This window comes from Lathamus discolor, chromosome 1, assembly GCF_037157495.1.
Source record: "Lathamus discolor isolate bLatDis1 chromosome 1, bLatDis1.hap1, whole genome shotgun sequence".
In the NCBI taxonomy this organism is placed as follows: Eukaryota; Metazoa; Chordata; class Aves; order Psittaciformes; family Psittacidae; genus Lathamus; species Lathamus discolor.
In genome coordinates, this window is record NC_088884.1 from 124,269,573 (window position 1) to 124,341,661 (window position 72,089).

General features: G+C 36.7%; 1 long non-coding RNA gene across 1 annotated transcript; it reads left to right on the forward strand.

Annotated features, from left to right (window-relative positions):
• The first annotated feature begins 16,899 nt into the window (after positions 1 to 16,899).
• Positions 16,900 to 51,893, forward strand: LOC136007348 (uncharacterized). Its single transcript, XR_010609645.1, has 4 exons — positions 16,900 to 17,035; positions 34,790 to 34,883; positions 50,771 to 50,945; positions 51,242 to 51,893. It is a non-coding gene; the product is annotated as an uncharacterized LOC136007348 (long non-coding RNA).
• Positions 51,894 to 72,089: the final 20,196 nt, after the last annotated feature.

Sequence of the window (72,089 nt, forward strand, 5' to 3'; positions counted from 1 at the left end):
TGTAATGTCTTATGTTCATTCAACAAATGTTTGAAGCAAACATTTCACGAAAAATTTGTAAAAGCTCTTTCTTGAGACTTTGTACTTTAAAGCAAATCATTACTGGTTTAACACAAAACCAAGAAAAAATTGTGTATCTCATGTCTTCTATTTTAAAGGCTCTGCAAAATAAGCTGTAAGTAATCATTTGCAAATGCTAGGTTTCAGTCCTTCAAATGCTTTAAGTTTATGCTGGCCTCATGCGTGTGTTTGTATACGTATGTGCAGATACAAGGTCATTGGTAGAAATTTAAAAACTATCACTCTACTGTCTCCTTAAAGAAACTCCATGTTGTACTCCCTTTTGCATAATGCTGGTACTAAAAGGCTTGTTAGCTTTGTTTTTGAATGCTAAAATGATGTAGAAGTTTTCAAAAAAAACCTTATTGACTGACAAGGAAAAATTGTATTTTATAACTGTTGTGGTTTAGACTGAGCCAGTATCTCAGCACCATGCAGCCATTCACTCTCAATAACTAAGAACTCCTTTTTGATAAACTAAGAACTCCTTCTAACCACACATGCCACTATTACATTAGAATTCTAGCTGATGAGCGTACAATTTTTTTAAATGCCAAGTGAATTAGAAGCATGGTTTTTGAAAATACTATGTGAAACTCCTGCTTTGTTTCATACATGAAACTATTCTCTTGCCCACTAGAACAGCAGGATCAACGGAGCCAAATGAGTATGTGAGCTTCAGATTGTTTTCAAAATGAAGATGAATCCACAAGTTATTGGATAGATATTTTTACATATTTTCAATTAAGTAAGCTGGATAGCCAAAGCCTTTTTACTCTATTTATAAGTCAAGCAGAAGCAGATACACCAAAGCAATTAATTTTGACAAGCCCTAAGCTTTTTATCTCTGTATTCTATAATGTGTTCCAAGTACTAAACAGCTCAAATTCAAAAATGTCAAGTAGTGAGTCTAGTTTGGAATATAAATATGAGGTTTGACTTGCCTTCAGCAGTTTGGCATGGTGTTTTGCATGATGTGCAAGCAGTTTCTCAGTAAGAAACACATTCAAATGTATTTTTTGATCTTGCACATGATACATTTTCATAGCAGTGCATTTCAAAGGTATGCTCTGATTCTGCACGTGGTAGGATTGGCACATGGGCACCTTTATCCTGTTCTTTAGGTGAATGTTTGTAGATCTCAAACTCTTGCTCCCACACTTTTAGATGCCTTTACAAAATTCTTAGAGTGGTTCAGTTTTATGGTTGAAATAGACACTTCTTTCTTGCCTCTTCCCTCATCCCCTTTTTAAGCAAGGAATGCGTTAACTCCAAATTGCTGTCTCCAGTTCTCTAGTTCCAGTTCCAGATGAAGAACCTTTGGGACTTTTCACTGTTTATAATCCTTTTGACATTTTCCCTTTGGAGATCACCACAAAGTTTTTTGGTGGGCTTGCTTGGTGTACATTTAAAGCTATTGCATTGACAATTTTTTCCCTTTTGTGAAGTCCATATGCTTCCTCACTAAATATTTTCTCTTGAACTTAATGGAGTCTTCAAAGCATAACTGCGGTTAATTAGGGTTAACAATAACTCCAGAGTACTCCATGATGTAAATTCAGACTTCAATTAAAAAATGTTTATCTGTAGCAATCTATTTTTCAGTAGACTGGTTCTTAACACATAGCAAGCTTCTCTCTTATGTAGCTGATGGCACCATCTCTACAAAGTAACCTGTTCAAGCAGCAAAGATCCATAACAAAGGTTAATTATACACAAATGCTGAGCTTTGTTGAAAACCTAATCCTTTCTCTATTTTTTTTTTGCCTATAATTGATACAATAATCACATAACATGGTTATAAATAGGTTTATGTATTTGTTGGCCTTTCACAGCTTTTCAATAAATGAGATACCTTTATTTTAAACAGTTATGTTTCATCCTCACAGTTGTTTTCAAAACGTTGACACTGCTGTAACTGCTTTTCTTTACTCAAATTAATTCATACCTAGCGAGATGAAGCATATGTCTTCACAGAATATTTTTCCAGAGCAAAGTGAAAAAACACTCTTCTGGGTAAAGACAAGGTATTGAAAAGTTGCCAATTCAACCTTATGATGTCTCCAGTACTTGTCCAGGAGTTTTCTCAGTTTTTACTTTTGTTTTATGCCTCTGCACAGATACGGAATTTACAAAATCCGCATTTTTAGCAGAAAAAGGATTTTCTTCCAAAGTCTTGATGTTGCTGAAGAATCTCCCAGCTTCCACTGTGTTCCCAGAGATCTACTTTGGATGTTGCCTATCTGTTACATATTAAAGGACAGAAAAACTTGTTAGTGTTATTTTTCTCAGTTGTAAAATACCTGTTAATATCCCCAAGGAGGATTTCAGTCTCCATCAGAAAGCACTGACATGTAAGAAAGTTCTTTTCAACATGAAAAGCATGGTATGCTTCTCTCGGAATAGTTCAGCAGTGAAGTTACTGAAATCTGCAGATCTATTTAGCAGCCGATCAAGTTTACATCTTCATCCAGGCTATTTGCTTTCTTGATCATCCTGTTTCTTGATTTCTTCGTGTTGGAAATCAGTCATGACCTTGCTAGTCATTTACATCCTTGATATTTTCTCATGAGTATTGACTTCAAATTAGAGTTGAAGGATTTTGACGTACATGACAAAGCTGTAGCCTTCAGCAAAAAGTTTCAACTCTGAATTTGTCAAGCAAGAAAAAATAACTTTGACACATCCAGACCTCCTGACCTTTTAGGATGAAAATGAGCAAACATTCAGCAGTTGGATGTAAAAGGCTACCTGGAGGGGGAGAACACTTGATAGGTCTCAGTTGTCACTTTAGCCAATACACCTCTGAAGTGAACAAGGGGAATGACAAAGTCATTTGCAGACAAAGACATTGCAGACTTCCAGTTTCCAATTTAAGGACATATAGCAGTTCTACAGATCAGGAAACAGGAATTCATGCAGGAACCTCTTAAAAGGAAATAAAGCAAGAGACCTGGCCAGGCACATAGGGTTGTAACAATCCATTCAGGATCATTTTTACTATAAAAATAAAATTCTCCACATAAATAAAATAAATACTTACCCTATCAAGCCTTTGCCAGCTTAATACTAAAAAACAGTTTTCACAATTTCATCACAACTAAAAGACAAAAATTGTAGATTCACAAAATTTTAATGTTTTCCTTTAATTTTTTTGGTACAAACCTGTTATTCATATAAACAGGATTAAATATGCTACATGGCAATCTAAATATGAGATTTAGGACACAATTTTCATCTGACACAAGTCATATGATGAAATTTTAAGGAGACCCCAACTCAGAAAGCTTCTAATCCTGTAAATGGAGATTGCAAGGGCATTTTACCCTCAGGTCACAAGTCTAGGGATCAGTAACTTGCGATATACTGTAACAGTCTTGGGTGATGTGGTCTAGTGTGAGGTGTCCCTGCCCATGGCGGGGGGGTTGGAACTAGATGATCTTAAGGTCCTTTCCAACCCTATGATTTCTATGATTTATTGCATTATCTATTTATTTATTTCTTATGTGATTTATGATTCTATTGTTCTATGATTTATACACCCCAGTTCAAACATATCTAACCATACCAAATAAAAACACAATAACACAATCTAACTGTGCTAACTTAACAAATTTAAAAATAACTTCAGTAATAGGACTGGAGAAAATGTTTACCATGGTTACCATGTTCAAATAGGGAACACTATGCAAAATGGTCACTACTTTTGACAATGGTTCCACAGCAAAGATATTAGTGTTTACAACAAAGCTGCTTCCCAGACAAAGGCCCTAGCATTAATATTCAATAAATAAACAAAAGAGGGTACTGGGCACTTCGTTTAGCCAGAGGGTAAGAATTTAAGATGGGCATAAATCAAAAGAGAAAAGTGGTACATGTGTGTGGTGTACTTAAAGTGTGGACTTACTGTATATTTGCAACTGCTGTTGTGCCAAGTGCTCCTATTATTGCTATTGAACATGGTACAGTGCTGAGGAGGAAATCTATGCAAATGTGTGAGAAAGGCATCTCTTCAGAATTTTGGTTCCTAAAATGAAAGTCTCAGTCTCAGAGACCTTCCAGGAGCATTTGGGCCACACAAAGCTGATGTTTCGTACTTACATCGCAGACTGGTTTGCCCTGAGAGTTTTCTGTGTTGTCTATAATGAACAGACAAAGGCAGAACTGTAAGTCAAATTCCCCAGAAGACAATGTAACCAGGCCAGCTGATATGCTGAGGTCTCGCTGAATAGACACAAGTGCAGCTCATTCCACCTGCCAAACTAAAAGCCATGTCAAGTACCTAAAAGCTTTGTAATGCCCAGATAGTCAAAATATAGAAGGAAGGGACAGGTTGTTAGTGCTCAGGCAAATGGCTGGGGGTGGGGGGGAGACCAGGAGATCCTGCTTCACAAAGGTGGGAGATAGTGTGTTGTCTGCCCTGAGGCTGTGAAGATCAACTGCCCTGGCAACAAACCACTCAAAGACAGCCGCAAGGACACTGTGGTACCTGTTAGGACACAATGATAACTGGGTTTGGGACCCACCAAGTACCCTACCCCTGCAAATTAGTCTCCACCTGTGGGAAGGTTCCAAGAGAGTCTGACCCTTTAAGAAGATAGCTGTTCTTCAGCTGCATGACATGCACACCACCACCCTGGAGCACAGCAGACCCACTGACTACAAGGACCACAAGGACTCTAAAGACTACAACTGAACTGACTACAGCTGAAAGAATTTCATCTCAATGCCAGAGAAGACCTTGCTGGATCCATGGGATAGTGAGCCTATTTCTGTTTTCTTTCCTTCTTTCGTTTCTCCTTTTCTCCTTCTACTTCAGATCTTTTGCAAGAATAAGAACTTGCCAAGCCTTTTGTTCCTCTGGACCCAGTTTTAGGGAATTTTACATCAAAATTAATTGTTGTTTAATTTTTCAACTCTGTGAACCACAAAGAGAATGGTAAGAGATCATTTCCCCCATCATCTGCCAAGCAAGATGAGACAATGCCCAGTCCCTGGAAGTGTTCAAGGCCAGGCTGGATGGGGCTTTGACCAACCTGATCTAGTGAAAGGTGTCCCTGCCCATGGCAAGGGATTGGAACTGGATGATTGTTAAGGTCCATTTCAAACTAAACCATTCTAGAATTAAGAGCAGGAATTCTGAAACTAAACTCCTTAATTCAGTGTTCATCTCTTAGAGGGCTTATGGCAGTACCTTCCATACCTTTAGCTGTTCAATAGGTATGAAAGTGAGCAAGATGAAGATCTGCACTTGTGTTATGCTTGGTATGAAATATACTGTAACACATATTAGTGCATAGAGGATATGCTTTACTAACATTCCTGGAAGCAACGAGTGAGGAATTTAAACTGCAAAAGGGAACTGTATATTCAAATTGTATATAAAAAATATGGGAAGTTTGTCCTAAAGGTCTTGCGACAGAACTATGAATACACATAACAGCAGCAGGTTAGATGCATTTTAATATGGAGTCTTGCTGTGCTGTGCCTTAATTAGGCAACTTTAAACACTGGGTAGAAGGAGAGTGTTATGGGGTTGGATTCTTTGTTTTTCTTTGTATATATCATAGAATAGTTTGGTTTGGACTGGACCTTCAAAAGCCTAGACTTGTCACTGTAATTAAGAACTGCATTTTTTGTTTCAATTTCATCAAGTTGTTGATATCCTTTTTTAATATTTTTTGTTGTTGTACATAAGTGGTCTACTAAGTTTACTGGGCTCACAATATACCCTAAATCTCCACTTTTTTGTGTAAGTTACCAGTTATTTCCATTTTCATCAAAGTCTATTTTATAATCTTTGATTATAGTCTCACAATTTTCTTCACTACCAGACTCTATTTGATATCACAGGGCTTGTGTTCTAGTAAAACAGAGAAAAAACACATTATTAACCTCTTACCATTGTGTAACGTAAGTGCAACAAAGTTGTTTGTAGTTGTATTATTTTTACAGTAATGGAATTATTAAATTTTCTCACAGGGTTTAAGATCTATGTCAATATTTAGTCTGAGATAAATAAACCCAGAGGATAAATTTAGGCTCTCACATATCTTAGGACATTTCAATTCATACCTGATACTCACAGGAGTCAAAAATAGCTCCCTTGGAGTACAACAGGAGAAGCTACACAGTTGTCAGTATTGTGTAGTCTACATGGGCTTGGCAAGGTGACTATTCATCACCTCCAGCTCTGTGCATACTAAGATTTCTGGCTTTGAAACACATTTCGTTTCAGTAGGTGACAGCACACCTCTGTAAGCTGACAGGAAAACGTAGAGTATTATGTAGAGACCTTTCTCTACATAATAGGGATTGACATGGCTTACCTTTTGCACTAATAGGTTTCTATTATTTTTAAAGAGATAAATTGCTGGTAATTACTCAGCAAAACAACTCAGAGTAGAAAAAGACTTAAAAAGGACAATAATTTGATCAGAACAAGGAAACAACTGGGAATTGGATGTTCACTTGGACAAAATAATTGCTTGGGATATAAGGATTAGAATAATGAGGCACAGTAAACTGAACTACCTTGGCTTCCAACAAGGTTGTGATACTCTCCTCCATGACATTTGAAAAGCACAGGTATAAAATCACTACACTGATAAGCAGCAATACTGAAAGACTGGCTGTCCAGAGCACACTGACAAAGCAGGATAATGCTGCAGTGTCACAGGGGTATATAAAGGTTCAGATGCTATACAGAATACCAATAAGCAGCTTTGCTTAAAATAGAATATATAGCTATTTTAACAATTGGGAATCTTGTTGTGAAAAGCTTGCCCTAGACCTTGGAACAAGATGAAATTCAAGAAGCTTTGCAAAATCAAAGGCTTAGATTAGGTAACACCCTAAGAAAGACAAGCTAGTGAAGCAGTAGTACCACAGGAGAAAATTATGGTGATATTTGCAGGTAAATGATTAACATCATCCAAGAATGTAACATTATTGCACAGAAAGCGGATTTTATTCTAAGGTGTTCTGGTAAGAGCTGTCATATGAAAGATACATCTGAAAACCTCAGAAATTGGGAAAAAATCATCTTTTTATAACAACTCTGTCTTTCATCAGTATTGCAGTTGGAGAAGTGAGTCTTCCTCCAAGTGAAAGGAATGTGAAAACATTTTTTACCCTATTTTGCAGGGCAACAAACACTACACAGTGTACTGAAAATTCATAGAAAAAATGTGCAGTCAAAACAATCTGAAGTTTTCCTAACAGGGAAATGCCTGCTTCATTAGGATACAACTACAGGAGGACTGGATGACATTTGTTATTCAAGCAACAGCACATTTTTTGTGGGAGAAACCACTTGCAAAAGGACTGTACTATAGTTCACAATAGTCACTTTCCCAGAGGGATATACTGCGGTGATGTTTCTAATACCATATAGATCATCATCACAACACGTTAAATAGCTAGTGACAGACTGTTTTGTCAATAGAGATATTGTTCGCAAACAGGACAGCTGAAAGCAGACAGTTATTGAGTTAGGAGTCAAAGAAAACTTCATAATGAAAGGAAGAATCATTAGAATCCTTGGCTCTATCATTAGCCCTATTCATGCATTTCATCCTTAAAAATCAAATGTAATTGCTAATAGACATCTAATTTCAAGCTGCAAATAAACTCTATCAGACTAAAACAACGAGGTTGTGGGTTAGGCACAGTGTGAAAATTAGGCCATGATACTGAAAGTCTGAAGTTACCTTTAAACACTTTCAGATCACACAAAATGTTAATTGAATGAACATTTGGCTGCACATAATTGACAGGGCTCTTTCAGCATAATAAAAGTTAAGCATTGGAGAGCCCCACTGAATGAGCACCTCTGGAGAACTGACTCAGCTTTTCAAAGATCTCCTTGAGGGCTCTTGATAATGAGTGGAAAATGGAGTTGGGGGAATAATTTTTCTCCTTTTAGCCACTGACAGTGTAAATGTCATGATGCTTCAACAAAGTGTACAGTGGGTTATGCTAATATCTACCAGACCTTCCTAACAGGAACTGAGCACCTGAATGAGTATTGTTCTGCTTTCTCAGTTTTAGTGGGAGTTATATTGCTCACTTGCTGGTCAGAACATAAATATTACCCCCTGCAAGTAATGACAACATAACCATTATAACTAGCCTAAATGACAGTCAAACAAGCCTACTTTTGCATCCCATCAGGTTCAATAGATTGTCCACCACTTGTGGGATAACTGACGTATCACTATGTACACAAATATGAGTGAGTATTATTAAGTACACAGCTAAACTGAAGATACCAGCTAAAGTAAGGGCAGAGATAAATGAATTGAGCCTGAGAGCTGTCTCCCTGCACTAGCTGTGCAACAGGCAGCAAAATCAAAAAAAATCGTATTCTTCATTAGCAGTAGGGGACTATATTTCATTGTTTTGCTTATTTTGCATGTTATCAAAAAGGAGAAGGTGACTTCCTAAACAAGAGATTAGATGGATGAAGTTTCTGATATACTCTTTTCCCTCTGCATTTAGCAGGACTAGGACCTGATTAGGTGCCGTAGTGGATCTCCTCCATTTTGTGTGTGGTTGCAATCAATGTTGATGTGAGAAAAGGCTCAAGAATCCTTGTGGGACCTAAAGTATGTGTTGAAAAATAATTTAAGATTCCTTAATGGACACCATTTTAGAAGTTGTGCTTATTTCCTTTACCCATACATAATTCTGCTTCTCCTGTAGAATAGGTATTTTGTCTCATCTGAAAGGATATCTCATGAGTTTTTAAGGCAGTTAGCCCCTTAAAAGTATTAACCTCATAATCTCTGCAGAGACTGTGCCGGAGCTGTATACATTCTTTTTATTAAACTGGTGGTTTCCTTAGTGATTGTGAGCACCTAGTATATCTGGAAAGAGTACCTAATTGAAAATACACTTCCTGATTAAAGGTTCTTATTAGTACACAGGAATCTTAACTGCAGTGTATGACGAAGACAAGCAAGGTTGTTATGGGGTTTGTTTGGGTTTTTCTGTATTTATGTGGTTTTTACATGTTTGGCTTTTAATGTCTGTTAAGTATCTCAGCTGTGATAGGGTCTATTTTCTCTAAGGATTATGAACTGCATTACTGCAGCTCATTTGTCACAACACTGCCCATGATCATGCCAAACAGATCCTCAGTAATCTATGCTGTATGTAACAGTCTGCACAGCTGAGGCTATTCCCACAGCAGTAGTCAGTCTACTGCATACAGGTATCACAAATTATTTTGCACTTCCTTCGCAGTGTTCTGTCAAAACACCTGTGGTACTGGATATTCTTTTTAAAGCAGCACTTCATTAAGTTGTGGAAAACTGGTGTCTTAATAGCTGTACAGACTGCAAATGCAGTACTATTCAAGAATTTGTGCAGGAGCTAGGAGAAAGAACACTAAAATATAATGCAATATATTTATTATTCAATTCCATGATTTTTAATAGATGTGAACTGATGACACCTTTAAACAGAACTGTCACACTCTCTAAATCCAAGTACTACTTGCATGTATTACTAATTCCCAATAGCTTGTATGCATGTGCTTTCTCAGTTTTTAGTCTAAGTCATGTTGATTTATAGAAACAAACTGCATCTCTACTTTGATGTGACAACGTACACACAGTACATGCAGGGAATACCAAGCTAGTCTTCGTCTCAGCTGGGTAACAGTGAAAATGTAAACAGAGTTGCTTCTGCATAACCATATATATTTAGCTTTTGGAACCATGTAAGGCAGCTTCACAGCTTCTGTTAACCGGGCTGGATAGATCATATTTAGCACTTGCAATCTTACTTTATTTTGTACTTTACATTAGAGAACTGCACCATATGTTAGAAATAATATTGCCATTATCTAGTCTCCATGCACAATCAGTGAGGTGTAGTAATAGAGTGCCTCTAATCACTTTTGCTTTGAAATTTAAGAGCCGGCAGCTGAAGGATTGTAGAGATGTTTTACCTACACCTTACAATGAGGCAAAAATGACCATAAAACTCTAACTGCAAAAATAATTTCACAATTGTGAAGTTTTAGCATGCACAAAGGAGCTCCCTGAAAAGAGCTGAATCTTTCACCAAAGCTTTGATTAAGTCACTTCAGGTTCCCCAAAATTTTGCTTACATTTACATTATTATTTACTGTAAATGTTTTGCTTTAAAATACTAAAACTGGACCTTTGAGTTGATGGGGGTGGGAGGGTGTACCCTATGAGATATAGACGCGGGCTGGAGCAAGAATGGTATATATGTTTAACACATCTGAACTGAATTTTAAATCCCAGGACCAGCCATTAATGAGATGAGATGTTCTTTTGTATTTTGAAAGACAGAATGGAAAAAGCCTTAGGTTGTTTGGAGTTTTTTGTTGTTTTGTTGTTGTTGTTGGTTGGTTGGGTTTTGGGGGTTCCTTTTCCCCTTTAACTTAGGTCTCCAACCTTTGGATATGGGATGTTAGACGTGATGAGCTATGCCTCCCGGGGCAAGGCTTTATGTTAAACCACTATGCTTATAACTTCCTAATTCTTTCTGTCCAGTTATAAATCCCTTCTACAGAGATCTTATTTTGAACCTTACAGGAATCTAGGGAATGTAATTTAGCTTGAGAAACTGGACTGTGACTGACAGTGACTTGACAGGCACCCAAAAATTATGTAAAAATGTGAACTTCGAGGACTGAGCACACTGCTTGACTCCAAGTTTCATTTCCCCCTCTTTGAATGACTATTTAATTATTGATATGCAGCTCAGCAGAGTACTATTGATAGCTTTTGTCTCCCATGGATCCACAGAAATTTAGTCCTTTTCTATACTATAATATATTGGCTTCTGGAGCAGGAGAGTTTTGTTCCTCTTGCTCCTGTTAAGTCTTCTTGTAAACTGATGATTCTAAAACCGTACTGTTACTGAAAAATATTCTAGGTATTTTGCTGTAAAATACACTGAATTAAAAGTTGACACAAAATTAAATTTAAATTTTGTGTTTACTGTTGTGCTATAGATACATAAATAAACACTATTATTAAATTTATGGCAATAAATACATATGGTTTTCCTAAAAAAAACAGAAACAAACAAACAAAGCAAAAACCCAAAAAACAAAACCCCAAAATGTTAATTAACTTACTGGACACTGGAATAATTCTCACCAGTTTTACAATTCTTCTCTCTGCCTTTTATGGTTCTAAAAATAAGCTGAAACTTTGAATTAGGCAAAAGTGAGAAACTTTCTTGATGCATTCTCTTCCAATGTAGTGACCCTCAATGACTTCATGAATGCAATATCACTACACCTGAATAATGCATGTTATACCTTAGAAAATAGAACTGCATAGAACAGTATTAGTATCACATACTTCAGTTGAAATCACTTTAAATTATACTGACATTTAATTAAGTAGTTATTCTTAGGATATGAAATAATTATGTAATTCAAAATACTTAATTTATATAGTACTTGAATAAAACAACTCCTTCTCCATCCTTTTCAAGAGTGCTGCAAATAACAAGAAACTGTAAGAAAGATTCATATATTAAAAACTGCTATATTTTATGATCAAAATTTTGTTTGTTTCGGGGTTTTTTTTGTAAAAAAAAGAACAAACTCATAGCCATTAGACATTGACCAGCACTCTGCGTGCGGCCATGCAGCCAATTCTTTATAAACTGAGTGGTCCATCCATCAAATTTATGTCTCTCCAGTTTAGAGACAAGGATGTCATGTGGGAAGGCAGATGCAGAGACTGTGAGAACGAAGACCTTGGGCCCACTGTAGGAGAGGACCTGGTTCGAGACCATCTTAAGAACCTGAATGTACACAAGTCCATGGGACCTGATGAAATCCATCCAGGTCCTGACAGAGCTGGTAAATGTAGTAAATGTAGGAGGGCCACGAGGATGATCAGGGGACTGGAGCACCTCCCGTATGAAGACAGGCTGAGAAAGTTGGGGCTGTTCAGCCTGGAGAAGAGAAGGCTGCGTGGAGACCTCATAGCAGCCTTCCAGTACCTGAAGAGGGCCTAAGGGGATGCTGGGGAGGCACTCTTCATCAGGGACTGTAGTGATAGAACAAGGGGTAATGGGTTCAAACTTAAACAGGGAAAATTCAGATTGGATATAAGGAAGTTCTTTACTGTGAGGGCAGTGAGGCACCGGAATAGGTTGCCCAGGGAAGTTGTGAATGCTCCATCCCTGGCAGTGTTCAAGTCCATGCTGGACACAGCCTTGGGTGACATGGTTTAGTGTGAGGTGCCCCTGACATGGCAGAGGGGCTGGAACTGGATGTTCTTAAGGTCCTTTCCAACCCTAACTATTCTATGATTCTATGATTCTATGACATTGCTCTTATTGCAGACTGGTTTTGCCAGATGATATTTAAAAGGTGTACTAGCAGTTGGCTAGCTCATGAGGCCTGCTGGTGTCATGTTTATTCCTTAAGGGGAAGTCATCTGAAGACATAACTAGGGATCAGTCTGATCTCCCAACGGCATCTCCAAATGGATTTTCGGTATGCGTGTTCCAAGCAAAGCTTAAAAATATCAGTATACCACCTGTGATCTGCGCAAGCAGCAACTTCCATAAACCTGCACACTACACCGGCTGCCACCACCTCTCCACATGCTGCATAGGGGTAGGATTTAGACACTCCTTTCCACCTGTAGTTCAGGAACCTTGATGTGATTGCACTGCATCATTTATTTGCATTTGAAACCTCCATTTGCAGTTCCCCAAGCAGCTTTGAAAGCAGTTCAGAATAACTGTGAATATGGCACATAAAAACATTTTGAAAAGAATGATCATTTTTATGAACCCCAATATATGGTACAGATCAAAGGTAGACTTGGGAGAAAAGACAACACAAGGGAAGACATATAACATTGTGTAACCCTGTGCTCTGAAGTTGTGTAGGATTTTGTTTAGCTTTATGGTAACTAATAGCAACTGGATAGCCCAGTAAGTCCAGACTTTGCAGAACACCTGGAAAATTACATGGATTTGGGATTGACCATAAGGGATACAATGCAATTTTTTTTCCTTTTTTTTTTTTTTTTATTTCTGGGTTGGTTTTTTTTCTGTAGGAATAAAGGTACTTGGGAAAAATTCAATTTTTGCAAGAGTAATATGAAAACTAGAGAATGTAAGTAATTCTTTTGTGCCACTTTTTCTTTCGTGAAAGCCTATTTAAGTTTGCTCATACTTGCTTCTTATTTTAGAAGAAAATGGCAAAAGAAAGACCGATTATTTTTAAGTAGGGTGAAATATGAAGCCTTCCCTACTTCATATTAAAACACTTCAATTTTTAGTGTCTATTTTTTGTCTGCTAATAAAAACCGCATTTTGCATTTTAATGAAACTGCTTTCAATTTATTAGCAACATTTCTGCATGTAATTAGTATTTGCTGCAACTAGTTGATCACTACAATATATAGGAGGTGAATTATATTACTTTCTGTTATAGTCAAGTTGTATTTCTCTTCCAGAGGAATATGCCAAGGTCAATTTTATGACCCAGTCATCTTATGTTTATGTCTGTTAGTATATATTTGACATGTTTCTACATACTTACTATCAAAGATTGAAGTTGTCAGCAAACTTTTCTGTGGGCATTTCAAATTGCAGAATTCAGGAACATTTCATCCAAATAAAACCAGTTCATAGTCCCACACAAGGTCAACAGAGGAAATAGAAACCCCATGAAAACAATTCCCTCAGAAAGCCTGAACTCTGCTTACAAAAAAAAAAAGCCCTGCTTCTACCCGGTCTATGTATTATGCTTGGAATAAGCGTTATCATTTGGAACAGTGTACAGACTGAATCAAAGAGAAAGTCAAAGCATTCTGAACTGGCTTGTTTTAACTGAACATCAGTTAACCCCTTAGCTATGCAAATGTATAATGGAAAACTTAGTAATTTTAGTAATTGAAATGCAAGAATTAGCACCACACCACCACCCTCACAACCCCAATGCTGTTATTGTATGAATTTACCAGGGAAAATCTGTAGAAGTACATTTAATGAAATTGTTCAGCTTGTCATTTAGCCTGAAAGAAACAATGCAGCATTAGTTTTCATAATGATAGTTCTCTTCTGAATTCACCTGTGTTTAAAAGTGCCTCTGGGGCTTCTGAAAAAAGGCCAATACCCTATTTAATAAAGTAACTGGTATCTGTGTCTAGGATGAAATTTACTGCTTGGCAGAGTCAGCCAAAGGTCTCCCTACTGTTTAAATGGAATTAAGAGTTTATTCTGACACTCTGCACTGTATTAATCTTACCTTGGAGAAAACCTCTATGCTGTCTTCATATTTCAGAAGTGGAATATATATTTTACTGAAAAAGCCTCAGGTGAACTCTTTTAAGATTGTATTTCAGGATTTTTGCTACCTTTTCAGGTTGAAATAATTGGTCAAGCTAAATGAAATTAAGACAATCAGAAAACTCTTTTCTGTCTTGCAAAATATGCATTCAGTTAAAGCAGCTCAAAATAGTAATGACATACATGGTTGTGAATACCTAGTAACAGCTGCTCTATTGAATGAGTGTCCATACATAAGAATAAATAAATTATCATTGGATAGCAGCTTATTTCCTGTGTTGGATGTCACTGTATTCCTATGTTATACTTAGAAAAAAATTGCTTTATGGATATATTTGGAAAAAAAAAAAAAAAACAGGTCACTTTTCCAGTCTGTAATAGAGGATCTCAACTGATGGCTCCCTTCCATGTTGCTGAGACCTGCCAAATGACAATTGATAAATGGCAATGGATATTATTGCGTTTGCATTTATTTGGTTTGTCTGTTTTCTAATGTGTGAGGGCCTTTGCTTATTGTGTTTAAGCAAATCACCAAATGCTGTGCCATGATACAGCTGTTTCGAAGAGTTTTGCGCCTGCAGCCAAATGAACAGGTCATCTTGTCTGTGGCCAACATCATGTTTGGCTGCTTGCTTGGGCAATGGCTAAGGCATGCATTTTCCATTAAATTCCACTGACAGAACAAAAGGCGTTAAACTCTCTTTTTTCCCCTTCTTCCACAGCAGCCTAGCTGAGGGCATAATACTGCTCACTCAGCCGTGTATATTCCAGCCTAGCATGGAATTGTCTCAGCCAGATGCCATTTCTTTGCACTGGTAAATAAAAGGCCATATTGAGTCTGTAGCTTGAAAAAACATACTTGTGTATCTAGAAATATTTTCTAAGCCAATATAAACTATAGATCTTATTGAAACAGGTGTTTTAAAAGTTCCTATAGCTGACAGAAGTGATAATGAGTACAGGTAGAGTATTGGATACTTGGCTAAATAAAATTTTAATGACTTCAACCATATCTACAGAGTAAAACTAACAGTTAGGTTAGTGGCTTAGCAAAGAAGAATCTGGAAAAAAATATTTTACCATTAAGTAGAAGAGTCCTTTTGCAAAGCAAATAGTGTCTCTATTGAGGTCATCTGCTCGCTTGCATTCAGTATTTGTATTTAAGGAAGCTGTTTGAAATAGGCATCCTAGGAGGTAAAGAAATACACAAAAAATGAATAAAGGAATAAGGGTGTTTTGTGTCATGAGTCTACAACATTAAGGACATCATTGCAATTTTTAGTCATCAGGGTAAATTTACTTAGAAAAATTAAGAGCAAGCAAAAGTGATCATGAAAAAAAACAACCCACATGACTTAAAGATTTGTTACTCGGAGATGTCATAACTTTGAAATGTACATACATGAGCATGAGAGAAAAAGACGATGAAGGGAACTTGAAAAGAACTTTAAAGTGAACTGCAGTGGGTGTAAGCAAACATGGCTATCATGAATAGTTCTTTGGTGATTTCAGAAAGAACTGAGAGAATCATGCACCTTGTCTTATGTACTGAAACATTTTTGCCATGTAACAGATATAATGGGCATCTGGTGTGACAGTGTTTGATGGCAGCTGAAAACAAGCTGACACTAGAACTAAAAGGCAAAATAATCATCTTATCTTGCTGCTTGAGCTTGTACAAGCGTTTTTATTATGTTATGGACTGAAAATTCTTGTTTGCTTGTTTGTTTTCTCAATGAGAAATAGAGTGTGAAAAATAGAGTAGAAGCAATGCCAAGTGCACAGACTGTTCAGTCCTTGCAGTCACAGCTCATGTGGTTTCCAGGATTAGCTATACTTGCAGATTATGAAAGCCTACTAAGTGCCACTAGATCATAGCACAATTCAGGTTGCTAAATACCAGAATACTGTATAATAAAATAAGACTACTCATCACAGTTTTTGAAATTATTTCTTTAGAAATGGTAGAAAAACTGTGCCTTTAATGGACGAAAGATCAAATCTTACTGCAGTAGTTTTCATGACTGGCTTCATGCATTTTGTATTTGGGAAGATAGATGACACTAAGAAGATTGTGAAATGCTGTGATCGTTTGGGTAGACAACTATCATGTCTCAGACCTGTCTAGTAAGTAATTTCCAGGAAGAGCTCCCCACTGAAATTCTCTAAGAATGAAACCCAAAGTAACCATTTTAGCTCATTTTTCTGTTTAGCTTGATGACAGAGACAGTGTCATTAAGACAGAGTATAAACTGGGTATCTCCACATTCACCCATGGAGACAAAACAGGTCCAAGTTTCCTTTTTTACATGAACATAGATTGAAAAACACAGAAATAAAAGGAATCAAAGCAAAGTAAATTGTGTGTAAGGGAGAGGAGAATTAAACCTTGATAAAGTACAGCTGTTTCTGCATCTCCCCAAAGTGAATGCACCTGCTGTTATAACCAATTGAAAAGACACACCAGGCTCTTCCCCCCTTTATTTTTTTGCTAGATGGCTCCTGGATATTTTTCTTCCTGAAGTTTTGCCTTATCACCTGTTACCTGAATATGCAAGTGCATCATCTTTCTCATCCAGGACAGTAATTTGCATTCTGCTAAGGAGTAAGCAGCCTCAGTTTTCAAGATGGTACAAGTATTTTACCAGATTATGTCTCCAGAAAGGTATGCCAAAACCATCTTTGTCTCTCTCCTCTTTCTCCATTCAAAGAAATAGGAATCATCAAGCCACTAGGAATTTTCTCTGCTTTCTGTAAATATTCTAAATGTTTTCTTCTGGTACATTTTGCTATACAGTAAAACAATCTAAAAATATAGATACATAAGCCAGATACAGTTTTTCCTGGGTTTGGAAAAACTTTCTGTTTTATTATTGTTTTCTGTTTTAATAGTAAAAAAATTACTCATTTGCCTAATTTCATAATATATTTTCATTGGCTGAACAGTGTTCATGATCAGGCTTACTGCACAACCTGTCTTGTAGAAAGCCCTATTTAGACACCAGCTGTAATGTTGTTTTATTCTCTTCTTCTGTGAGATTTTCTTTTGTTGGTTTTGTTGGTAATTTAAGTGTGATGCTATATAAAAAAAACGGTAATTCTGGACAATTTGTATTCTTTATTGAGAACACTGGGTAGTATCTAACTATTCATTGCTCAGTATAATAAAAATCCACGGGGATTTTTCTCCCCCTGAGATCTGCCAATATCTAAACAGATTTTGTTTATAATGGGTGACATTTCCATCTTTGCTAGACTGGTAGACCCCCTATGGATTTTTGGAAGAGTTGTGTCAGTGTAAAAAACAGGAGGATTAGTGGGGTTTTTTTCTATGTTACTCCAACAAAGACTTCCCTTCTCTTTTTATTTTCTAGCTAGCTCTGCTGTTGTATAAATGAACTGTATTTGTATAAGAGCCTGGCTGAGTCTCTGAATAATTTATTATATTTTTTTACATTCATTCCTTTGCTACTGTAGGAAAAAACATTCTGGTTGCCCAATATGAAAAATATTCATTCACATCTTAAAATGAGCAACACTCGCACAAGGATATGTGTTAAAAATTTTTCCATGCAAAACATGAACAAAACTGTATTGCGGAAACTGCTTCCTTATATATAAAAAAGATGTGAAGATACACTATTTTAACACTGAAAAATTAAAAACTTACTGTGAAAAATGGGTGTTTCTTAATATATATATATTTCTATATATTTGGGCTGCATACAATCCCTTTATAATAACAGTATGTTAAAATAAATTGGTATCCTTTATAACAGTAGCGAAGAACGTATACATGAAGAGAGCAAATAATTTTCCACTAGTTACATTTTTATTAACTAGTTATGCATTCCTTTCTCATGATACTTGCTTGCATTCAGTCATCTAAAGATGTGATAGATCTCTTGTTTACTCTTCAGCACGAGAATCAATAGCACTTGGATGCTGAACCAATTGTTCCAGTTATCCAAATCTTTTACCCAAATACATTTGGCTGATATGTTTCCATTTCCTGCAGAAAAATTTCCCTGCATCTGAAGGCTGTTTGTTTGGGACCAACGGAGAAACTGTATGTTCATTTTTATATTGCATCTCTTCATCTCAAAACCAAAAATTTCAGGCAGTGCTTCACTCCATTGCATTTTCTAAACTGATGCCAGTCATCTTCAATGTGTTTTCTTTCCCAAAAGGAAATACTCAGTCCAGATGTCCCAGTTTTTAGGGAGTGAGGGTGGGTGTTGACTGCCTTTGAATGTGCATCTGTCTCCCAGAAGCAGTGTCTGAGGGAATGTCTATTCAGTGATATAGCAAGCTGTGTTACATCCATTCACAATGAACAAGCATATTTGCTAGATGCATTCTGCTTGGTTATTTAGCAGCTATGGACTTAATTGTGCTGGCATTTAAACTGGAAATCATCAAATGAACCTCAACTTTATTAAGAAAAAAATGTATTTGTTAGACAGCAGCTCACTCGAATGCCAAACTGCAAACGAGCAGGGCTCCCATTTTAGTCACATAATTTCTCCCTAGAATGAGTGCATAGCATCCATGCAAAACACTTGCTCTACCTTGTAGCTTTAGAAAAATATTTGATGTATTTCTTTCTGTTTTTTACCCTGATTTAATATCAGTTAAAATAGGGGAATGGTAATGTAGGTTAAGCACCCAGGTATCTACAATGCATGATTGGCAAAAAGGCCACAAACTGATACACACTGCCCTGGCTTACTCTAATTCTTTTTCAAGGTGAATTGCAATATGCTGTGATTATCCTTTGATAATACATTCAGGAAAGAATAGTAGTCCTTGGGCTAGCTGGCCTGTCCTCACACTTGTTGAGAGAGCAGCCTGGAATCAGCTAGATGTCATAATTCTTGGGCTAGGACTTCTTTGGGGTCTGTCTGTCTCTTGGACACTGCATTTTCTCTTGAGTGGGGGCTGTGGGTTTTTTTCAGTTCAAAGTTCACCAGACAATAAAGCAGCATCCCAGCCCTAACCATGGTGCTCATGTAGCATGAACGTACATGTATGTGCTCTGCTTTTCCCTAGGCAGGGACACCTTCCACTAGACCAGGTTGCTCAAAGCCCATCAGACCTGACCTTGAACCCCACTGTGGATGGGGTCTCCACAGATTGTCTGGGTAATCTGTTCCAATGCCTCACCATCCTCACAGTAAAAAAAATTCCTAATATCTAATGTAAATATACCCTCTTTCAGTTTAAAGCCATTCCCCCTTGTCCTATCACTACGTGCCCCTGTAAAAGGTCCCTCTCCAGATTTCTTGTAGGTTCCCTTTAGATACTGGAAGGCTCACCCTGGAGTCTTCTCTTATTCAGGCTGAACAACACTAACTCTCTCAGCCTGTCTCCATAGGAGGGGTGCCCCTGCCCTCTGATCATCTTTATGGCTCTCCTCTGGGTTTTCTCCAGCAGGTCCACCTCCTTCTTATGTTGGGGGCCCAACATAAGCTGGAAACAGTACTTCAGGTAGGTTTTCACAGAAGCACACTGCCAGCTCATGTTGAGCTTCTTATCAACCAACAGCCCTAAGTCCTTCTCCTCAGGGCTGCTCCCAGTCCATTCTCCAACCAACCTGTATTTGTGCTTAGGATTGCCCTGATGCAGGTGCAGAACCTTGCACTTGGCCTTATTGAACTTCATGAGGTTTGCACTAGCCCACCTCTCAAACTTGTCAAAGTCCCTCTGGATTTCCAGAGAATATGCTAAACTCCTAAATAACAACTAAGATCAGAAAACTTCACTTGTTTTGGTAAAACTGGCGTAAATATGATGGAGAATTACTGCAGCCCTGTTTGCTTTGACGATTAACTGTGTAACAAGGACATCTTCCTGAAATACATTCAGCAAATCCAGACAAAGCTTTATTTGCCATGGCAGCAAGGCTTGGGTCTTAAAAGTGCAACCACTCAGATCCCTTTGTTTAGCAGCAGTAAAAACTATGCATAAGCACGAGTATTATATGCAAATATTTACCGCATATTACTCTTTCAGGTACCCCTGATTTTCATCTCCTATGGATGAGTCAAATTTCCCAAGGTTTTCTCATAGATTATCCTAATTTCTTAATGCAATTCTTGTAGTTTCAAGTTATTTGCAATCATGATAGTACTTTTAAAATTAATACATTCATGTCAGAAAAATACATACAAACGTTAACTAAAGAAATGTAGCATTTAGCATTAATTTTCACTGAATAGTGAATTTTACCTTTTGCAGTTACCTACAATGCATGCATAAGAATCATATTCCATAGCCATCCTTGATAACTGTGGGTCTTAAGTTGAGCAGATAGCAATGACAATTTCCTACCACAGCTTCTAAAATTTCAGAGAAGTCATTGTGAAAAATGTTGTCATTAATTTAACCTTGCAAATATATGTGGCAAGACCTACAAACATGAATCCATGTCACATTTCAAGATATATACCAAAACTGTTAAAAGCCATAAACTAAGAAATTAAATTAGCTCAACAGTACAGCCTCATGAAATTCTGGTTCCAGATACATTAAAAATGATATAAAGTTAGCTTTCTTCATTGTACCTCGCTCGTTCACAGGTATAAACAGACATAAAAACTTATTAAGATTCCTTTTAAAAATCTACAAATATCAAAACGCAAAGCTAGGACAGAAAGTTACTATTTTTCCCTTATATGGGTCATTTTACCCATTTCTGACAGGATATTTTTTGTGAAATTTCTAAGAGGCTTTTAAATTATAGCTGCAGTGGCATTATTAAATATGTAGATGGGTTTACCTTATCTTTGAGGAATAAGAAATAATCAAGAAATAACTGGAACTATAACAAATAAGATTCCCCTAGCAAAACTTAAATATCCGTAGTAAAAGTAGTTATTTAAATTATTACAGCACTAGTTAATACCAAAAGTGAAAAAATAACAGAATGAGTTTTAATAACCATTTTTTATTATCTTTATTAAAGATGATAAACACATTAGACACCTATTATTTTCATGGTTCAGATAGAAAATGTTAAAGAATTTATGGGGCAGAAAATTATGCAGTAAAATACTCTTAGAATTGTTGTTTTCTGCCTCCAATGAAGATAATAAAACTTATCTGGTGATAAATTTTAGCTTTTAAAAATCAATTAGGCTTGGAAACAGGTTTTATTCATATTGCTCCCAATGCCATGTAGTTGATTTCTACAAGTTTCTGTTCAAATTAATGATGTTGTCCTTGCATCCATTCTGTTTAATGTTTTTGTTGTTCTGCACTGTTATGGTTGCAGGGGTACCTGGCGCCTTGATCATACTCCAAGGCTCTCTTCTAAGTTTTCTTTCAAAGTTGTAAGCCCGTAATGACCTTCTTCACCAGCAGAAATAATTTTCCGTTCTTCATTTACTCCAGGTTGCTAGAAACACAATTTCTCTCAATTAGTTTCCTTCCAGTTCCTATTTGGGTTTGGCTCCCTCTCTGCCTTTAATCTCCTGAGAGAGTAGAAAGAGATCTCACAAATGGGTCTTAATTATAAAAGCATGCTCTTTTTCTCCAGGATGGCAATTTTTGGCCAGCTGGAGATAACAGTTTCAGTACAAAGAGTTAATGAAACAGCATTTGCCTCGTAATGTCTTTAGGCAGCAGCAGCACTCTACTAAATAAGCCTGTAGAACAAGCTATAGCCCCAGCCCTTCTTCATGCTTATAGTGGAAAGCACTTGGCAGAGAGCCAATAATAGGATAAGAGGAAATGGTAGTGTCATAAAATTGTCTATGTCCCTCTACCAGGGTTTAGTTTAAAGATTCTCTCTACAGTATACAAACATAGCTCTTCACTGAATTTATTAGGCTCAAAATAAAAGTTGAGTTGATTTCTTTATGGTTAGTTTTTGCTGCTCACAAAGACCTGGAGTCAATAGTAGCTGGATTGGATGGCAGAGCAGAAATGTTATGGCGTTATAGCAGCATTAAAGACATCATCTCCTACCTAACTTGCTGGTTGCTGGTATCACCATGAAATGTACTGGAGAACAGACTGTAATTTGCTGATGATGGTGCAATTCAAAACAAGGAAAGTTTCCATCTCCCAAGAATTGCTCTGATTACCACCTGGAATAGGCAGCAAGGGTTGCAACGCTCTTTTGGGGGAAAACAACAGCAATTCTGTGTGGAAGTGAAGTCTTTGGCTTTTAAGCCCATAATTAACTCTGTACAGCTGAGAAAGCAACTGCAGTTCCCAAACAATGCAGAAACAACACGTTTTGGTTTGGTCTATTTCCCCAATCCCTACAACATTTGGGAGAACTCTGGAGGCCTAAGGGATCAGAAGTTTGGCGTTTTTTTTATATACATTTTAAGCTAATCAGTCCCCAACTTTATTATTGTTCAAATAAGACAGAGTTCCAGTTGTAGCAATGTCATACCAGAAATACATTCTTGGTCCCCCATGAATGCAAGAATCCAATCTGTCCACTGCAGATTGCACTCCCCACTTGTAAATAATTGTTTCCTCTTCTGCACTTCAATTCTCTGACATCCGCTGAGACTCAACCCTTTCTTGTAGTTCTTCATTTCTTTCACTAAATGACATTCATATCTAGTACAGTACAGCATACAAACATGTGGAAGAAGTTGTCAAATTGCTATATTCATCAAGTGAAAATGTCCAGCATAAAATTACTCTGTGGGTTACTTTATTTGCAGTATTTTCCTCTGGAAACTTAATGCCCCAAGACACTAAAGCAGCAGGAAGTAATGAAACGTGTTTTTCATATTCTTGCTTTTCATTTCAATGTATCAAACAGCTCCTTAAATTGCTAGCCTAAACCATTATGTCTTATTTTAGAAAGCCTTTATAATAATTGTGAATAATTAGAATGCAAAGTGCTTGCTATTTGTAAATGAAAATAAATGCTTAGCCCTTCTCACAGAAGCCATTTAAAACATTCTTTTTAAAATGCCATATATTTTTTTTCCTGCTATTGGTTTCTTGTATTTTACTAGAAATAAGGATATACCCATCATTCCCAATGGTTAAACACTTGAAATTACTACTGTAATAGAGATGGTCTTGTATATCAAAAAGGTTGTATATCTGAAAGAATAGGAATAGAATTTTTCAACTTCACATTTTAATTTTTCCTGTTTATGTCTGAGCAGAAAACTAAAGACTGTGGTATGATGATCCTATTTGACCCTTAGCGCCTACTATCCATATGCTTACAGGCATATTATTACAAATAAAAAATTAAGAAAGACTATAAAATGCTGAAGTAAAAGTAATCTTTAATGTGAAGATCAGCAGGAGACAAATTACCCATTTCTAGTTAAATAAATGTATGGAGATATTAAAGAATAGGTTTAAATGTGGAGTACACATAGCTCACCAAATAAGCACAAACACTGTTGCATCTGGTGGAAAGAGACTTGACTTTGATCTGCCACACTCAGGAATATGCCACTAGGCAATGCTATAAAGCTTCCAGCAACCATCACTGGATGCTATTAAAGCCCTAGCACTTGCTCTCTGTCCTTAGGTTTAGTCCTGTGAGTTCTGGGAGCAGGCTTTCCAGCACAGAAAACCTGGAGGGCTTTTCTAACTTTTAAGTTCCTATTTATTAAATGACAGTTAAACAGCTTATATAATGACCAAACACATTGCTTTTATGAAGTAAAATTTTGAATATTTAGATTTGTCTGGATTATTCTAGTGGCCAGTACTAACACAGCACTATAAATGTAGAGCTAGCAAAAGGAAAAGCATCACATCATAATATTGAGAATGACATGCACTAGAGTGTATCTGAGTGAGCCCCCTGCATGCAGGTCCATTGCTTACAAGTGAAATGCTGAAAGCCTCTTTAATTTCTGAGATCTAATCTCAGCTAGAGTCTGCTTTGCTGCATGAGGTGTCTGTCATTCAGAGCATGCTGCACACACTCCTAGAAACTATTGCCATCATAAAGTGTTATCTTTTTGAAAGAAAAATAGTACTACCCTCACTGCAGTATGCAGTCTGCTTCTCACCATCCATCTGCTTCTCACCATCCAGGTGAATCAGCGCATGAAAATGAGACAGGTCTCACTTCTGCTTTTTAAAATGTTTGACTGTAAACATTATGAGGATATTTTGCTCTTCATCTCTTTTAAGGTGTGCTTTTTAGCATCATTTTTGTGATGGTCATCTCTGGAAGAAAAGACAGACCATATGTAGTAATTGGAAGCAATGTATAAGTGCTTGGTGTTGCATTACGTATCAGGTATAGAAAATGAATAATGCGCTATGCTGCACCTCATGCATGTGGACAGTGAAAGTACATTCTAGGGCATAGATAAAATCCTTATCTGGCATTCTAGGGTTACCTATATCACTAGGGTATGTTGGAATGTTTTTCATTGTTTTTCATAGGCTTTTTTTCCCTGACTTCTTATTCCCAGTTCAAATGTTCCATTTGAATGCAGACGCACAATACTTTACATGGACAGGGGAGGATTTTACTTCATTTTTCTTTAATTAAGGAGCTTAAAACCACAGATGTTCTAGCAGCTACAAATATATCTACTCTGGACAAAATTCATAATTGTAGCACCTTATGTCATTTAATATTATGTTTTTACTTTAAAAAAACACAGAACTTTACTTAGACTGCTAAATCTCTATTATGATGAAAACTCGCATACATTTCTTGTTATAGTAATATAAATTTATTTTGAAAATTCTTTTCTGAGACATAAAGAAATACGAAGTTTTGAAAATATTTATAAGCTTTAATTCTAAACTCTTTTTATTATGATAAAACTAATGTTACTCACAATATTCACAAATCCAAGACATACTGTAGGAAGCTCCTGGTTTTCATATATCCAACTGCTAGTTACATCTCAGTTTAGCCAGTTTTACAAGGGCATGGTAATTAATGCTGACAACCAGATACTAGTGAGACAAGAGTGAATATTGGCTGCATCATCAGGGAACTTTAGGCCTTTTGGCCTTGAATTCATTAACCAGTTAAAAACTGCTTATTCTTTTATGATATTGATTATGGCTTAAGTATCTACAAAAGTTTAAATGATCAACTCTAAAAATGTCTTTTTAGTAAAACAATTCTTTATATCTTGCAATTTATATGAAAATAGGGTGTTTGGGTGCTTAAGTAATTTTCTTTAGCTACTTATCAGCAATGCTGATTAATGTAACTGTGACATTTCTTTACTGTGCAGCTTTTAAAGACGTATTCTACATATTTATGTGAAACCTATGTATAGGCAGGTATCAGCATAGTTCTCAAAGCTATATGGGAAATAAATTAAATCACAGTCAATGGTAAGTATTCCCTCCCTAAAAAAATCTCCCAAATAAAATGGCATTTAACTAAATATAAACCATGAAAAAACAGAGTGATAATCAGAGGTGTCTAGCTATATAATATATAGAGAAATGGATAAAAAATAATTTTTAAATTGAAGCCAGTTAATGTTCTAAAATCTAGACTCAAAAACATGTGAAAGCTAAAAATCTGGATTTGACCTCACTCATGTATTCCTCTTGTACAGAATTGCTGTCTTGGTGCCTTTAAAATACCTATAAAGATTCATGAAAACAAAAATGAGATTTGGGTTCACAAAGAAAATAATTCTCAGATATTTATTGTAAAACCACAGTATGCAATAACAGGATGCACAATTTACATGATACCTACAAGGAAAATTTAAAGCCACTGTTTTGCATTTTCAGTTTCTTTTCTTTCGGAAGTTTGTAGTTGACAGACAATCAGTTAATTTCTGAAGGTGAAATTCTGTTCTAAGAAATAATATAAGAAATGTTATACTAATAGAAAAAGTTATAAAGTAGCATAGAAATGGTACAGTGTTAAAAATGAAGTTGTCAGTGTACTTTTATAATTCTAATTTTAGTAGAAGTATTGTAAGACCCAAATTAAAATAAGCATCTCTTTCCTATGCAGCATTAGGTACCTAAGTCCTCCAGACATAGAAAGGTAAAACAGAATCCTTCTTCATTAACTTTTCCTTGAGAGGACCTTCAGTACATTGGCTCCTGTGAATCCCTTCTCCTGATTATAGGACGTCAAATGCCAAAAACGTATTTGTGAATCACCATGGTCATATCTATGCCCATGATTAAATGTGACAACTATTGTTAAGTCCAAGTTCTACTGGTGACACTAGCACCTGCTTCTCACTTTTGTTGTCTTACTTGTTTGTTCACACAAGTGGATTCAAATAATTCTAAATAAAAGCTATGGGCAGACATGTAATTTGGTCTTCAAAAATCTAAAGTAGCTGCATATAAAGATTATCTTAGCTATACTATTTTTTGTCTTAAAAGGAATTTTCTGGGTAAGTGGATAAGTTTCAAAGGAGGAAAAAAGAAATCTAAAACATGGTAATTTGTAGTTCAGTTCTCTACTCTTAAGATGACAATCTTTTCCTAGAGCAGAAAAAGTGTGAGGTTTTTTGGGTTTTGGTTGTTTTTTTTTCTCCAGATGTACCTTTAGTAAGTGGGCCTCTGAGGTAAAAAGATTTACTTTCATGGACTAGTGAAGATGCGCTCTAACTTCACTAATGGTCTGATAGTACTTTAACTAAATATTAAAAGCATAGTTGTAGTAAGAAACCACTTTGCCTTTTATCATCTAAGTTATTTTATTTTTGAGGCACACAATAGTTTAGCTCTGCTAGTCTCCATAAAGAAAAGGAAAGAATATAAAAATACTAAAATATAATACGCAGCTCCTTGAAAATACACAACAAAGACAAAAATCGGCAATGCTAAAAATGAAAATACACCTGAAAAAACTTCCAACAGTCAGTACTACAAAAAATAGGAATTCCAAGTCATTTCTCAGAACTCGGCTTCATACTAAAAAGGAAGTTCTTTTTACCATACAACATGTTTGCAATGGGCTGCTTCACTGGGCTGTTATCATGTGCAAGTGCTATTATGAAAGCATATTTTGATAGTGGACATTTTAATGGATTTGCAAGTTGTTAAAGATTATAGGTTATAATCCTGGTTGGAATTATTCATGTATTTGGAAGTAATTTGTCTATCGTGAAGTACTCTCAGAATAATAATTTTTTTTTTTTTTATTTAACCTGTTTTACACATAGTAAGAAATGTGAAGTGAAACTTCAAAAAATGGAATCGCTTACTTCCCTTCTGCAGCGATTGAGAGCAGTCCTGCAGAGAAGGACTTGGGATGGTGTTGATCAATGAGAAACTGAACATGAGCTGGCTTCAGTGTGCTCTCACAGCCCAGAAAGCCAACCATGTGTTGGGCTGCATCAAAAACAGCATGATCAGCAGGTCAAAGGAGGTGATCCTGAGCCTCTACTCTGCTCTTGTGTGATCCAATTTGGAGGGGAAGTTCAGGTTAGATATAAGGAAGAAGTTCTTTACTGTGAGGGTGGTGAGGCATTAGAACAGGTTGCCCAAAGAAATGGTGAATGCTCCATCCCTGGCAGTGTTTGAGGCCAGGCTGGACAGAGCCTTGGGTGACAGGGTTTAGTGAGAGGAATCCCTGCCCATGGCAGGGGGGTTGGAACTAGATGATCTTAAGGTCCTTTCCAACCCAAACCATTCTATGATTCTATATATTATTGCCTTCTATATTTTCTGTTAATGAAATTTATTACATGCAAAACATGTGATGTTAAGTTGGGAAATTCTAAACTTTGAAAGCTTAAAGACAGTAGAGATACACAAAAGCAAGCACTATTTAAATTGTAGGAAATTTTGCTTTCACTTAGGTATTGAGCTGTTATAATTTACATATTTTAGCATTGATTTGGATAACCCGGTTTGAAATCCTGTGTACACGTATTTAACTGTAATTAAACACAATTTACACTTATTTAACATACTGGTATTTATTTCTACAAATCTTAAGAATATATTTAGAAGACTCACCTTTTTTTGTTAAATCAGTATAAGACTATCACAATAAGAATGCTAATTGAAACACACAGTATGAAAAGTAATAAGTTCTCACTTTCACCTTTGCTATTACTTTTCAGCAGGGAGCTTTCTATAAAGGAGTAAACTTGAGGTTACCTGATAGAGAATACAAACATAAAAAACAGGTCAAAATATCCCATGCATGCTTATAAAACTTTAAAAATGGTAAGGTTTTGGAAAACTTTGTAAAATTCTAAAATTAATTATTTCTAAAATTTCCTTAAATTTAGTCCAATCTCTATCCTTTCCTTATGGATCTTTTCAATTAGTATTATTCTTGAATATGAATTTTAATTGGGCACCTATTCACAGTTCATAGGTATGGGGAGATGGCAGTTAAATTTTTTCACTGCTTCAGAAACTTTCAGGCAGTAACAGTGTTACACATAAAAACTACTTATGCGTTACACCACTCATGTTATTAGTATTGATACTACTAGCAGCATCCAACTTAAATCCCAAGACAGGTCTCATCACCGTCTATTCTTCTATCTCAGAAATACAGGCTATGTCTAAGACTGACAAATCAATTGTACTGTAATTTGATAAGGACTTCAGGACCTGAACCCATTAAGATTGTTAAAAATGGAAATGTCTCATAACCTTCCTGCGACATTGTGACGACTGAAGCAGCTACACATCACTGTAATCAAACTTTTTAGATCCCTTTTATTTCTGTCATTCAATTATCAACCATCTCATTTCAGTGGATGAGACCTGCTGCAGCTGTGTCAAAAGGTTTTGAATAATGTCCAAATGGTATAATTTAAATGTCAAGAAATAGGAAATTCAGAACTAATGATACCATTCCCCCAGACTTTTGCCAGCAAATGTATCATGATAAATACATGACATAATTCAATAATCACTGAGGTAAGGAATAGGATCATCCAGTTTCCAGTCTTTTGAGATTTGTGTATATATATTAGGTAGGTAGCTTAATTCTTTTGAAAACTTTTTCAACGTGTGTGTTGAAAAAGTGTTTTGATATTTTTTTCATTTAAGAGAAATTCTGTGTTCTTTAATGCGCAGGTTTGGAGAATGTACTCTCTGTTGGTTTAGAGAATGAAATGATACTTAAAAAATAAAATGGCACTTCAAAAATGTAAGAAATTAACACAAAAATCACATCTATAAGAAACAGAGGAAGAGTGAGCGATCACCTGCTCCACACTGCACAGAAGACTTCCTACTCCTGGCAAACTCTTCAATTATGCAAGTACATTATATTTATGAAGGACATTGTTTTTCAAAAGGTGCTAACAGTGGCAGGGATCACCTAAAGAACATTCCATTTTAATATTCGGGGTACACAAGAAAACCCAATGTTCTTTTTTTTTTTTTTTTTTTTTGGCATCATTCATGACTATGGCTAGATCTATTTTCAGAGAACAGATTTGACAGCCATTTTCCTTACTGATATCTGCAGTTGTGATCATCCACTTTGATTTACGGTTACCAGTCATAGCTTCTGTTATGACTGCTGAACATATTACTCAAATACACTGCTCTTACACTGCTTTTATGAAATGACTAAATAATTTGTTACTATTACCCTGTGCAGAACAATAGCAAGAACTAAACCTGAAAGTTATAAATTTCATTCATGGGAACTAAAGTGAGAATTACAGGATTCTGGCAGAGATGGCAGAAACGGCACAAAAGAATCAAGACCAAGTTCTCCACAGTCTGTCCCATTTATACCTCTTAATAAGCCACTAGAGAATACTGAAGTAAATTCTCTACCACTGGTGACTTTTCATTCATTTCAGGCAAGAAGACTCAAAAAAGAACAACAAATACAGCAACAGCTGAAGCACAGATAATGTGATGGAAAAATACAGGCAGAGAGGGTGAACAAGTTAACTGGGCAACTTACAGTCTTCAGCACTGAGTAGCCAACAGGGTTATTCTGCTACTGCTGCCATACTGCAGCACCTTCTCAGTCATGCCTTCTGTTGGCATTCAAGATACATTCTTACTCTTCAGCCTTGACACTGTTTGGCATCCTGAGAGAATGGCCAAATCATTCCGTTTTTAAAGAGGTCCAAAATGGAACATACCTACATGCATAAGTATCCATGTACAATACCATTTTAAATTATATTTTTTAAAAATATGATTTCTCAGAGAGAGGTAGGACTGGAGTTACCATGAAATGATAGGCTAAGGACTGATATGTCACATTTAAGTGGCTGATGTAATTGAAGGCAAGCACTATAGTCTGGCCAATCACTTTCCGTTCTGAGGGTTCTCAGGCATTTTTGTGAAATTTAAGGTCAGGGTTTCTCAGTGTATGGGGAAAAAAAAATCATTCAAAACTTATGAAGTAGTGACAAAGAGAGAAGGAGAGCTCCATCAGTGTCAACTTGCCTGTCAGCATGTTCAGAGAGGAATCTGAACATGCAGGTGTAGGATACATTTTGTCTGGGAAAGAGATGTCCCAAGAAATACTGCCCTTTCCTCTCTCCCATCCTCCTCATACCCACCCATACTCAGCCCATCCTCTCCTCCTTATACCCATCCATACTCAGCCTATCCCCACCTCCTTATGTTATTCTCACAAAACTTTATTATTTTGGGGCACTGCAAACCAGAGCACTCAGCTGATCTAAATTAAAATCCTTGAATAAATTTTGTTTTAAACAGGGACCATTTGAAATATGTTTTATAGCACCAAATAAAATATAGTTTAAGAGACTCTTTTTCTTAATGTATGATAATGTACTTTAATATTGCATATTTGGAGCAGGTTTCCAAAGTTCATCTCTGTATTAGGAGAAATTATTAACTGAAATATCACATGCTCTAAATAATCAATTTTAATTTGCCTCCAATTAGTTTTTATCCGGAACAACTTATCGTCTTTGAAGTAATTATAGTATATTAGCATATAAGTACATTGAGATTTTTATAAACACAAGTTGTATTATCCACTATCAAATTGGACAACTTTTATTTCTGAGACAATCTTTACGTTAACGAATTATAGTAGAATAGCTTTGTTTTTACAGAACTTAACTGTACAATTGACTTTATGAAATTAAAAATATATATTTAAAATAGATGCCATCACTCCTTACATGTTTTTACAATAAAAAATGGGACAGACAGGTTTGTACTTAATATGCGTACTTAATGTTTCATGACAAATTTGAGGTTTTTTTTTTTCTTGCTAAACTGGTGTGTTCACAGACCAAAGTCCTGGTCTTTCTAGCATTAGTGCTTTGATAATTTCTGCTATGCAGCATAAGCAATAAAAGTGTGCATGAGCAACGCAGTGGGTGTTGGCAAATAATGCCATGGACAGCAGTCTGACCGCAACTGTCCTTTAATGCCTCAGTACAGAGAGTAAATGATGAGGACCATGAGCTAACATCCCACTTCTAACTACATTGCATGGGTCACATTCAAAAGTAGCCCTTCCCTGTATATGTGCTCTTTGTCCCTGACAGGTGCAAAAGAAATAAAAGTTTGATGTTCTATTTGTCCAGGTTATTTGTTTTAGAAATTACTGCGTTTGAAAAATAACATTGATAAAACTTAATGATCTTTTGAAAGAAAGTATTTGTCATGTATATTTGTAAAAAAATTATGCTTTCTATCATCACTGCTAACTCCAGTAGTAAGCAGGCTCTCAGGCAGGTTTTCCTGTAATAGATTTACTTTTATTAAATATCATTCTAGCAAAGAAAAAAAAATAAAGTGATGGATGTAACTACATCTATTATATGCAAATTGTTTAACAGTTTCTAATATCTGCAGAAATGATGAACTGGTTCTTTTTCTTCTGTAATAAACCAGAGTGTACATACTTGCATTGTCCACATATATATTTAAGACTGAAAGTACAAAAAGCAGTAGTAGATGCGGAAGCAATCTCGCGTTTTTTTGACTGATGATGCAGTACCCCACAGGCTGTCTAATATATGTTCAAAGCACAGGAGGTCCTTTGTAAGATTTTTGAGTTGCTCTTCAATTACAAAGCGTACTACTAAGAGAAATATGTGCATGCTCTTCCATGAGGGAGCCTCAGTTTGCAGACTCCACATGAGACCGATAGCAAAGGCTGTTACCACTGCATGTATTCTTTGTATTTACATTATTCAGGACTGTTGTGTAGATGATTTAGCAGAATGGCTGTAGTTTTATCAAAGCATAAAAACCAATTAGCTGGTAATATCTTTAGTCATTCATCTCTGTCACAGTGTTGGCGTCGTCATTTGCACCCTGTGTATTCCGGTTTCAAGCCACAAAAATGATGAGAGGGCTGGAGCACCTTTCCTATGAGGAAACACTAAAAGATTCAGGGTTGTTCAGCCTGGAGAAGAGAAAGCTCCAGGGAGATCTTATTGTAGCCTTCCAATACTTAAAGCGGGCTTATTAGAAAGATAAGGACAGAGTTTTTTCAGGGCCTGTAGCAATAGGACAAGGGATAATGGTTTCAAACTAAAAGAGGATAGGTTCAGACTAGATATAAGGAAGAAGTTTTTACCATGAGGGTGATGAAACACTGGAACAGGTTGCCCAGAGAGACTGTGGATGCTTCATCCCTGGAAACAACCCTTTTGGACTATTTTTTTCTTTTTTAAGCGGGGATCATTTGAATTATATGTTCTAGTGCGATCTCCTGACCGGTTGTATCAGTACAACACACACAGCACACAAATGAACAGCAGCAGCTGAGAGCAATGATGAACCAGATTGCCCAGAGAGGTTCCAGAGATGTTCCGTCCTTGGAAACAGTGAGGGTCAGGTTAGATGGGTTTCTAACCAAACAGATCTAGTTGAAAATGTCCCTGCTTATTGGACTAGATGACATTTAAATGTCACTTAATGTCAAACTATTCTATAATTCTATGAATTTCAGATTACATCAGTAGCACAAGTAGCAAGACCATATTTATCTCAATCTACATGTTGTGCTGTGAAAATTTCATGAAAACACCATCTGAGTAATTTTCTTTTCATTTTCTTTTATTTTTATTGTTTTGTTGAGGATAATATCTAATAAGTACAGCTAGGATAAAAACTCTATGGGGAGAAAAAAAGAGAGCCATATGTGGCACTGAAGAGTGGGAGGAGACACAGAGAAGGAGAAGAAATAATATACAAGCTTCCAAAGCCTTCCAGCCTGCCAAACTTCATTAGCCTAGTCTGTATCTCACACCCTGAAAACTTTGCTGAGCACTGCACAGCCAACCCAACCAACCCCTTTGAACTAACTGAACCCAAATTTTCTGTCTCTGAAGCCAATATCCTAACTGGTACACAAAGAACAGGTGGGTCTACATTTGCTTTCTCCAGCAGAAATTAAAAAACTAGAGTAATCACAATTATGCTACATGCCTGTGGCTTGAGAATTAACACAAGATTAAGCTAACTCGGAGAACATGATGTCTGGGTCCTTGTCAGCCTTCACTGGAAAATGAGCATGGAGCTGAGGCAGCATATTGGGTCATTTCTGGATACATGGAAAATTACAGCTGTAAGCTTTCAGGGAACCACTGAGCTGAACTGAATGCTGTCTAAAGAGTTCTGGCCCCTCCAGGGTTACCCTGCTACATAATGGGTTCTTCAGAACAAAGTTTTTTTCAGCTTTATATGGCTGATGTCATCTCAATATCTTTAGGCCTTTACCACTGTGATGTGATTTATGGTTTAAGAGAAACTGCCAGCCATGTATGTATTTTCTATTAATCCCTGAATTTTGTAATCTCAGAATTTCTTTAAAGAATTAGCAGGAGAGAGCAAGGCAGTCTTCATGATTGTAAAGGTAAAGCACAGAGATTCCCTGATATTTTTGTCACCATAATCATCCTACTGGTTTAAAAAATTTTGTTAATGGACAGAAGTTTTGTTCACTGGCAAATGAAAGTAAGTATCTGTTTTCCTAGATGCCGTTGACATTATACTAAGTGAAGTAGGTTTTTGGAAGAGTAGTTCCAAAAAGCATGTTTGTATAGACAGGGCAAAGACTATCAAAGTGATTTTCAGACTTTTTAAAATTACTACTGCCTTTTGTCCTGTCTGTCTTTTCTACCCTGTGATTTGGAATGTTGTCCAAACATGCGAGCATGTTCATACTAACTTTTGTGTTTATATCCTACTTGTAAGACGTGAAATGTTGCCAGCATTTTAAAGTAGGTATCAACTCTATTGCTAAAGCAGACATCTTGACCACTGATTACAGTCACAGTCGCTGTTCAGTAAATGCTGCCTTAGTGAATATTTACATGGGTGCTTCTATAAGGATCTTCACATTGCCTCTTTTGGGATCTTTACATTGCAAAAAGATGTCACATTTAACGCACAATCATTTCTTGAACGTGTATCATGTAGCTTATGTGTGTTCATACTGATGTATGAGTTTGAGTATAATCATGTATGAGTTCTGTATAGTTATGTATACAGAATCTCATTCTAAGATGTTTAATGCTGCATCCTTGTTCTGCAGGGTCTGTGAATCACACCTGCCTTGTAAGCACCCTCCCAGGTTGTAGATGCAAAACACTGCAGGGAATATGCATGGAACAGCTCATATCTTGAAGGTAAAAAATAATAGGGTTTTTATAAGTGATTTTTTTTTGTTTGGTTTTTTTTTTTTTTAAGTTTCACACTCTGAGAAATAGTACCAGAGACTTTAACTTCTGCAGATGCTGTGGGTGATTGGTAAGAAAACTGTTTCCTGCCTTCATTTTGTGATCTTCTGAATTAAAGAATCCTTTCTACAATTCAGTTATGTACAGATAGAGACTTCCATCTCCAGAAACACACTTGCCCTCCTCCACATTTAAACAACACATCTAAATAACCAGAAATATTTCAGCATAAGTGGCAGTTTCAGTTCATGTAGCTCTTGGAGTCCTGTGACACTGCAAGAACACAGACTGCAAAAATTTAAGCCAGAACCTGGCACTATGGCTTAATAGTTATCTAGTCTTTACTAGCATAATAGTTACAGACAAGTTGGAACTGAGTTATGGGTGAGTAAGCCAATGAATTTACAACTGTTTCCACCCCATGGACTGCAGTCTCAAGAAGTAATGATTAGTCAATGTTTCTGTCTCTCGCTTGTAATACCACAATAATTTGTTAACAAGCAGAGTAGTTGGAAGAATAATTTTAAAGAAAAGGTTGCTGAGTTTGACCGTATTATAGGCAGGGAACCTAGGTCTGCATTTACATGTAGAATAAACTCAAATGCAATAAGCTAAAACCCAAAAGCAGCTTAGTGGGTATTAGAGAATGATTGACAGATGGGTTGCCAGTAAATTAAAGACAGCAATATATCCAGGTTGTGTAAAGCTTTGTCAAAATATAGATCCTTTCAAGACTTTTCTTTTAGCAGAGAGGCAGAAAGGAGTGGGGGAAGATACAAATAAAATCACATCACTTTTAAAATGGGCATGATCTCAGTGCAGTCAGCGTTGTATATGGTCTTGAGTGCTTTAGGTTTTCTCAGACAAAGCACTATTTCTTTTACCATCATGCTTTGAATTCTGACTCTCTCTCTCACAGCACTTAGTTCACAGCTGAGGGAGTCTTCAGGATAACATACTTTCATACTTCAGGAATTATGAAATAATTGCCATGAATCTCTACCCTGACAGCCAAAGCCTGTCCTTGTGCAGAAAGGAACTATGATCTTTTCCAAACCACCTTCACCAAAATCATTCACAACGTTGTTCAAGACATAGCAGAAAATAATGTGATTATAATAAAACAATCACATTTTCACGCTTTAAAGGAGTTCATAGGTGATATACACAACTAACTGGAGAGATATCAATTTGATGGATGGACCAGTCGGTGGATAAAGAACTGGCTGGATGGCTGCACACAAAGAGTTGTGATCAATGGCTCAATGTCCGGCTGGAGACCAGTAATGAGTGGTGTCCCTCAGGGATCGGTGTTGGGACTGGTCTTGTTTAACATCTTCATCGCTAACATGGACAGTGGGATTGAGCGCACCCTCAGCAAGTTTGCCAATGACACCAGGCTGTGTGGTTCGGTTGATACACTGAAGGGAAGTAATGTCATCCAGAGGGACCTTGACAAGCTTGTGAGGTGGGCTGATGCCAACCTTATGAAGTTTAACCATGCCAAATGCAAGGTCCTACACCTGGGTTGGAGCAATCCCAGGCACAGCTACAGGCTGGGTAAAAAAGAGATCCAGAGCAGCCCTGTGGAGAAGGACTTGGGGGTGCTGGCTGATGAGAAAATGAACATGAGCCGGCTTTCAGTATCTGAATGGCTGCTATAAGGGTGCTGGGGAGGGACTCTTCATCAGGGACTGTAGTGACAGGACAAGGGGTAACAGCTTCAGACTTAAACAGGGGAAATTTAGATTGGATATAAGGAGGAAATTCTTTCCTGTTAGGGTGGTGAGGCACTGGAAACGGTTGCCCAGGGAGGTTGTGAGTGCTCCATCCCTGGAGGTGTTCAAGTCCAGGTTGAACAGAGCCTTGGGTGAGATGGTTTAGTGTGAGGTGTCCCTGTCCATGGCAGGGGGGTTGGAACTAGATGATCTTGAGGTCCTTTCCAACCCTAACTATTCTATGATTCTAACTATATAATATACAAATTGTGTATACATAACACAGGGTATGAATGCTTCTTTAGAAAGCGTTGGTAAGATTTGTAACTAAATTTCTACTTGTCAGGAATGTGAAAGGGAAATGTCTGATCTGACTATAGCATTAACAGTGTTTAAAGCATTATGTGTAGGTTTCTTACAGAAAAAAATAACAAAGGCAAAAGAAAGTTTATTTCTTTGACAAAAATGTGGTATATCAACAAAATATAAACAGATGTAAGTGGATAAAATTTACAACAAATGTTAACCCATATATATATATATATATATATATACATATATATGAAGAATTGTCCAGAATACCATTCCACTTGGTCATATTTACATTGTTTCACACTCCAAACAAAAAGATTTTATAAGTCATCATACGATTAGATTACATCTTCATCAGGTAGTGATTACACTACCTCACTTATTAGTCCCTTATGCTGTGTTCAGCCCTGTCAGTTCTATTTTGATGTTACCTACATTAGAGAATGACAACGTTTTCTGAATGGGCTTTAAAGGAAGAAACTCATATTTGCTAAGATTATCAGAATGCTTTCTTTTACACTGATGACTATTTGCAATGGCATTTAAATGTACAATCCTTTTGCATCACAAAGCCAAATAATTAATAAAGAGGAAAACCATGTATAGTATTACTGAGATGAAGATCTAGATGGACACTAAAAATTATTAAGATTGTTCATAATAGTTTTATAATTATTTATAAATATATATGTAGATCTGGCAATTCAGAACACATTCTGAATTGGGACAAACTGCAGCCACACCATCGTGCTGTTTCCTACCCAGTCTTCACACTGATTTCATGAGTAAAGACAGTTATTAGGATCCTCCTGACAATGCTGTTACCTGTAAGGCTGCAGCTCGGCCATGATTGTGGTTCCAGTTGCTGAGACCCCAGCACAGAATTCGGCGCATGGTTAAGTCTATAGCTACATGGTACCCTCCATGGCTATCACGTAGCCATATCTGTAGTAGCTTTGAAGTGGTTGCCTGGGCGTAGATAACAGTCTAGCTGCGGCAACACGAAGCTCATGGCAGCAGTACAGCTGTGATGGCAGTGTAGTCAACGGAAATAAATTACTCATGCAGGGGTGTTACAATGTGGTGAGATGCATTTCTCACATTCATAGAACACAGTTTCTATTCTCCACCTCATGAATTTCATTTTCTGGTGTAAGTAAGTTTTAAACAGTAAAAGCATGAGAACAATGAGTTTCTGTGGAAAAATAATCAGACAGAGCAGCATCCTCTGAAAAGTAACTTGGTAGAAAAATTTGGGAGTCACCTATTTCATGGGTTGAGGAAGATGTTTTTCTACCTGAATGGGGTATAAGAAATTATGTGCAACTTCCGTCATGAGACTCTCCCATGCCCATAAAATACCTTTTCTGTATGTAAAAATGAAATATAATTTTAGATGCTCATATAGCATAGTTCAGACTGGTATATTAATATAATCCTGAGAAATGGAAAGATGATGGGGAGCTGAGTATTCCCATTTATGGAGTTGCCTCCAGCCCTGGTACAGCTATCTAAATGTTTGTTTCTTGTTCTGTATATCAAGTATTGTTTATAACTCAGTTTTGACAGTATTGGTCTTTTCTATGGCATAACATGGCTTCAAATCTTTTGCTGCATGGGACAGCTGACTGACAATTCAACATGAAAAAAAAATATAATAGGAGTCATGTCATTCTGCCTTCCCACGGTCCATCTGTCCCTGCACCTGGTAGGAGTAGTCAGGAGTTGTCTTTGGCATGAACACCATGTGTTCTTTGCTGAACTGAAAACAAGTATTTCTGTAACAAACCATAAATGCTGCTCACTGAAGATATCCTTTCATTAATACAAAGCTTGCCTCATCTCAAATTTTGCAACCATCCTCTTTTGATTCAGCTGCCATCTTCCAAGTACAAACAGCATTGATAAAACTATTTGGAGTTGGAACAAAAAGGCCTCATTTTACTTTCCTTGCAAAAGTCATAATGAGGCAACATGAAAGCTAAGACATTACTTTCAGTGAGGCTAAAATTTGATACAGGACAATGTTAGAGTTCTGCCAATACACTTGAAAGAGCGAGTCTCTGGCAAAAAAAGTAGTTGAGAAATGAGATAACTATGTTCTTTCTCTAAGCATTTCAGATACTTCCAAATTTCATATCCTACAGAAAAGCTTAGTCATTGGGTTAGAAAACAATCAGAAATTCTTTCTTCATCTCCTGTGATGGTGTTTTTCAAGTAATAATTAAATAACCACCATGAGTAAAAAGCTCTAATCAATCTGAAAAGAAATACCTGGATTCAAGTTCCTCCTTCATAAAATAATTGAAGTTTATACATATTTACAATATTAACTCAGGAACTGAAAGCAGGACCTATGACCCTCAAGTTCATTCCCTGATTAATAGATTAAAAAGTCAACCTCTCACTGGTCCCATGAATTTTTAATTATTCATATGCAGACCTTTTCTTCATATTCTAATAGTTTATGACCAACAATCAAATACTAAAAGCAGCTTTATGTAAGTGGGTAGATGATAAATGGATATTTCACAAATATTATAGTATCCTTAATGTGTAAAATGAGTACATAAATGACGTCATGTTTGATGTTATTTCCGATTGTAGCAGATCTCATAGAATATTATTCTTTTTAAAGCAAATTCTAGGTGGTAATATTTATAAATAAACAATTATCATTAATGCCTTAAATAAGAAAAAATAATAATAGCCCTGTGGGCACAATTTGCAAATACACTCATGTGTCATAATTGAGAAAAGGTGAACTTTTTTACCATATTTTCATAAAATAAATATATATTTAGCTAAAACAGACATAGGTCTGGCTTACAAAATTATAAGATGAATATTTGTATTTTTATTCACAAATGATTTTTTTTAAAACTTATTCAGTTTTTTGTATTCTAAGGTAAATAATTTCCCTAAAATGCATAAAAATATAGGGAAATATGTCAGCATGTCCATTTAAAACTAAGAACACCAAACCCAAAAATTGTGTTAGGCACTGCAGACCAAGTTTTGTTTTCCAGAGAGAAATAATTGTACCTAGCTGTTTTGATTAAAGACCTCAGCACAGCTATGCCTGTAAGTAATGTTAGATCAAGTTCACATCTATATGGATATATTTTGATTAAAGTGCTTCTTCTGTATATATATAATAAAATTCTTTTTTCAGTGTTTTCTATATTAAAGCAAATATCTTCATTTAGTTTTAAATTGCTTCTGGATTATGTTTAGCATATTATAAAGGGATGTTCTCAGTTTCACATTTGCCTCAAAAAGGTCATGTCTAACATTCTATTTTTACTAAGCAGCTAATTTAATACATAGAATCATAGAATAGTTACAGTTGGAAAGGACCTTAAGATCATCCAGTTCCAACCCCGCCGCCATGGGCAGGGACACCTCACACTAAACCATGTCACCCAAGGCTCTGTTCAAGCTGGACTTGAACACCTCCAGGGATGGAGCATTCACAACTTCCCTGGGTAACCCATTCAAATACCTCAGCACCCTAACAGGAAAGAACTTCCCCCTTATATCCACTCTAAACTTCTCCTGTTTAAGTCTGAAGCTGTTACCCCTTGTCCTGTCACTACAGTCCCTGATGAAGAGTCCCTCCCCAGCATCCCTATAGGCCCCCTTCAGGTACTGGAAGGCTGCTATGAGGTCTCCACACAGCCTTCTCCTCTCCAGCCTGAACAGCCCCAACTTTCTCAGCCTGTTTTCATACGGGAGGTGCTCCAGTCCCCTGATCATCCTCGTGGCCCTCCTCTGGACTTGTTCCAGCAGTTGCATGTCCTTTTTATGTTGAGGACACCAGAACTGCACACAATACTCCAGGTGAGGTCTCACAAGAACAGAGTAGAGGGGCAGGATCACCTCCTTCGACCTGTTGGTCACACTCCTTTTGATGCAGCCCAGGATACGGTTGGCTTTCTGGGCTGCGAGTGCACACTGAAGCCGGCTCATGTTCATTTTCTCATCAACCAGCACCCCTAAGTCCTTCTCTGCAGGGCCGCTCTGAATCTCTTCTCTGCCCAACCTGTAGCTGTGCCTGGGATTGCTCCAACCCAGGAGCACTTGTCATGGTTGAACTTCATAAGGTTGGCATCAGCCCACCTCACAAACGTGTCAAGGTCCCTCTGGATGGCATCCCTTCCCTCCAGCGTATCAACCGGACCACACAGCTTGGTGTCATTGGCAAACTTGCTGAGGGCGCACTCAATCCCACTGTCCATGTCACTGATAAAGATGTTGAACAAGACTGTTCCCAACACAGGTCCCTGAGGGACACCACTCGTTGCTGGTCTCCAACTGGACATTGAGCCACTGAATGCAGCTCTTTGCATGCAGCCATCCAGCCAGTTCTTTATCCACTGAGTGGTCCACCTATCAAATTGATGTCTCTCCAATTTAGAGACAAGGATGTTATATGGGACAGTATCAAATGCTTTGCACATATCCAGATAGATGAGGTCAACTTCTCTGCCCCTGTCCATCAATTCCGTAACCCTATCATAGAAGGCCACCAAATTCGTCAGGCAAGATTTCCCCTTAGTGAAGCCATGCTGGCTGTCACCAAGCACCTTGTTGTTTTTCATGTGCCTTAGCATGCCTTCCAGGAGAATCTTCTCCAAGATTTTGCCAGGCACAGAGGTGAGACTGACTGGTCCATAGTTCCCTGGGTCATCCATTTTCCCCTTCTTGAAAATGGGGGTTATATTTCCCTTTTTCCAGTCGTCGGGAACTTCACCTGACTGCCATGATTTTTCAAATATCATGGCCAGTGGTTTGGAAATTTCATTTGCCAGCTCCCTCAGGACGCATGGATGGATTTCATCAGGTCCCATGGTCTTGTGCGCATTCAGGTTCTTAAGATGGCCTTAAACCAGATCCTCTCCTACAGTGGGCCTTCATTCTCACAGTCCCTGCATCTGCCTTGCAAGGCTTGGGTGGTGTGGTCAGAGCACTTGCCAGTGAAGACTGAGTCAAAAAAGTCACTAAGAACCTCAGCCTTCTCCAAATCCAGGGTAGTCAGGATATCAGTTCTCCTGATAGTTTCCAGAGAGGGCCCATGTTGTCCCTAGTCTGTCCTTTATTCTCACCGTACCTACAGAATCCCTGCCTGTTATCTTTGACATCCCTAGCCAAGTTTAATTCTAACTGGCTTTCTTAACCTGGTCCCTAGCTTCCCAGACAACATCCCTGTACTCTTCCCAGGCCGCCTGTCCTTGCTTCCACCTTTTATAAGCCTCTTTTTTCCTTCAGATTTTCCCCAGTAGCTCCTTATCCATCCAAGGAGGTGTCCTGGCCCTCCTGCTGTGCTTACTTCTAGTTGGGATGCAACACTCCTGAGCTTTCAGTACGTGATCCTTGAATATCAACCAACAGTTTTGGGCCCCCCTGCCCTCTAGGGCTGTTTCACATGGAACCTTACTAAACGGGTTCCCGAAGAGGCCAAAGTCTGCTCTCTAAATGATTTAATGATCTCTACACATCTTTAAATGATTGCAGAAACAGTATTTTTTCTGTTGGTTCATAATTGTTTTTGAACATGACCTTTGTATAGTGACCCTGTTAAAATATCCAAAAATATACACTGTCTAGTGCGTAGTCTATTGCCTTGTAGATACTTTGTTTGCACCCTTCCAGTACCTAAAGAAGGACTGCAAGGAAGCTGGCAAGGGGCTTTTTATAGGAGCAAGTAGTGGTAGAAAGATGGGTAATGGCTTTAAACCGAAAGAAGGTAGATTTAGATTGGATATTAGGAAGAGGGTGAGGGTGGGGGTAACCGGAACAGATTGCTTGGAGAAGTTGTGGCTGCGCCATCCCTGAAAGTGTTTGAGGCCAGGCTGGGGTCTTTAAGCAACCTGGTCTACTGAAGGCGTCTTTGCCTATGGCAGAGGTGGTTAGAACCTGATAATCTTTAAAGTCCCTTCCAATCCAAACCATTCTATGATTAATATCCCATATCCTAAAATATTGCCATCACTATCATGTAGGATGTTTCTTTTAAAACCAAGAAAGTAAAAACAAAGCTGACATTGATACTAGCAGCAGATAATCATGCACAGAAGTTCAGGTCTGCTAAAACATCTAACTTATGTTTCCCTGAGAGCTCCACGTCTGAACCATATTAACATTGCGAGAATTCTCAGCGTTAAGAAGGAGACAGGTAGGTTTGAATGTATGATCTTGCTCATATTCCCAAGCTACAAAGGAAAAATCAAGGCAAAAATAAAATATAATAAACAAAACCTATTAAAAATTAATTTAGAAGGTTTAAAAATAGGACATGGTACTTAAAACATATTTTAAGCCAAAGCTGACAAATATTCTTTTGAATTAAGTCTTTAAAAAGACCCCCTTAAAACTAAGTGTAGATTAATTTCATTTCTTAAAATACTGTAAATAACCTAAATCTACAATAGGACGTACTTGGTTCCCACCTCCATCTCATTTTTCATTTGCCACAAGTCATCTGGTACTCGTATGACACCAGAAGTGTGAATTGACCCAACTCAAGGAATTTTTGTAGGGTTGTTTTACTGGATCCAAATCTCAGTGCAGTGACATAGACTGTTGTATTGCTACTACCAATGGAATGGCTTGCAGAGATAAGGTGCTGGGATGTAAGGGGGGACATGTGTGGGGGATAAGAAAATGAAAGGACTTCTAAAGATAATATTGCTGCTAAATTCCCATTGTGAACTTCAGAGTTACGGAAGAGTGAACTGCCTGGTCCACTGTCGTGGTTTAAACCCAACCACAAACCTCGTTCACTCACTCCCCCCACTTCTTGCCCTCCCCCTGCTCCTGGAGGGACAGAGATGAGAATCGAAAAGAATGCAACTCCCACAGGTTGAGAAAAGAACAGTTTGGTAACTAAGGTATAACACAAATCACTACTGCTACCACCAATAATAATAGTGCTAAAGGAAATAACAAGAGGAAAGAATACAACACCTCAGCACCAGCGACTGATAACTCGCCCCACTCCCCCCAGCCGAGCACTGACCGATACCTCATCCAACCCTCCAGTCCTCCCAGCCCTTCCGGGTCACTCCCCGTTACATCCTGGGCATGACGTGCTGTGGTATGGAATACCTCTTTGGTCAGTTTGGGTCAGGTGTCCTGTCTCTGCTTCCTCCCAGCTTCCCCTCCTCCCTGACAGAGCATGAGGCTCAGAAAGTTCTTGGCCAGACCAAACATTTGAGCAGCAACTAAAACCATTGGCGTTATCAGCTCTCTTTCCAGGCCAAAAAATGAAAACACAGCACTGCACTAGCTACTAAGAAGGAAAAAAATGACTGCCACTGCTGAACCCAGGACATCCACCCAGGAAAAAAAAAAGAAAGTGGGGTGTAGGTGTGGGTTCAGCAATTCGGTAGACTGATACATCTTAAAATGTCATGGGCTCTGGAATTTGTATCCCATAAAGTCACCTTGGTGCAACATTAGGGGGGCTTAGGAAAGATGGACCTCTGGGTGCCACAGATGCTGTGACTGAGTGCACAGCATCATCCTTGAACATTTTCAGATCTGCAAAAGAGGAGCCCTGAACCACTGGACTGTGACTTCAGAATTATCCCTGCTCTGGTCAGGAGACCAACCTAACTTTTTAATGTTGCTTCAACCTCTGACTTGCTTTTCTCAGGTGGTGAACCCTCTTCATAACCTTGTTCCACAGCTGGGGAAAAAGTTTCCTGCAGTATGCAGACGGATGCTAAATTTTTAAGTGCTTCTGTTTCTAAACAAAATCAGGAAGCAAACTGGCAGTTGCTAACTTTTGCTTTGTCATACACAGTCCCTGCTAACACTTCCAACAGCATAACCAATTTTCAGAAAAGGCCCAGTACAAAGCTGTTTCGTCCTTGCTTGACTGTTTAGGCGTTTGAATAGCAGGTAATTGCAGTACATTGTACCTTTGCACTTTTCTTTTATATATTAGTTTCGAGGGAAAACACTCATTATCTCCTATTTCAAAACAATTTTATCTAGTTAACTTTGCAGCTGCAGTAGTAGGTATGTGACTATATTACAAATCAACTAAATAGTGCCTACTTGCACAGCATGGCATTTGTTTCTACTAATCTACTAAAGTATTGTGACTCAGCAGGAAATAGTTTTGGTTAAGGTATTCATGTTTAGGAAGGTAGGTAGAGGACTTGGGCTAAAGGAATTTTCTTTCTCAGAACCAGTAAGTCTTTTTCTGAAGCACAAAGGCATTTCTGAAAAATAAAAATCTGAGAGTATGGTCTATCTCATTGCATATGATGCAGAATGCTTGAGTTTAACTCAATTTAGAAAAAAATTATATAAATCCTTAAATCCATAAATATAGATTAAATATAAGTATGTGAATCATTTGAATCTATATAAATCCTTAAAAGTCATATTTTCAGGCTACTGACAAAAAGTCTTTTTTGGAGATAGAGTAAGATGATAATTAAAACATCCTTTCAGCTCTCTATCTCAAAGTTTATTCTTATTCTTGGAAGTCCAAGCAGATGTCAATGAGACATTTAAAACACTTTGATGAGGAAGGCCCAAGCTACAATCACAGATCAAGGAAAGTTCATATTCATATCTAAACTGTTCTAACCCCCTCAGAATAAACCTAAAAGCTGACTTTTGTCAGCAGCTGCCTCTTGTTTCACCTCAAAGCAACAAATAATTCAGAAGATGAAGAGGCCAAAATTTATTCTTCTCATTATAAAACTCCCACATTTTTCAGTATAAAAGAAAAAGTGAATGAAATACCACCTTGTTACATCTTCTGCTACTGTTACCTTTGCAGGATGCCCATAAATCTGCCTACAGTGCATTTTGCTATCAGCCACAAGTAGATACTTCACGTCCTGTGAGGCATTGAAGTAATTTAGGAAATACTCTCAATCACAAGTTTGCAGAGCACATAGAGCATAGCTATCAGACTGGAAAGGGAAAAAAAAAGCAATTATTTTTGAATCCTATGAAGAAGTCAGTTGACACTGTTTATAGGAGTAGTAGGCAATAGAAGCTTTCTTGATATTCCTCTTACCTACTCTTACATATTTGTGATCCATTGGGTGGCGTTTCTGCTATGAAACTCCCTCAGACAAGTTATATTGCAGCTGTAAATTCTAGATCTAGCCCACAACGTTGGGAAGCATTCCTGAGCAGGTGGTTTCGTTCAATAAAACATCAAAGTACCGTAGTAAATAATGCTCTTGAATTTTTTACCAGTCATTTTGCAGTGCCACATTAAACATTTCCAGAGGCAGCTGAAAGTGAAAGGGACAGGAACATTTGGCAGTGAACAGAGTGCTGTAGGGCTGTTTTGACTGGTGATGTTAAGACCAGGGAAGGAAATGAGTGTCTGATTGACACTGTTGAAGATGGTCTTTGACTTATAAAGAGCAGAGACAAGTGGGCAATTAGAAGTCATTTGTTCTTTCCCTGCCTCTTCCCCACTGAAGTTTGACTCTCCCTTCTCTACTCCAGTTGGCTTCTGTCTTTGTCCCTAATGTGGGGGGAAAATGACTTAATTTTTGAGAGAATGGGGTCTAATCGCATGCCTGCAGGCAGCAGCAGAACATTCTCCCCCAAATCAGTCAAATTCTTGCAAATCAGAACAAAATATCACCAAAGTGGAAAGAGATTGTGGAATTAGATGACCTTGTCCATATACTATAAACTTCATATACTAAAAATAGAATAGATACCAACACTTTGAGGATATACTGCACGTAAGGACAAGGACAGTGATAGAACAAAATTACCTAGTCAGCCAGGCAAGCAATCTGCAGACTTTAGTGTCCTACTTCTAAAGTCAAATGGCATGAGACAGTTCACTGCAATCAGCCTCAGGGAAATTTTAGAGGAAAAAAAAATAAAATAAAAAATCTCTGTTTGATTTGTAGTATCCTGCTATTAAAAGAACAGCTATTTTTACCTATGAAAAGTACATCCTTAGAATGATCAAAGGTTTCAGATTGTTCTGCAAACTAAGTATCAGTATATGTCTGTACCTGAGAAGATCTCTTTATATTCTTTGCAATGAACACTGTACTGCATGGATTAAACATGCAAGCAATTTAGCACTCGTAGGACTTCAAGTGTAAAACCTAAATCAGCTAATGCAAAATGTAATATCACTCCCTTGAAATTTCCTGAAGGAGATTTGAGACGTAAAACACCTTCCTATCACTATACAAATTGAAGGCACTATTCTTTACTTCCTTCTCTCCTTTGTCTCAAGGCACTGAAAAAATGCAGTCAGTTGTCAACACAATCTGGCCATCCTGCATCAGCTCTATCTAAAGATGTATCCATGACTCACCTCCAAAAAGTGCAGTTCAGGTGCAGCTTGGTCCACAGCAGCCCCACCTCTGCCAGATCTGGATTATGTAACAGGATCAAGCACGGGTCACACAGCTGCTTTTTATAGAGCAGCCTGTATGTGAGTCAAAGCAAAAGACAAGCCTCGGTCACAAGAAGAGATAATGTGTGTCATTGTTGCTCGGTGGGGGGTTCCATAAAGATCAGGACACTGAGTGGCCTGGAAGCTGTAGCTCTACAGCAATGAAGTTTGCCTGCTTTCCCTCCCATCAGACCTCTAATGGGCTAAAGACACAGAACTGTGTGAAGTACAAGAGCAACAAGGAGAGAGCAGGCAAATGAAGGAGAAGCATAAAAGTGAGTTTAAAAAGATTAAAACAATTTTTTTAACATGTATTCTGGCTGGACCTCTCCAGGTTAAAAAAAAAAAAAAAAAGAGAATGAACTAGGTATAAACAGGACTTTTTTCTTCCCTAGTCATGACACATTTTAATGAGATTTGAAATGAGCCCAGGAAGACAGAGTAAGATAACAAGGTTATCTCCAACTCTAAATCTTCACACTATTTATGAGGTTAAATTTGCAGGCTATGCTGCTCACTTACATTTCCATAAAGTAGCATAATAAAAGAAAAGGAACAACTAGATGGTAGCAATTTTTCCCCTGAACTGTCCTTTCTGAAAAAATATATGCAGTCCTGTGGGTTCTGGAATCCTTTCTACCTCTGCAGAACAATCTCCCTTTTGTATTTTATCCTTTCTTTGTGCAGAGATAAAGAGAACGTATGTACATCCAGACTCCTACTCCCCTAAGTGGTATGACTCATTCATGCAAGCATCTGTACCCCTTAAGGGACTGTCAGTGCCTTTTCCTCTTAACTCATTAATTTTACTTTTCTGTTATACTGAAGAACTGCTAATAAAGTAACTTTTCCCAATTGATATTCAATCTCATCCATGCCCCTGTAGGCATTTTTTCTTCTTCAGGACTGAAAATACATGTTGAACTGTCCCCACAGATGCCATGACAGAGTCATATATCTTCTAATATTCACTCCATCTCTTGAAATATCCTGTGTTCTGCAGATTGGAAGTAGGCATTAATGGCAGGCAGCAGTGTCAGCAACAGAAAGAAGCTTTAAATATTTCCCACTGCCATCCAAAGTACACCTGCTCCTGCTATAGTGCAGCTGCAAACTGGCTATCCATTTTCTAAGCATTTTTTTTCCTTAAAGCTCTCAGAGGTAGTTATAAAATCTCATGGCTTCCCTTAACTTTGGATACTTTTCCTCTGTGTTCCTGAATTAATCTTAGAAGTGGCCTTTAAGCTGTGGTAAACTACAAAAAAATATTTCACCAATTCAGCGATAACATTAACATATTAAAAAATAAAAGGAAGGCCGTCATACAAAGGAGAGCATGTCCTTTTTGAAGACATTTTCTTTCTCAGTCTCTGTCACAAAGCATTAACAATGATAATCTTCTGGTCTTTTATTGTGGGGTTGTATAAGTTAACAGCAGGAGAACATGGAGTCAACCTCGTTTGAGGAAAGCTGGTATATTGTCCCAGTTTACACTGGTATGAGTTGTTATCTCTAAGTCTTTTCCTTGTTTATGAGAAGTGTCAGTATTTGTAAGGGAGAGGAACAAAATAACTAACACAAATATTAATTGTTTTGACAGTAAATGGAGCTTGCAGTCAGTAATGGGTGACATGTATTTCAGGATCTCCCTTAGCATTTTCAGAAGAGGTGTAATATTAGGTAGTATTATATTACTCAAAAATGACACAGGTAATTGTAAGATTAATTGAAACTTGAACTCTTGTCTCTGCTGAATGGAAAACATCCCATTTGCCTCATCAGTCTTTGATGAAATTCTCAGATCATATAGTATGTCTGTGTTTGCAGAGATTAATAGGACAACATAAAAATAGATAAAAGTTCCTGTTTTAAGTAGTTTCTTTGGTGCTTCTGACACTTCAGAAACAAAGGAGTACTATTGATAATCATGTCATTTCAAAGAGAAATAGCCATTTTTTTTCTCATCTATTATTCACCTCAATTAATTTTGAGAGTAGTGCAATGTGCTGTGATTCTTTTCTATTTAAAGTCATTTAAAGGTTTAAATAGCTAAAAGTTCAGAAACTACACATATAAATCCATGACTCATTGTAGCACAACTTTGAAATACCACTTTCTTTGAAATTGCTGTTTCCATTAAAAGTAAGGTTCTAAGTTATTTACTGAATGTTATGGGTATGAAAAAAAATGTAAACTATGCTAATGGGATGTAAATGATTAATGAAAACCAGGTAGAATAATAGCTCTGAGACTGTTAAGTTGTTGTGCATGTCAGTGAAATATAAGGTCTGATACCCTTTTAAATCTCAAGAGGTAAATAAGATAATAAGGATTAGGGAGATTTGTACGACACAGTAGGAGTATGTTTTGGTGAACCCATTCAGAATCCTTTTCCTCCATTGCCATAGCAAGTCAACACAGGAGTGTCCTAAACTCAAACTGGATCAAGAAAATTGTCTAACATGCTCTGAATGTCAGTACCAGTGTTCCCTCTGGGCCTCTACATGTAATACTGCCCGAAAACAACTTCCCAGCTGCAACCTCTAAAAGTGAAGTGGAATGCCAGTTCTGTTAGACAAGTGTGTACCAGCCCTGTTCACATTTTGATGTCTGTGGTCCTCTAAAGTGGCCTTATACTAAGAATATATTTGGTATGTAGTCATACAGACTGAGGTCTGCAAATGAGTTCTGCTCCTTCTTTAAAGGAGCAAATACTATTACCACTTTCTAAGCATCAGAAGCAAATTTGTTGTGTCCACATTGTCCAACAGATCATATTTACACTGAGAAAAGTGTCAGGCAGAGATCCTTCACTTATCACTAGCAGAGCTGGCTCTCAACTTATACGAGTGTTTGGGTCAGGAGAGGTGAAGTTAATTAGCATTCATTGATTCTCTTTTGCTTTTAGGATCTCATCAGCTGACACTCATCCTTCTCCTGCTGAGGCTAGAGCTAGATGATTAGGGCTGGCTGAGGTCTCGGGTATCTGGGGAGGCTGAGAAATGTGAGTGGAGGACAGACAAATCAGATCTGGCCAAATCTGGTCTTACACCAACTAGTGGTTGATGTTGCTGCCCTTATTGGCTTCTTCATTGAGGCGCAACATACAGTTCCCTGTAAGTTATTAAATGGGAACTTTTCACCTCTACTTCTCCTAACTTTGACAAAGGTATGTATCTATTTTATGTGTAACATGTTCTATACCTCAGACACAAGAGTCTTAACAAAACCACCATCACATAGCTCACAAGAAAGAGGAGGTAAGCTGAGCTGACGGATATACAACATATTGAACTTGAAGTTTTGTAAATATAGATCACAAATGACACCATCCCAAGTATGCTGGAACCACTAATGCAAACTAAAGTTAGAACCAGATTTTCCTTTTTTTCTATCAGGAAGAATCACCAAATTTGAACAAAATAACTGGAGGAAAAGCAGATTGAAGAATGTGTGTGAATATGACCCCCAAAGTCCCAAATTCTCTAGTGCCTTTACAGAACACTACAGCTATCAAGAATTACCCTTGGAAAAGGAGCTGTCAAGTAAATGCCTTCCTGTTCACATCATGTGGTACGTACAGATCCTAAGCTCATGCATGCCTCATGATTGAGCAGACAGGTGTCTTCCCTGCAATCAATGTTGATTAAAAACTGGTCTTGTGATACTGACAACCTGATGGGACTAAAATAAAATCTCCTAGACTCTCTGGCAATGAAAAATTATTTGCACAAAAGAAAGGAGTACAAAAAGGATTTCAGACTCCTATTTATTACCTTTAAAATTGTAGAAAGTTTCTCTCTAGTCAGTAGCTAATCCTTCTTTTCATTTTTGCTGTCATTAAGCACATTTTGATTAATTACAACCAGCTCTACCACAGTGGGCCAGAATTCATCAGATCAGACTTCTGAAGAAGAAAAAAAGCCTTGTCATTGGTGTGTGGAACAGAAGAGAATCAAAGTGAAATCAGGTTAAAGTATCATTCACGACTGAACCAAGTGCTAACAGAAGATTAACAGTGTTGGATGTTGTCTTTTATAACCTCTGACCTTTTTGGGTTATCATCTTGGGAAAGAGAACTGGAAATGTCTGTCTTCTGAGTAGCAAATATTCAGAGACATGTATGCTATTAAGTGGTGGTATCTGCAGAGGTAGGTAAGAAACTCTTCTCTCTTGCCTGTGCTTTGGACACACTTGTTATGATTCTCCATCATCCTTGACCTAGTGGGAGTATTGTACAAGTCTGACTAGTAAAAGTGTTACAGAGTTAGATGTTCTATAATGTACCAGTTTCTTAATAACTTCACTGCATCGAGCTGTGGATAAAACATCAGCCGATCAAGCTGTGGACAAAACATCAGCCAGTTTGTCATCATAATCACTTTTCTACACATTTGTAACTCTCCGGTTTAGTTTTCCATATCCATATTTTATTTTATGTTATATTCCAAGGTCCACCATAACATGGAAGAATTAACTGAATTTACAAAATCACATCTCATCACATTTATATTTCAAATAATTATTGAGTAGAAGAAGTAGACTTTCTCCTCCTAAAAAGTGAATGACCCATGGTTCCTGAAAAGTATAATGAACTTCACAAGGGGGGGGGGGGGGGCGGGAAATAGTTTCCCTCCAAATTGTAGTCCTGGAGGAGGTGGAAATTAGGGGCCTTTTGGTTTCAGTGACCAGAGATTTGTACTTGGAGGGAGTTAATTCAAAATAATTGTATAATGAAAATATGAAAGCAAGTTGCTTGCAAACTGTAGAGGAAAAAGGCACAAACTTTTAAGAGCACACATGGGTTTTTTGCCTTCGGGGAAGATTGGGCATGAACCTGTGTGTTCTGTGGCAGAAAATCACGTTGTAGTTCCCATGGCCAGCACAATTCAGAGTTAGAAACATAAGATACAAGTTGAGAGTAAAAAGCAAATATTCTGGCTCACGAGGTTAAACCAGAGATAATGGAACACACAATCAGTTTGTTTTTCAGGAAATATCCTGTCTCCATAAATTGATTCACAGGACGAAGCTGCCAGCAGCCAGTGCATGAAGTCGTGCAGGAAGTCAGAAACATGCTGAGAATGTGTGAAAGAAGGAAGCTTCAGCAACTGCAGGGAAATGTCTCCTACAAAAGCCTTATAAAATTTGTTTAAAAAAAAAAAGGCAAGACATTGAATAAGAATTTAAATTTCCTGAACAAAGGCACCCAGAGGCACCTATCTGGTAACATCTGGTCCAATTATGACCATAGCTGACATGGATATGTTTTTTCACTTTGTGGTCAATGTAGCTGACATTAGGCAGTGTAGGCTGTGATTCAGGATAAGGATCTTTAGTTTTAGAAGGATTCTGAACACTGCAGAGATGATTTATATCCATACTCTTACTGCATTCATAAATACGATGACTTTGAAACCTGAAAGTCTTAGTTCTTGTAGATTAAAAATGATGACGAATAGAAACCTCATTAAACTAGCATGGTTAATAAACTGGTAAATTAACAAGTGAAAAAAATCCACTTGGTTAGAAAACAACAATGAAATCATAAAATTGAAGAAATAAAGTACCTTTGACTAATTCTGTACGTCCATGTGCCACATCACTTTCCACTTTATTTTAAAAATAACATGTAAATGCATGAGGTAATGCATCAGGGTAAGTTCCTGTTACACCGCTTAGATATATAGATATCATTTTCTCTAGAAGGTGAGAAATGTTAGCCAATTATTTCAAAAGTTATTCCACATTAAATCACATAAAAGTAACTAAATTTTAAGCATATGTTAAAGAGTCTTTTGTGCATTTCTTACTGATGAAAAATGAATACATTTATCACTTTAAAACAAATGTCTTTGAGGTATATATCACTAGAATTAGAAAAATATGTCAGAATTTTTGAAATGTCACATAATCAGACTTATATATAACCTAATATCTTATTAATACCAGCCTTTTGAGAAACTCTTTTTATGGAAAATTTCAAGCAAAAGTTTTTTTAAAAGCAAGTTAGAGGTGGAAAGGATATAATTTTTTATACAATATAAAGTGGGAGGACTTTTTCATTGTTATCATTATAAAATCCTTCTTTTGAAGTACCAGCTTCACAAGAAAGTAGGAGAGATGAAGGAATGTGAATAGGTAAAGTTTCCCTCTTATGAAAACTAGGTTCTTGTCAAACAGTTGAGGCACAAGAAGTCCTCAAAATTCAAACAGTATTCTATTCTCCCCATAGTAAAATTTATGTAAAAACAGTAAAAATTATGCATTAATGCATAATTATGCATTATGCATTAATTAACTACAGCTGGCTATGTGGGGGTTTTTTCCCCTAAACATGGTGAATTTTATTCTGAAAACTTATTACACTGTTTTAATAAATGTTATTGGTTGTTTATAGAAGACAAATCTTAGTTAAGTGCAGTTAGCATAATCCTATTCTAAAAGGGAAAATTCTGGAGGAACTTGAGGCAATTTTGGAAGCTTCCTGCAGATCTTGACTACACTGCTGGTGCAGCAAGATGCACCACACAAAACAACCATTTCTTTTCAGATGTGCAGAAGCCAGGCTCTTTTTCAAGCTCCTGTTCCTTTCTGAACCATCATCAATTCACTGCCTTGTTTCTAAACAGGCACCCACGAGCTTACACATTCAGATACACAGTCACAGATGGTTCAGAGACCAATCTGTAATCTACCATAAGAAAGCTGAGCTGATTTAATAATGACTGCTATGAAATATCAGTACAACCCAAACTGAGTGGATTAAGGAATGGCCAACTGACAGCCTTTGAAAGCATCTGTCAGTGAAGAAACTGTCACAGAACAAGGATTTTTATTCATTTATTTTTTTTTTAGATATACACAGACTTTTCAATACAACTCCTACAACTAAAACCCAAAGTGACTCCCCGTAATATGTGTGGATGCCTCAGAACTGGGACCTGTACCTTGAAGAAGGTCTAAGATAGAAAGAACTGAAGTGTTAAGTCCCCTATGATGATACAAAACCCTAACCTTGCTAGGGCTAAAGAAAAGCTCACTGTGGAGCATTTCAAGTATCATTTTAACTTTAAAATTTCCATCTAATTCCATGGTACTGAGGCCTCAGATTTACCTAATTTGTTTTCAGAAAAAAATTTGCTTTACAGCTTTCCTTCATACCAAAAACACGGCATCACACACAAAATAACTAACTGTGGGTACATTTTGCTGTCTACTATAGAATTTTTTTCTTATTATGATATTAAAGTTTTATTTGAAGTATCTGAATGTAACAGAATGCATTCTTCAAAACAGTATTTATTTTTTTTTTTCAATAAGTTTTTATCTTTCCAATTTTTATGTCTGGTATCTCCCTTTAATAAGGAAAGGCTAAACAGTTATTGGGATTGGTATTTCTTTATGCCTTTCATAGGCAAGAACAGATTTACAATATTACATTTTTATTTTTATTCAAAAAACTGTGAGGTTCTTCATCCAGGATGAGAGAGTCCAAACATTTTATTTACTGACTATCATTAAACCAAGGATTGTAGGCACTTGTGATTTTACGCAGAAATTCTGAATCTTGAATCTTTTCCAAACTGTTTAGTACAGTTTTGTCATGATGAGTAAAATTAAACAAAACTATCCCAAATCAGGCTTAGAAGCAGCCTTTACCTTTTCAACTGCAGCAGTTAAGACAGTGTTATTACTTATGGTGGTGAGGAAATAAAAAAACCCAAAAAACACAACAAACAAGAAAACCAAACAAAACTACAGCAAAGAAATGAGAGACAAGAAATGTATGTAGCTTGCTCGTAACCATTAACAGTGATGCCATTGGCCTAATACCACACATAATTGTCCATGCCAGAAACATCTTTCTGGCATTCATTTTCAAGCAAAGCAAAATGTTTGTGAAGCATTTTACAAATATTTCCCTTATAGCTGTTCCACTCCATCAGAACAGTTGAATGCACTCTATATTGTGTATATGTTAAGCTGGATGGGTGAATGATTACATGTGCCTCCAGATTCTATATAACTCCCTTTGCACATTTCTCATTAAGTCAAGGGATAAACAGAGGGGCTCACAAGGTCAGCATCAGTCACCAAAGTCTTCACAAAGTATCAGGGACCCCCTGCCCTTCTCCAGGGAAATGGCTGCCTGAAGAAGCAGAACTTCTCAGGAAGAACCCTGGTCAGTGTGTAAAGAGCTATTTAAATTTTAGTTTTTTCCTATCTGAGCTGAGTCCTCTCTCATTTTGAGCCTTCTGCTTATATAAGACTGGACTTCCACAGGCAGTGGAGAAAATGTAACAGTGTGCTACACTAGAGCACTTTGAAATCCTTCACTGTCTCAATTTACTTCACTAACCTTGAAAAAAACTACCTGGGTTTTGCATAGTGTTGTATGTCCTCTGTTTTAATGAGTTACGTGGACACAAAAATTCAGTAGGTTGTTAGAGCTGGCCCAAAATAAACTGGCCAGGAGTAGTGAAAGGGTATAGGAAAAGAGAGCGCGACCTTTTCTTTCTGGCAAGAGTGTGATGTGACATGAACTCAAAAGGTTTTCAGTCATGTAAACCCAGGGCTCAGGTCCGCTGCCCCAGAAGGGAATAGCCTTCTTGTATAGACTGTGTCATGAAAGCTCAGTGGATGTCTTGTGTAATGTAGGGTGTGAAACCAGTACAAAGAGCTTAAGCTGCCTCCTTTATCCTGTGTCATAAAATCACAGCCTAGAAGTTAATTTATAACTCTGTAAACATAGTTGTAATTTAATCAGATGAGAGTGAACTGTAGGAGTAACATCATTGAAATATGTGCTCTAGATTCTCTCTTTCAGCACTCCTGTTTATCTCATCAAAATCTCATAGGTACCTCATGGAGATACTGAGTTAAAACAGGAATAGTACGCAAATGCCCAACAACCATGTAGTGTGGTGCTGAAGCAGTATGATTGTAACAGTGCAAGGATATTTGTTACATGGGACTGTAAGAGAAAATGTTTGTCCTCAGATCAACTATTACTGAAACAATGCAATCCCTTTTTAAGGAGTTACCCAGAATACCTTGATAGGGGAACAGCAGGTACCTAACAGCAATATTTGGCTTTAGTCAGAGAGAATAAAGCCATCTGTTTTTCCTGTGTTGCAAAGGCAAGTCAGAAATATTTTGTAATTCACTGTGTTAAAATCAGCACAGACAGCAACACTTTGAGCAAGTTCTTACCATGGCCAGGATCTTGCAAGTAGGTCACAGTTTAATACCACTAATGTAATCTCTGTTTGGTGCCTGAGGCTGGACTCTGTTGATTTAATGTGTTATTCAAACTTGATGCCTACTGCTTACTAGGGGGGAACTGGAAGCCTGAGATGGGACCAGAGCTGAAAGGCTTTTGGCATCTTGTAATAGTTTCTTCACAACTCAGTGAAGAAATCTACTTTTTACTCAGATTTCTTCTAATCTTAAATAGCAAAGGTTGTCATTTTTTTCACAGAAAGAACATTGATTAGTTTTAAAAATATTTGACAAATATTTTTCAAAAAGGAAAGCAATAAAATAAGGATTTGTTTTGCACCTGGTTCAATATGTGATGAGACAATTACATAGTTTGCCTACACTCGTAAGCAATTGGTGCACAGCTTTGGTGGCTGATCAGTGTTATTTATGCCAAAGACCTCTGCTGCATGTGATCTTGCCATTCTTGCTGACAAAGAATAGCAAACAATCTAATCCTGTAAATTTCATTTGTCATTTATATAGTGGTGGGATTATTCTGATCATATGTCAGAACTTGCAATTTTTCTCCAAATCCTAATCCTTTTCTGGGCTTTGTTTTGGGGAAGATGATGTCTGTAGCCATTAGTGATAGTGAACTACAGATGACTCTATGCTTATTTCTATCTCACAAGTGTTTCAGTGATGAATTTGGATGCATGGTACCTCGGCTTCTCTGACAGACAAGCTAAGGTTAGAGATGAGAGACTCCCAGCTTCAGAGCAGGGAGTCCCATAACCCTGGATATTAACATTCTCTGGGAATGTTGGACTACTTAGATCAAAATAATATAAAAAAAGGAAATGTTTAGTCTCTGACATAAAAGTTTTCATATAATATATCCATTTCCTTTTCAGAAACTACAGCTTTTTAGTCAATCCGTATTTCTTCCAGAATCTGAATCTAAAATTATTATTTCCTCTCATCCAAAAAGGATTGACAGTAATCACTGTTGCCAGTCTCAGAATTGGCTTCTGCAAATTTGTCCTTGATTTCCCTGTAAAAGGACTAGCACCCTCAGATGTGTGCATATCTCTGTGTGTGTTTGTGTGTGTGAGTGTATATATATGTTTGGTTAAATATTCACTTTTTAAATTACAAGAAAGCATCAGAAGCAAGACTAGAATTTTTTGTATCTGCATTATTGAATTATTTCCTTTCTGATTTGCTTTTTCTATATTCACAAAACATTTACATATACATTGCTAAAGGAACATCTCTGCCTCCCTTAAACACGAGTTCACCGCTGGTGTTAGGCATATATTCTTTAGTAGCACTTGTAATTTCACACATTAGGTTGATATGCACACTTTACCTTGGAGACTAGCAAAACCACTGCAGATCTAAGCTTTGATTCTCCTTCAGTCAAAGATAGAGACTGCACTCACTAATCAAACTGCTGATTTACAACATAGTTCCTTGGGTTTGCATGGTATTAGCAGCTATTACACTTGTTCTGTTAAACCAATGCATTTGACAAACAGGCTGTTTGCATGTACATCATGAAAGTGAAAGGGTAGCAACAAAACTCTCAACTATGGTAACAAAAACTTTCAGAAAAAACAGGATTTTTCCACCATTTTATAGATGAAATTATAGTTGGGTTTCCTTGGTTATAAAGAAAGCATCTTTAATCTTTATTTGTAAAATAGCATGCCAGAATTATTTCCTAGACTGCTTCTCCATTGTAGTTTTTTTTTAGTATAGTCTATTGTTAGTTTCCTGTCTCCTTTAAATACAATAATGTTAAACTTATGTTTTGGACAAATAGCATTCTATCAATTGAAAAAAAAAATAGAAGCAAATATTTAGTTAATTCTCTCCAGTTTTAATTTGCATCTATCTATCCAGATATGGTTCAAGAATGAGTTCAGGAATTAAACCAGGGTGTTCAAAAAATTGCAGTGATCTAGGGGCTGAACTTCAGCTTCCTAGTCCTTCAAATAGAACCCACAGTGGTGTCTGAAAGATCCAGGTTCAGGAAGTGGATTAAGAGCAATGGTCTAGAGTTAGGTAGTAGCAAACACTGAAGCTAGGGGAGGACACATGAAATCTGATGCTTTTTATTTTTTCTTCCAGTAACTCTATGTACAAGCCTTTTGTCAAGTACCTGGAAGAAAAAAACCACTCACTTTTGCATACCTTGTTTGATCATATGAACTCTATGTCCTGCACTTATAAACATAAAAGTAATATGGTATCATTTAGTACAAATATATGTGTATAAATACAAAGCCATATGTTAAATACAAGTTCTTCAATAAAGAAAGTTCTTCTTTAAAAAAAACAATTTTTTAGATTAATGTTTCTGAAAATGTAAGCTTGAAAAATTAGACTGTGGAAGCCCACAGTTGTGTATGGTGGCCATTAATATTGTCCCTCTTTGTTGGCACAGATGTCAAACATCCATTTGTAGAACATAGATTGGGTCCCAGTAGTTTATTTATTCCACACATGTATCTACCACTCCAAGGATCCATGTATTTCATGACTATGTAATGATTAAATGCAGTCCCCAAAATCTGAAGATCAGAAATAAACATTTCGTTAATTTTTTAATAAGCTGATATTTTGGTGATGATTGTGCTACAAAACATTGCAGGCATACACAATGATTGTCGAATATTAGATGATATAATGCATAAAAACACTGTATAATTTAAACTCGTTGATAACTGAGATGTTAAATCCACAAACAATAATCATCTTGCATTTATTTATTTATCCATGTATCTTTGTGGCAGCCAGATTGCCTTTGATTTCACCGCACAGCATTTTTCATTCATGAAGGAGTACAGTCTTATTAAAAATTAATTTAGAAGCATATTTAAAATTTAAACATGCTTATGAATTAGGACTGCAATGATACAAAACTTAGAGAAAAGTTTAGCTAAGATATAAAACAGTTGAATCTGAAGCTCTCTGCTTCCACCTGTTCAGCGGTATTTCTTGTGACACTATCAGCAGACTAGCAGATCTCTTGAACTGAACAAATTAATGCTTTGCTGTTGCTCCTGCTGTGTTTGTCATGAACCATCTGTGCAGCAAAGGATGACTTTTTGTCACTTTCTCCTCAAGACTTCAAGATTAGCTGGTTTTCTAAAAGTGATTTCTTTGGTGGTATTATAAATAGATAAGATAAAAAAACATCCCCTTGTTCTTTCTCCCAGTGGGCTTTTATCTTTCTACTGCCAGAAACCAGAATGCTGAACACAAGCCAGAGCAATGTCAAATTAGCCTAAAAAACTTCCAGTTCTTTGTCATCCTTTGAACAGATGATTTTCAAATTTAGTTTATTTTGGTAAGAATGGTCCACAACAACAGAAGCAGTTAGTTGTGTCAAGTTATTGCATTTATTAGCTTGAAAACAGCTGCCTACACAAAACCAAGTTTTAGTTTTGTATTTATATTATGTGACATACAGGACTTTATATAATGTGACTTCCATAGAGTGCCATGCAGATTTTTACTAGCTGAAACCAATTCCAGTAATTTTAAATTACAACTTACATGTATAAATTTAACTGAGATGTATATGTAACACAATAATTTCAGGAACCCTAGTGTCATGTGTGCATTTTAAGTTTGCTTACATCAGCAGTGTAACAAAAGGAGAAGGAGCAAGAGCTGATATCCTGATGATGTTTTCTTGTAAGGAAAAAACATAGAGTTAATGCCGCTCTGAACTGGAGATCTGGGGCTACTTTTGATCAGTAAGAATTACATTAACTAAAGATGCCTTCTGCAGGTCTATATGTGAGCCCTTTGCAATACATGGGAAAGTGAGAACAAACCTGTCAGAATAACTTATACTGGAATACCCAACTTAGAACTATCTGAAAGCAAACAATATCTCAAAATCATGGGAAACAGGAATAAAATTCCAATTTTAGCTTCTTCAAGAATACTGGAAGAGACACACATGGTGTCTTGTCATTGGGCAATATATTCTACTGATTAGACCAGAATCTTCTTTGGTTTAATCAAGTCAGGTTTTTTTCCTAGAAAATTATAACTGTTTCTAGTGAAGGGTGGAACCTACACCGTTGTGGAACATACTGGCTTAATTTCGCCATAAAATGCTCATCTAAATATTTCCAAATGACAAATATCAGAAACTATGTGTTTTCTCCCCAGTGTCTTCTTATAACTGTCACAAATCTTTTTCTAAGCTAGAGAGTCTGTCCTGACCATAATGATCTCAGGTGACATCATGCCAAATTCTTTCCTATTGTATCTGAGGTGACATGACAGTACATTACACAGTGAAGTGACCTGATGAAACCTATAAAGAATGTTTGGGCTTTTATATTATAGATTTATTTTTTTTTCTTTTTTACTTTTAGCCTTCTTCTAGGTAAAAATAGAATACTTTTATGCAGCATTTTCATTTGTCGCTACACAGAGAATAATAGGATGACAAAGTACACCCTAGAATTTTTCCAACCCAACAGAAAAAGATATAAAAGCAAACTTTGTGGCTGTTTTGACAGACAAGACTTATATAATAGGATTTAAATGCATTTGAAAGTAAAGTATTTATATATACTTCAATCTTTGTGTGAATTGATTGTAAATAGGAAAATAAGCTACTTTGTTTTAAACCATAAAGTCATAACTGGTTTAATCTAATGTGGACCTTTTTAAAAACCAACTCATCAGTTTAAGGCTGAGCCCTTCAAACATTATCCATCTCAGTGAGTCTAGAGGCTGTAATGCTTTCACTTGAATAGAGTCCATTTCAAGGTGAACTGTAGTTAAAAGGACCAGGCCTCAGATATAAGCAATAAAGCTGGGGCACTTTCCATGAACAGTGGAAAAGCTATAGAATTAATCCTAATATACACGATTATACAAACTTTTATATTACCTGAAAAATTCAACTTTGTTTATAGATAGATTTGAAACAGAAAATACATTTAGAACCTTTTATTCTGAGCTCATTCACATGGATTTCACAACAATATAATTTCATATACTTTAATTGTATTACTTTTGTTTTTCCTCATTGTAGGCAGTCAGACCAAAACCCTTATTATCCCTCAAAATAAATTGCTCATTATTTTAACAGCTTCCTGCAGCCAGAGCTTCTCAGCATGTATGGCATTTCTGTTTCTTAAGTTAGAAATGTAAAGCAGTTGGGGGTCTAGCTGTTTTTACGTCCATATTTGCTTAGATGAAGTAGAGATGATTTTATGTTTCTTTGCTCACTGATATGTGGTATTTTAGCTTGTTCAACTATATTTAGAAGGACTTATCAGGCACCATTACAGAGAAGAGAAACACAAACTAAGACCAAGTTTTGAATAAGTTAATCGAAGTTTTTAAAAATCTAACAGATTTCTTTGCTGAACCAGATCCATTGTGCTGCTAAAATGAAAAGACAGGCAAGGACAGTTGAAAAGCTGTAAAAATAGAAAAGCTCTGTTCCTAATTACTTTTCCCAGAAACATTAAAATAAGAATCAAATCTATACCCAAATCACTTGAAAACATAAATAAAGCTTTTGCATAAATTTGGTAAACACAGCAATTCAACTCATTAAATTTGGCATTTGTGTTACACCAAAATCCTGAGATAAAGCTACTTTTTTTTTGACATTTGACATGTATATTGCCTAGTTCCTAGTGATACAGACTTTCTGAAAAAAAAAAAAAAAAAAGAAAAATCTGAATTATTCGGAATTTCTTAATATGTTTCCATGTGAACAATTCTTCATCTATACCAAATAATTTCTAGAGTGAAAGACACCCTTTCTGCAATTAGAGATCTATCTTCCATTCCCTTGTTTCAAGCTAAGCCCTCTTTTGGGCTCGGCTAGCTTTTTATTCTCCTATATTTAGGGACTAAATTACAAGCCTTGTCATCCTAAATTCCTTCTAAGAAATTAGGGAAAGACAAGCAATTCCACAAGGTAACCCAGACATTAAATTGTTATAGAAGAAATATAAAACAACAAAGTTCTTAATGTGGGTTCCTGCAGCCAGCTGGGATTAATCCAGGCCAGACATCCTACAAGAAGATCTAATATTAAATAGTGATGTTAGAACATATCCATAAGTTCCAGCTACCACCAAAACTTTATGCAGAAATCTTTCAGAAATAAATGAATTTCTCACAGAATAAATAATGAATAAAGGTTTCAGGATTTGGTTTTATGTAACAACCACTATTTTAAGCAAGAGAAATACACGTGGAAGAAATCTGCACTTTCTCATCCACAGCATTCAAAGCAGATGCAGAGTGGATCTAAAAATGTTAGGGAATGTATGTTGACAATATGTATTGAAGTAAAATAGCCTATTATACCCACAGCTCTTGAAACACATATATGACCTTCATTTTTTAGTTCCATGTGCAGGATCTCCACCAGAAGAACTGGTACACAGTATGGAAGAAAATCTAGTAAGTTTAACAAAAACCCCATGAAACCCAATTTAGCTGGTTTAGAGGGATGTTAAGAGCTCCTTCTGCTGAGTACTTAATACATTAGACTTAGTCTATCACTGATTTATCAACAAAAGGTAGGATAAGGAAATGCATCAGTGTTTAATTCCGTTTTGGCCTCCTTGTTCCATCTGAGAGGAGGTTAATGTACATGCTATATCTGTACTTTGCAATATGGCCTATTAATACACAGATGCTATAGTAGATACGGCTGTGTGTATCTATAACAAATACACCCATAACAAAGGAAGATGATTATGGAATGATCTTACGTACTAGACTCAAAATCAAGACTACTGCCACGCTGTTAGTTTGCTCTCTCGCCTGGGCTCTGTACCTGGCTGACTCCAGAGCAATTCAGTTTAAGACTTCTTGAAAAACTTTGAAGGGATGCCACAGCACAAGTTTTGGATCCATGCATAGTGCACAGTAATTATCACAATTTCTACCTCATACAGCAAAACATCTTAAATGCTAAAAAGTACACTCACAAAACACCATGAACAAAGGCTTGATTCAAAATTACTTGAATCAGTGTTAAATCTTAGATTCTAATAAGCTTTGAAACCAGAATTCAATCTTGTGTCTTATATAAGTCTTCTCTAACTTCTGAAATGGCTCTTCATGAGTGGTATAAACTAAAGGATAAATTATACTCTCATGCAGACTAAGGGAGGGTAGTAAAATAAAGTAGGAAACTGTTGGGTTTCCCAGAGTTGTCTATCTGTTCCTCTGTGAATTCACTGTAAAGTATTTGATTCCAGCGCTGCGTAGAAAGCCATCCTGAAACCAAAATGAACAAGGCAGATAGTCCCAGGTTCATGATTTTAAACAAAGATAGGTTTTGTCAGCCAAAGCAAGTAAAGCAAACGAACACAAACTGATAACCTCATCACAGTAACTTCTATGTCTTGAGAGTTAATCATGCTGCATTTTGACAGATCATCGATGAAATCTTTCAGATTTGGCTTGTCAGTCATTTATTAGGGGACATCTAATGAATAGCATATAAAGTAGTCTTGTTAAGTAAGTATAGTGCCTGCTGACAGTTCAGTTTAAAAGTGAAGGATAGAGAAAATGCACTCCAGATCAAGTGCCCGTTTTTCCACAGGAAAAGCTTTGTGTTAAGTCTGCCCAGGTGTGGTAGGGGTGTTCCCCATCTGTGTGACCCCAGATGCCACAAGGACACCAGAACAGTTAGCAAGGAAAATGTTAAGCACTCAGGAGAGAGACAGGCAAGTATTACCAGAATGATGACGCATTAATTTCCTTACTTAGAAAAGATAATTAAAATGTACACCCTGAGGCATTTATATTTAAAGCTGCCTTTATTGTAATTTTTAAAATTTTATTTATGCATAAGACTGATGAGAGGAACTATTATTCTTATTAATTTATCTTTTTACCCAACATAATACAGCATGTAAAATTTAGCATAAAATTTACAACGGAAGATACTCCTTTAAAAGTGTTTGCTTTGGAAACAAGTTCTAACAAAAAGCCTTGCTGAATGTTCAAAAGCTTAAGGGAAGAGATTAAAGCAGATCCAAGGAAGACTCCATTGCTATTTTACATGGGAATGTGCAAACATAAAAATACAGCATTGTTAAAACAGCACAATAAGAAAATATCCAAAGGGCTAATAGAGTAACTTAGTATGAGAAACAGATAAAACACACATATATATATTCTGAAGAAATATAGTTTTTGTGAAGGAACTTTACAGGTTTTCATTCATAGTCTTCTAATTTTTTTGACTTATGTTGGATTAAAAAACTCAACTAGATTTTACAACTATATCAGTCAAACAGATTTGACTGGATGGAAATGTCACATTCAGGAGCAGTTGTGACTAGAATCAGATTGAGTATTCACTTATGAGTGGGCTAACACTAGGAAAACTTCATTTGTCTTCACATGGTCTTTTCCATACCTTTTGGGCATTTACCTATTACTTGATAGACTTGTTACAGTTATGAATTCAGATATACTGTTATCCTTCATCATGCGTGGCATGAGATCAGGTTGATGATAAAAGACTGGGAGTAAGAGCACTGTAGACTAGAAGGGACAAATGAAAAATATAGAAAGCACTTCAGCACAGCTTGAACTTTCCTGAAATGCAACAGACCATGATAAGAAACTCATAAAGAGAAGCAGATAATCAGAAAAGCACAATAGCCTTCCAGTTTTGGTTTGTTTTGTTGGTTTTTTTTTATATATTCAATAGCTTTATAGCTACCAGATTAAACAGGCTAGAGAGACTTCCTAAGAGGAAGAGCTTCATGGTTTTCAGATGGTGATAGGGAGAGGTGAAGACTAATCTACTGGAAAGAATGAATCTGAAAGGTTTCTGTTTCATATGAGAAAGGAATAAAAAGGGGAAAAACTTCCAAAGCTTGTGCGAATTTGAAACTACTGTTTCAAACGTCATGCTGGAAGGTTTGATATACGCAAAGAGTCCTTATTCTTAATGTTATTATTGTGGTGATTAGAAACTGAATAAAATCAAAATTTTAATAATGAATTATTAGGAAAAGATAATATTAAATAAAAGAAGCTTCAGTCAAATAAGCTTCAGAGGCTGTTGCTGTACATATAGATGTACTTAGGAAATTCTAAATTGAAGATTAGAAAGAGACTTTCTGGCATAAGATGGAGAATAAAAATATATTTGTTCTAGATTATTAATAACACTACTTGGAAATACTGTCATTAGAGGAAAACAGTTATAGATGTTACTCTGTATGTGGAATTATCTCCTAGAACAGTTCTTCCTGGTGTCTGAAAATAATTAGCAGTTCCTCACTCATTCTGCATGTGAAACCACTGAGATGACTCGGGAGTCTGCAGGCCTTCCTCCTGGTCTAGAATTCATTTTTGAAACTCAGTATGCTCATTAATGCCAGTTACATCCTAATACAAGTAATATTAGTGCAAAAATTTCTGCATTTAACAAGTGTTAGAAGTAAGCATGGGAAAGAACATTTTATGTAAGTTTAGTGAGAAAGTTGTATCCGAAGTTTTAATACAGATTTCACTGAAGACACAGGGATATGTTGATGAAAAACAGTAGGGCAATAAATAGTGTCATACAGTGACTCCATAGCAATTTCAGCTGTTTACATATCCACTGTTGACCAAAAAGTGGTCTCCAAAAAAATTATACATACTAGTAGTCCATGACTTTTCAACCTCCACAACCATTAGCACCATATAGACTGCTGTCAAATTACACTTCCACACTAAAATTAAGGGTGGTATTTTACATCCATTAGGAAAGATATGACTGAACTCTGGCAATTCAACTTCATGGATGTCACAAGCTCTATAGATCTAAATGTCTTTGTTATATCTCAAGTAGAATAAATCTTTGGAGAAGTGGGACTGCAGTTATTTATTTATGAAAGACTTTTTACTATGCTTCTGAGAATCAACATCTAGTAACTCAGATGGTGAAGATCCCTTTTTTCCCTCTCAGCCTTTACTCACAAGAAGAAAAATAATATCTTCCTTCTTACCTCTACATGAACTAAATATGGATGAAGTAATAATTGTGTCAAGACTCCAATATGTGTTCCAATTAAATATGGAGGACATAAATATTAGGAGGTCACTGAGCACAGAAACCCTTGCACTTGATAAAGGAATTTGATGGGAAAAAAATAATCAGAGGAATCCTATGAACAATCCCCTGGCAAAGGGAAGGAAAACATTGACTTTGTCCGTTCAACATAAAAGAAACCAGCAACAAGACAGCTGCTGTACAAAAGTCACAATGAATGCTGGCCACAGCAAATCTTCCTGTGAAAAAGAGCCAAAACATTATTCAGTGCTATCAATCTGAAGGGGGCATACATTTGTGTCTTATGCAGAACTGACACCTCTGCCTACAGTCAAAAAGGAAACAGGTGAAGCCCTGTAAAAATCAATTATACACTTACAGATAGTTTGTGATAGCTCCAAAATCTAAGTTCTCCAGAATTCCAACAGCAGTATCTATATATGTCTCCTATGGATATTAGACATTCACAGAGGTAAATGTCTCTATTCTCTGCAAAGCTATAAGTAAATAGAACCTTCTTAAAAATGTGAAGCTAAGAGGGACATTTTCTTGAGGAAAAAACAAAATGTCTTAAAAAGAATACACATTTAAAATATAGAAAAATTTATATGTACTTAATTGTACATACAATTATTTAAAACATTTTTGAAATTTCAATATTAAGTATTCATTGATAACAAATGCTAGAATGATGTCTACCTCGTGTTTTTTTTTTCTCATGAGGAATTAACAACAGTATTTTATAACCTTTGGTCAGATAATTTGTTTTTACATACTGTATACAACGTATTTATAGTCTAATTTTAGTAGTTGCAGTGTAACATTGCTTTAGGATCATTTAGTGATATGTAATAGAATGAATGTGCTGAATTCAGTGTAAACAACATTGCTTTGGCTGAATGCTGGACTCAGTGACATGGGTACTCTCTTCCAGGCCTGTATTCACAGGATAAATTTCAAACATTTCCAGAAGGGAAGGCATCTGCAGAGTTGCTTATCCTGGAAAGGGTTGGAAGCGTACAGAAAACCAAAAAATAGCTGTATAATTCCCTCAGAAATGACCAAAGAAAATCTCATAAAAATTACTGTGCACACAGAAAGATAAAAACCAAATTGAATGGACATTAGCAGCCAATCTCGTAAGTACCCAAGCAGTAATTTAAAAGTCCACCAACTTCACTGCCTGAGAAAGCTGCCAAAGCACAAATTCATTTGTTAAAACAAATACTTCAGACAGTTTGATAGCTACATCTGTGACAGCTGTGACAGTCCGATGAGTAAAACAAAAGGAATGAGAGAGATATTATATGGCACTTAATTAAACTTACCAAGAGTAAAACAGACTTCACTACTTTGTTATTTTCAAAGCACTACAGAAGCCCCAAAATTTTTTACAGCAACCATGTTTCTCATCCTGAATTTTACCATTCTGAGGGACAGACTCTCTTCAAGTCTTTCCTTCTGCAAAGGGTTGTTGTAACAAAAAGAATGATCACACTAAAATTGTTGGTTGCTGATGCATCTCTGAAAAGCTAACCAGATGAAGTGGTTGGGGTGGGGTTGGCTGCGCACCATGTCTTCAGAATCAGCAGCAGGTCTGAAACTTCTAGATAGCCCAGACTAGTGAGACAGTTAACCTCTTCACTGGACATGAGACACTCATGCATTCTTAGACAGTTGGGTACTGTGATTTGGTCACAAAATTAGGAATCAAATGTCTTATTTGGTATCAGGGAGTCTATTTGGCTTTTGCCTCTCTTTAGACAGGTAGGAACGACATGATGTACCACAGTATTCAAGAAATCTCCCTCCTGACCCGTCTTTCCAGGACTCTCCTGCACTGAGCCTGCAGCACCCCACAGCATAGTCTTCAGCAGACTGAAATGGTTAAGATCAGCTGAAGCTATTCAGTTCTGTAGAGGGGCGACACATTGCATGTCACACAGATTGAGACTGAACAGTGTAATACATACGAAACTGGTCTGTGGTGTCTATCACCCTAGCCTTCAGTATATATTGCAATCCTAGCATTAATACTGTAGACAGGTAAAGCAAAGAAGCATGTGATGCACACATATAATCTATTACAAACTTAATAAATACTGCTTAGAGGGTTGAAACTATTGCTCCTGGCTAGTTTATGAATAATTTTATGTCCAGTTATTAATGGCTAATAATTATTGATGCCTATGAGAAATTTGTGCAGAGCAAAACTCTTGAAAAATACTCATTCCATTCCTTGGCTTCATTGTGGAAAAGGTTTTAATCATTGTTATCACCACCATGTGGGCTATAAACAGTAAATTCAGTTAACAGGAGTGTAGGGCAGGTCAGAACACTGAAAAAATGTTTTCTTTTCATCCTTACTTCCAAACTAACGCAGACCTAGCAATAAATTCAGGTTCATCATCTTATGAGGGCACCACAGAAAAAAGGCCAAACTAATATTCAACATAATTCAAATCATTCAAATGCATATTTAAGATGCAGATGTAGTGGATTGACAGATGAAACTATTTTTCCGTTATTCCCAGCATGCAATCCCATAGTTCTCAATAATGATGGTTAATGGGTATTTTTCAAGGTTTTGTTCCAACAGTTTTAAATGCATTTATGTATGGCACTGGAAGACTCCACTTGTCTTTCTGCTTTCACACTCCGCAAATCCTCTTCTTTACTTCTCCAATCTAGTCTGCCTCTAGTCACATTATGATCACACCAACTCTGTCAGATAGCTGGATTATTTAAGGAAAGTCATACCAGAGCCTGTGCTTTCACTCAGATTTGTTATCCAGGCTTTTTTTTTCTTTTTTTTTGTTTTAAATATACAAGTACTTAAGTCACCATCCAGTGGTTTCAGTTATTTGCAGTCAACTCGTTTGTGAATTATACCAAGCCATTCAAAACAAACATGACTTTATAGTTTAAATGAGTTTATGTGGATACTGACAAGCAGATAAGCATGACAACTGGTTTGTTTCTGGGTTTAGACCTGTCCCTGTCACTTTTCTGGTTTATGTATTTTTCTCTTCAACAATGAAGTTTTTACTAGGTTGCTCTGTTATTTGTACTTGGTTACCCAGAACTTCAAATATTGCTCTATCTCTCCCTCCACAATGCTGTCTACATGGGTTTTGTAGCAAATTTGTGTCCAAAGATAAATGAGTTTGTCTCTACAGCTCTTGGAAGTTGGTCAGCCCTTGCCTGCAGAAAGCTTAAAGGAAATGCATCTTTCTCTGAGTAACAAGTGAGAAGGGAAAGAATCTATCTCTTAGGAGTAAATTGTTATCTAAACTATGGATCAGCCTTGGACAAGAGCTTGAATAGGGGTTTCAAGATGCAGCTTAGTAGGAATTTGATAGATTTCACATCATTGGCTGAACAATTTATTTTCTGCCAGCTAAAACAGTGTTTGTAAACTGTACTGCCTGGTGACTGATGATGACGAGAGCAAACAGTGAAAAGAGAATAAGAGAAGAGATGAAAAGAGTTCTGCTGGCATAATGAGGAGAAATGGTCCTTCATCATCCTATCAGGGATACTGCTCTGCAAGTTATAAATCACTGTCATCTGCCTCACAGCCTGGGATAAGCATAGCACAATAAACTCATTAAAATAAAGCATTTGGAGTGTTGCATGTATTTTTATGTGGTAAAAGGTTTGTTTTCTTGACAGCTTCACAGAAATGCCTGTTTTGTTGGAGTGTATCCATGCAGATATAAGCTGAGCTGTGTTCATGATACACGTTAATATCTAAGAAACAGCAAACAAGAAACATGCTGTATTTGACAGTGTGAATCAGTTTCAATACCATTTTGAGCTAAACAGCACTTTTTCATTGCCTTTATGCCAGATTCAGAAGACAGAAGCACTCTACTGGGTCTCATTTCCTTTTGAATAATTTATAACAAATGAAGATTGGTTTATGATTTGCTGCAGTTTGAACCTATCAAACTAAGTTTAATAAGAAAGTCAGTAACTTCAATTGTCTGGTTAGTAATCAGGATATCATTTAAAAAAACCCAACTTTTAAAAAGGGCTATGGACCTTCAATTTTTTGTATTAGGGAAGAATTGTTCTTTGATGGGATTCTTATAACACCATTACTTTTAAAATACATGTATTTATATATACTAATGATAGAGATTACTTAATGACTGATGAAACTGTTCTCCATCCAAGACAACTACATAGCATTTTGTCTTTATATAAGGCCACAGGTATCATGAGCCAGGTCTTGTAATCTGATATTCTAATATGGACAAAAATTCTATGTGTTTCAGCATGATATGTGATTTACAGATTTGGACTCGTTATTATCAAGAAAAACACTTCATTAATTGTAAATGTTTAGCACACTAAATAAAACTGAGTTGAAGACTTAATTTTATCAACAACAATTAAACCAAATCTATCTTCACGGTAACCTGAACTTTAGAAAGATGCTCAGCTGCACCACAGTCACAAATCTGATAGGAAGAACTTCCTTTAATTAAAACAGAATGCACATCACAAAGGTTTAATTGATTCTCCATCTACTCCTTTAAAAAAATAACTGTTTGCCCGTATATTACTTGATTTTTCTAAAACATCATAAGAAGTAAAAAGAGCAGATGATTAAAGAATGTAAAATGTGAATTACATAAGGATATCAGTACCAAATTTTATTTTCTTATTGGTGTCTTGCAATTCTTCCTTTAGAAAATAGAGAAACTTTTGCATACATTTATTCATTCAGTACTGAAACACCCACAAATGGACTCACAATTTGTTAACCATTGCAAAAGCCTCAGTAGCATCTAACATACATTTTGCCAAATACATTCACTACATGAAGATAAAACAAATGATTGATTTCTTTTCTTTATACCTATACTGAATGCGACTGCTGAGGGTTTTCGTAAACTGAAAAGTAAATCCGCTCTGTTAAGGAAATATCAAAACACCTACCCACTCTCACTAACAGACCACTTTTTGTGCTGTAAATGGTATTTTACAGGCAGAACTTAATTTGTCTCATAGTTTATTTTATGCCTTCAGAGCCCCAGTCTACAGATGAAAAGAAGCCCCAAGGGAAACTGTTTTGACATTACATTTCCTTTACACTACAATATGATTTGTATATATCCATCGAGTAAATCTAAAATTAACTTATTTGGCAAAATTTCTCAAGCAACTACTCCTGCCATGCTTAAATGTATGTATTATATTTACCATGTATTATTTCATAAGTCAGAGAAGAATCAAACACTGCTGTAGAGACATTTAGTTTTGTCATACAATAGCTTTCCTTTGTGTAATTGATTTAATCTGAAACAGAAAACACAAAAAACTCAGTGTACAGTGTCATAAATCATGAACATTGATTAATAAAGCTCAGCATTTTCGTTTTCCATTAAGCACTCATGGTAATATTTCAATTCAAATATAAACATTTGACA